Below are 72089 nucleotides of genomic sequence, written 5' to 3'. Positions count from 1 at the left end.
AAATTACCAAGACCATAAATCAAAAATTGCTTACTTCCCTGTTTACAGTTTGCCTGTCCTGCTCACATTTGTGCGACTTCCAGTTCCACAAACCATCAACGGTGACTAAAATAGCATCAAGCCTGTGCTAGAATTTCATTAGTGCCCATCGGAAGGTTTGATAACCATGAAGAGAGAAATGACAGTCAAATGTTAAAAAATTATAAAAAAAACTAAATTCTGTATAGGTATATTGGCTGCCTAATGCCTTGTACACATGATCGTAATTTCCGATGAAAAAAGTCAGACGGAATTTTTTTATCGGATATTCCGACCGTTTGTGGGCCCCATCGGACTTTTTTCCGTCGGAGTTTTGAAATAGAACTTGAAAAAAAAACCTTTTGGAAATTCCGATCGTCTGTGTGGAACTCCAATGGAGAAAAAAACACGCATGCTCAGAATCAAGTCGACGCATGCTAGGAAGCATTGAACTTAATTTTTCTCGGCTCGTCATAGTGTTTTACGTCACTTGTCATTAGTGAGTGGATAGGCTGCAGCTTAAGTGATGTCACTGGTCCCTAGGACCCTAGTGAATGGATAGGCTGCATCCTAAGTGGTGTCCCTGGTCTATAGTGAATGGATAGGCTACATTCTAAATGATGTCACTTGTCTATAGAGAATGGATAGGCTACATTCTAAATGATGTCACTTGTCTATAGAGAATGGATAGGCTACATTCTAAATGATGTCACTTGTCTATAGTGAATGGATAGGCTACATTCAAAATGATGTCACTTGTCTATAGTGAATGGATAGGCTATATTATTAATGATATCACTGGTCTCTAGTGAATGGATAGGCTGCATTCTCAGTGATGTCACTGGTCTCTAGTGAATGGATAGGCTGCATTCTCAGTGATGTCACTGGTCTCTAGTGAATGGACAGACTACATTCTCAATGATGTCACTGGTCTCTAGTGAATGGATAGGCTGCATTCTCAGTGATGTCACTGGTCTCTAGTAAATGGATAGGCTGCATTCTCAGTGATGTCACTGGTCTCTAGTAAATGGATAGGCTGCATTCTCAATGATGTCACTGGTCTCTAGTGAATGGATAGGCTGCATTCTCAGTGATGTCACTGGTCTCTAGTGAATGGATAGGCTGCATTCTCAGTGATGTCACTGGTCTCTAGTGAATGGATAGGCTGCATTCTCAGTGATATCGCTGGTCTCTAGTGAATGGATAGGCTGCATTCTCAGTGATGTCACTGGTCTCTAGTGAATGGATAGGCTGCATTCTCAGTGATGTCACTGGTCTCTAGTGAATGGATAGGCTGCATTCTCAGTGATGTCACTGGTCTCTAGTAAATGGATAGGCTACATTCTCAATGAAAGACAAAAAAAGTCTGGCGCCAAAATCACAATGATCTGTATACCAATATAAGAGAGGCTTTGAAAAAAACAGTCTGAACCCAATCAGCAGCTATATGGAAAGACACATCAGGAGAGATGTGATACATTCTCAATGATGTCACTAGTAAGTGAAAAAATATCTACATTGCCAAGGATATCACTTGTGTATAGATAGATAAACTTTGTTCTCATGTAAAGCTTGTATTGTGTTGTCATTGGTCTCTAGGTGACGAGTTATCTTCAAATGTAAAGCATTACATTTGAAACTGCACCAGTAAGAATCACCTAAACATGTTTTTTTTTGGAGTCTAATCCGAATTTCCATGCTGTCAGTGTATTTTTCAATTTTGGTTCGGATTCACGTTACAAAGAGTTTATTTAGTAGCCTCATGTCATCTTGATGCGGGAATAATGCAGGAAACAAACAAAAGACACTGACTCGAAGTGACAGCATGTGCAGCTATTTCCTAAAAAAAGACTGCTATACCAGATGTTATCCAAGATACATTAGCTAATTGAATTTCATAATACAGGGTCACATACATTTAAATGTTTGGTGAATGCAGCAAATTTAAAGGACGTAGGACAACAGCAAGACATCCAGACAACTTAACTTAGAGGAGACCAAATTATGTTTTTAAAAGGTCAAGTAAGCAGATTTTTATATTATTTCTGTAATTTTTGAGATTTATTTATTTTTTTGTTTGACCTTGTTCATTTTGGGATTGTCAGCAGTTTTGCTAAGAGATTTGGTATTTGTACATTTTATAGGAAAGATTAAATTGCACTTGTAGTTTCAAGCTTTCTGCAGTCCTATTTGTCACACCATGTCATTGTATATTGTTACATGTTACAAAACAGAAGACGGGGCTTAAAGTGAACCTATGGACATCCAAATATTTAATTTTAACAAGCAGTAAATGTGATCTAAAATAAACCGTCACTAACCTCTGTAGCTAAAGGCACCATGGAACAATTCATCCTCAAAGTTCCCAGAAGTAAACATTGATATTGTTCAGGTTCTCAGCAGCTTAGATTACCTTCCCCTCCCAGCAGTTGCTTAGCTGTCCCTCCCTTTCAGCAGTGAGTCCGATGTCTATCTCAACATGCTCACTCCTCCCAGCAATGACCCAACGGCCTTCCAACCTTCCAATCTCTAATGCAAACAAAAATTAAGCTTAGTTACTATGGTATGTTGGAATGTTTGATTTTGGGGTAGGCAACCTTGGCCCCCCAGCTGACAATCATAGGCAGAGGCATGATGGGATTTGTAGGTTCACCACAGCTAGAGTGCAGAGGTTGCCTACCCCTGCAAGCCCTTTAGTAAGGCACTATCTCAAAATAACACTGCCTGTAATCATAACACTAACCCTCACTGCTTACTTAAAGTATAACTAAAGGCAAAACTTTTTTTAGTTTTCGGAAGAGTATAGAGTGATTAAAATACCTATTAGGTTTGCATTGCTGTCTGTGTCCCGTAAGGGAGATTCTCTCTCTCTCTCTATTTGTCCAGTTCACCATTATCATCGAAAGTGAAAGTAGAAGGAAATCCCACATTTTTAGTTGTCCCCAGAAAAGTAATAGGGAGAACCTTCCAATTGGGACACTAGTGGTGGCCTGAGGGGCAAAGAATTCCCTTGATTTGCAGGGATTTCCTCTCACTTCCTGTGTTGGCCATGGGAGAGGAAGTGAAAGTAAATCATCACAATGGGGCACAGGTGGCAGGGGCCATAACCCTCCTTTACTCTATGCAAAATAAAAAAAATAAAAAAAAGTTTTGCCTATAGCGCTACTTTAACAACAAGCCTAACCAACCAGTAACACTAACATTAAAGTAGAACTATGGGCAAAACCTTTTTTTTTTTTTTTTTGGATAGAGTATTAGAGGGTATAGCCCCTGTCAGATTAATTTTTGCTATCTGCGTCCCATTGGGGAGATTTCCCTTCACTTCCTGTCCCATAGCCAAGACTGGCAGTGAGATAAAACACCTGAAAATAAAGAAAATTAGGTCACAAGAACTAGTGTTCCTATTGGAAGATTTTCCTTCTATTTCTTTTCTGGGGACAACACAAAATTAGGGTTTTCTTTTACTTTCACTTTCGATGATAAATGTAAACAATACAAATAGAGAGGGTGAATCTTCCCAAATCCCAAAGGGGGGCAGAGGTAGAAATAAAAACCTAATAGGTGTTGTAATCCATCTCCACTCTATCCAAAATTAAGAGAAAAAAATGTTTTGCCTTTAGTTACAATTAGTAATCCTAACACTAACCCATTCTCTAACCCTTTCTCAATAAGCCTTCACACTAACCCTCCCTGTAACCATCACTCCCTTCCTGTAACTCTGCTCCTTTCAACACCTTACTACAACTTCCTACTACTCCCTGTATCCCCCTTACTACAACTCTCAACTACTCCCTGTAACCCCCTTAATACTACTCCCTACTGCTCAGTGTTTCTTCCTGTAACTCTAACACTAACCTTCATGTAGCCCTAAATGTAACCCTTCTTGTAATCATCACACTCATTTCATTGTAACTATAACACTACTTTACCTGTAACCCTAAGGCCCCCTACACACGAGAGGATCCATCCGCTGAAAAATCTCAGCGGATCGGTTTCAGCGGATAGATCCCCTGGTGTGTACGTTCCAGCGGATATTTATCCGCGGAGATTTCCGATTTCCAGCAGATAAAAATGTGTTAGCATGCTAACAAATCTATCCGCTGGAATCGGCTCCAGCGGATCGATCCGGTGGTCTGTACAGACTCACCAGATCGATCCGTCCGAACCCGTCCCTCGCATGCGTCGTAATGATTCGACGCATGTGTGGATTTCCTTATATGACAGCGTCGCGCACGTCGCCGCGTCATCATCGCGGCGATGGCGCGACACGTCACCGCGGTTGAATTCCACGCAGATTTGGATCCGATGGTGAGTACATGCCAACGGATCCAAATCCGCCAGAGGATTTATCCGCGGATAAGGTCCGGAGGACTGTATCCGCGGATAAATCCTATCGTGTGTACCAGGCCTGACATTATAAACCTAACTCCATCCCACCTATAACACTACCCCCTTCTCCTTTAACACTAACCTTCACTAGCACAACCTCTAACCCTAACCTCTAGGTGTGTCTAACCCTAACCTCTAGGTGTGTCTAACCCTAACCCCTAAGTACTGTTAACTCTAGCACTAATCCTTCTTCTGTAACACTAACCTTCACTATATCTCAAATGCTAGCACAACCTCTAACCCTAAATGTAAATGTAAAGTTATGCACTTGGGGGCTAAGAATATGCAAACATCATACATACTAGGGGGAGTACAACTGGGGAGATCCATAGCGGAGAAAGATCTGGGCGTTTTGGTAAATCATAAGCTCAATAATGGCATGCAATGCCAAAGCGAGCAAAGTCCTTTCTTGTATAAGAGAGGTATGGACTCCAGAGACAGAGATATCATTTTGCCCCTGTACAAATCATTAGTAAGACCTCATCTGGAATATGCAGTTAAATTTTGGGCACCAGTTCTCAAAAAGGATATCGGGGAACTGGAGAAAGTGCAGAGAAGGGCAACCAAACGGATAAGAGACATGGAGGAGCTCAGCTATGAGGAAAGATTAGAGGAAATTATTCCCTCTTGAGAAGAGGAGATTAAGGGGGGGGGGGGTATGATCAACATGTACAAATATATAAGGGATCCATATAGTGAACTTGGTGTTGAGTTATTCACTTTACGGTCAACACAAAAGACAAGGGGGCACTCTTTACGTCTAGAGGAAAAAAGATTTTCAAATACGGAAATGTTTCTTCACAGTAAGAGCTGTGAATATGTGGAATAGACTCCCTCCAGAGGTGGTTCTGTCCAGTTCAGTAGATTGCTTTAAGAAAGATCTGGATACTTTTCAAAATGTACACAATATAACTGGGTACTGACATTTATAGGTAAAGTTGATCCAGGGAAAATCCGATTGCCTCTGGGGGGATCAGGAAGGAATATTTTCCCCTACTGTAGCAAATTGGATCATGCTCTGCTGGGGTTTTTTGCCTTCCTCTGGATCAACTGTGGGTATAGAATTGGGTATATGGGGTTGTACGATTTTATTTTTTATTTTTTTTATGGTTGAACTGGATGGACTTGTGTCTTTTTTCAACCTGACTGACTATGTATCTATGTACTGTAACCCTAACCTCTAGGTGTGTCTAACCCTAACCCCTAAGTAGTGTTAACTCTAGCACTACTCTTCTTGTAACCCTAACACCAACCCACCTATAACACTATACCTACCTCCCTTGTATCGCTAACCTTCCCAATATCTCTAACACTAACACCACCTCTAGCCCCGGGAGGCTCTGTTTTAAAAATCTTTCTTTCACCGATGTCTCTGGAAAGATTAGGCTTCTAGAGCTTTGTCCTGTGCACAGACCCTTTGGGTTTTTAAACTTTCCTGGTCAACACTTCTCTGTAGGCTGAGAATACATTGGAATATGCTTGCAGAATTCGAGGTTTGACCATTGTTAATAGCAGAGTTAAAGTGGTTGTAAACCCTTTACAACCACTTTAACCTACAGGTAAGCATAGATTGAGGCCTTGTACACACGATCGGTTAAACCGATGAGAATGGTCTGATGGACCGTTTTTATCAGTCAAAACCGATCGTGTGTGGGCCCCATCGATTATTTATCCATAGGTTAAAAAAAGCAATCTTGTTTTAAATTTAACCGATGGATTCCTAACCGATGGGAAAAAAACGATCGTTAGTAGGCACAACCATCGGTTAAAAATCCATGCATGCTCAGAATCCAGTCGACACATGCTTGGAAGCATTGAACTTGATTTTTTTCAGCACGACGTTGTGTTTTACGTCACCGCGTTCTGACACGATCGTTTTTTTAACCGATGGTGTGTAGGCGCGACGGACCATCAGTCTGCTTCATCGGTTAACCTATGACAACGGTCCTTCAGACCATTCTCATCGGATGGACCGATCGTGTGTACGCGGCATAAGGCTTACCTGTAAGTGCTTGAAATATCTCATAAACCTCCACGGTCTAGGAGATATTTACAAAAATCACGGGTGCCGATGTCTACGGTAGACAACGGCGCAGGCGCACTTTAGCATCGTGCTGTTCCATGCGCGGGAGTGAGGTCATCGATGCTCTGGCCAATCCCAGCTCCAGAGCCGCTATACCCGGAAGTAACAGCCGGGAAAGATGTCGGCCACCCGAACGGTGAACGAGGACAGCTGCGGGGGCTTTGATCTGAGGTGAGTATTACATAATGAGCTAGTATGCTATGCTATGCTCATTATTCCTTTGTCTTGCAGGTGGTGCTTTTTTTTTTTTTTTATTACAAGTGGGTTTACTCCCTCTTTAAGGAGTATGTAAAATATACTTTCATTATGTAGATACATCTCTGGTCTCTGGGGAGGTCCTGTCTGTTCTCTGGGACTGGGCAGCATTAAATCTACAATTGCCCTGCAAAAAAAAAAGCCCAAGTAAGGGACAGGCTCTAAAAATAATTTCTGAATTCTAATTCTGAAGCTTTCGAGTAGAACACCATATCCAATTTCTTTAGTCTTTCTTCAATCCATTAAACATTTTTTTTTTTTTTTCTGAAAAGTCGTCTGGAGTTTACTAAGCACCAGATAATCGCTTACATATTGTTTACTTTGCTGAATAGGGGTTTGATTTGAGGATTGTTGTGCATATCTTAAACTCTTTAGCCTGCAAATAATACATTAGGCTTTGGTGTCACTATTCATGAAATAATTGAATTTACAAAAAAATAAATCGATCTCTCATAATAGCTTTTTTTTTTTCTACAAGTAGATACATTTTATTTAAAATTACTAATTCAAAGGCAAGGTAAAAAAAATAAAAATAAAAAAAAACCTCACCTCCAACAACTTCCTGTAATTGCAAATTATTGTGAGGCAAACAAAGGAAAAAAAAAAGATTTGAAAATTATGAACCATTATGCTTGAGAGAGAAAAAAAGAAAAAAAAAATACAAGAACGGAAAGCTGAGAAAAAAAAAAAAAAAAGATGTCTCAGCTTCATGAAACACAGCTGACAAGCTCGACTAAATTACCCCCGGACCATTACAAAAATCACTTAATTGGCAACCATTTTGTTAGGTCAATTGACTCTAATTGAAAAAATAACAAAAAGCTTATTATGCTGCAAATGTGGCCGCGGAAAATGAGTCTTGTGTTAGAAAGAAACGATAATTCTACATTTCAGCTGCCGCTAACAGCACAAACTTCTGTGTTTTCCTCCACAAAAATATACCAACCAAGAGACACTGAATGTGAATTGAATTGCTTGTTTTGTTATATTTAAACTCTGGCTTCCTCCCCTCCTCCAGTTTTTTGAGTGTACGATTGTGGTTTCAACACTCGACGGGTGGAATATATAATAAAGTGCCTGTCATTGTAATTACAGTTTAAACCAATATTTTTACTGATTGGAATTTTTATTTTTTTAAATGAACTTGAGACTTGGAAGTCACATTAATATTAAAACAGATCCCAAGGTCATTTGAGGGTCAATGTAGGGTATAAAAAAAAAAGAACGCAGTGAGGAATAAAAAAAACACCAGTAGCATACTTTACATAATTTAGGATTTATTTTTTGTTATTTATTTTTTATTGCAAACTCTAATGCCGCGTACACACGATCATTTGTCAGCATGAAAAAAACGTTGTTTTTCAAAAACGTCATTTAAAATGATCGTGTGTGGGCTACACATCATTTTCCAGGTTCAGAAAAAAAAAAATTTTTCCGAACATGCTGCATTTTTAAACGTTGTTTTAAACTACCGTATTTATCGTGGTATAACGCGCTCCCGCGTATACCGCGCACCCCTAAAGTTGCCCCCGAAATTCCTGTAAAAAAAATGTTATATGATTTCATTACTTAAGTTTTGGTGTCTTCCCAGCGTCCATCGTCCGGTCCGGCGTCCGTCTGCGGCCTCGATGGTGTCCTCCCCGCTTCTCCAGCGTGTGCCTCAAGTCGAGTCCCCGCTTCCCGCGCTCAGTTCGAACGCCTCCGGCGACATATACCGAGTGCAGTACACTCGGGTACATTCGGCAAGGCAAGGCGTCGCTCGCGCTCACGCTCTGTGACGTTTATGCGTGAGCACGAGCAAAGCCGAGCCTAGCCGAATGTACCCGAGTGTACTGCACTCGGTATATGTCTGCGCAGGATTTCAAACTGAGCGTGGGAAGCGGCTATCGGCGTATATCGCGCACCCACGATTTCCCCCTTATTTTAAGGGGAAAATAGTGCGCGATATACGCCTATAAATACGATATGTCGTTTTTCGGGTTGTAAAAAATGATCTTGTGTGGACAACGTTTTAAACCCGCGCATACCGAGAAGCAAGTTATGAGACAAGAGCGCTCGTTCTGGTAAAACTACCGTTCATAATGGAGTAAGCACATTCATCACGCTGTAACAGACAGAAAAGCGCAAATCGTCTTTTACTAACACGGAATCAGCTAAAGCAGCCCAAAGGCGAATGGAACTTCCCCTTTATAGTGCCGTTGTACGTGTGGTACCTCACCGCGCTTTGCTAGAGCATTTTTTTAAAACGATGGTGTGTAGGCAACGTCGTTTTAATGATGAAGTTGGGAAAACTTCGTTTTTTGGACATGCTGAAAATCAACGTTGTTGGTCATGCTGAAAAAAATGATCGTGTGTACGCGGCATAAAGGTATCTATACTGATATTTAAAAGATAAGTGCTATTTAAACAGAAATACTGAAGAAAAACTCAAAAGATTTAGGAAAAGATGTGCATGTACGGAAGGAGCGACAGACCAAAAGATAAGAGTCCAAATGTATTTATTGATATTGTGTTAAAAGACAGCCAATGTGTTTCGGGGATAAAATTAACCCCCCCCTTCTTCAGGGCTACAAGAAAACATAATAAAATATAAATAAAATTGTGACTGATAAAATCATGAGCCTAACAATCATAAAAGATCACAGATAACATACATATACATGTGTGTACACATACGAGATTAAAAGATGAGAAAATATCAGAGAGTAAGTGATAAGGTGCAATGGGTTAATTTTCTATATTAAAGTGTTACTAACCCACTGCAGTAAAATCAGTCTGTTTATACAGTAAAGCATGCTTGTTATACTCACTGTGGTAACTAAGGGGTTAATCCTCTGCATTGTGTAAAAAGGCTGTTTGATTCTGTCTTCTATGATCGTCCCCTTCTTTAACTGTCCCCAATCCTGATAAAACATAGCCTTGGGGGCACTCTGCACATGCTCAGTTTGGTGTGTAATGCTAGGGAGCTTTTTTTTGGGGGGGGTGCATGTACAGGGCCAATCAGCATTGTCCAGACAGAGGGTCAGGGGTCCTCATAGAACAGTCAGAGGAGAATGAAAACTCCTCCTACAAGCTTTAACCAGTCACATATAAGTTATAAGATTTCTATAAAACTGCTGATGAGAAAGGGTATTTAGCAGTTTAACCACTTAATGACCCCTTCACGCTGATATACGTCAGCAGAATGGCACGGCTGGGCACATCAACATATAGGTACGTTGTCCTTTAAGCCAAGCCGTGGGGTCGTGGGCGCGTGCCCGCGGCACGCACCCACGACCCGGTCCGAAGCTCCGTGACCATGACTGCGGGACTCGCGGACCCGATCGTCGCTGGAGTCCCGCGATCGGTCCCCGGAGCTGAAGAACGGGGAGAGCCGTGTGTAAACGAATCGCAAAAAGGGGCAAGGTCCTTAACCTGCATAATGGTCCGGGTCTTAAGTGGTTAAAGGAACCTATTTAGAAAATAAAAAACAAACCTTTACAACCCCTTTAAAGAGAATCTGTCCCTTTGGATTTGAAACTTTGCCATGCTCCCCAGCCAGCCCATTAATTCTAAACTGCTGTTGCAAATGCCAAATGATTCCATGTATGGTGGGGTATGTGACCTTCTCCCAAGAGGCAGTGCTTAGGGCCACTGTGGCCACTTACCATTCCCTAACCTAATGAGAAGGATGACACAGAGTTACACAGGCCTAGGACTACAGATATCAGAGGCGAGGAGGGAAAGTCCGTAAAATGGGATATGGGTTGGACCTAATTTTTTTGCCAATTTACTTTTACTTAAAGGATCAGTACTTCCAAAATATAAAATCATTCCTTTTAATCTACAGAAGTTTCATGGTGGCCTGGACTGGCCCATTTATAATACTACAAATAAATTAATAGATTACATTTTTATTTCTACAAATATGAGTAATAATTATGTAATTCAAAGAATCGAAACAATCTCCTGTATTGGTTGAAATAAATCTTACAGCGTGTAATTTTTATTTTCTGCCAATAACTGTTTAAAAAAAAAAAAACATTTTTATAAAGGGAAATTGTAATTGATTTTGGTCAGTTTTATCATTTTTAATGTGTACAATTTTATAAACTTTTTATATCACAAAATTATTATGCTTCACCAAATAATACATAAAACAATAATAACCACTTCCCGCCCGGTCAATGGACAATTGAGTGCCCATCAGTGCCGCCTATGAGTGCCCATCAGGGCCGCATACCAGCGCCGCCTATCGAAGTAGAAAACTTACTTATTTACCCAAAAAATTTACAGAAAAAAATAAAAACGTAGGTCCAGATTTACAAAAGAGAAACGACGGCTTCCTCTTAAATCTTTATTGAGAAGCACTGGAGCCTTCCTCATAGCACTCTCCAGACAGAGGGTGAGGGGTCCTGCATCCTGATAGGACAGTCAGAGGAGAATGAAAACTTCTCCTACAAGCTTTAACTAGGCACCGATAGAAGTCACAAGACTGCTATATACTGCTGATGAGAAAAAGGTATTTAGCAGTTTATACTTAGTAAAATAATTGCTTTTCCATGTTCTGTGTACAGTGGGAGACCAGATATAGTGAATGCAGGCTCCTGGGTTTAGTAACACCTTATATTATCATAGCTGTGCAGTTTTTTAGATTTGTCTGAGCCTGGCATTTCAGCCTGAGTGTTAGACATCACCTGAAATCTTACCATTGCTGTTGTGTCAACTGCTTGACCTCAGACTGTCTCCCAGCTCCTCAGTTTACACAGCAGAGTAAAGGAAAATAATAGAGTTCCATAGTTAGGATTAGGAGTAATGAAGTTCAATAGAGAGTTCTGTTGACAACATTGCGCACTCAGATGCTGGGAGATCGAGGGGTTGGTTTAATAAACAAAATAATGGCTGTTAGTTTAGGAAAGTGAATGTTAGTAAAAAAAGGTGGAACTGAGTTCACTTTGAATCCTAATAATATGTGATGGAAACGGAAAAATATATTTTTTTCTTGTACAAGAGTAGGCATTTAAAGTGAGCAAAGCTTCAGCTAATTTACATGCATTTTGCAGCCGCTACTCATTTAGAAAATAAACCCCATTATGTGAGGTCAGATAGAGGACAAGACAGCAACTATTAGACATTGACTGACTTCTAACCTCCGACACTTAAGCTGGAATGTCAAGTTCATTTGAGAAAATAAAGCTAAGTAACACAGCAAAAATGTTCCCTGCCTACATCAGGAGGCAGCTCCTTAAATGGACCAGTAGGAGCGGCTCTTGAATAATCATCACCAAGTTTGTCTGCACAGTGCTGACATCCAGTGGTGGCTGGTGCTCAAAATATTTGGGGTGGCGCAAACGAAAAAAAACAAACAATTGCAGCCTCACTGTGCCCATCAAATGCAGCCACTGTGCCCATCAATTGTCACCACTGTGCCATGCCATCAAACGCAGCCACTGTGCCATGCCATCAAACGCAACCACTGTGCCATGCCATAAAACGCAGCCACTGTGCCATCAATTGTCACCACTGTGCCATGCCATCAAACACAGTCACTGTGCCATGCCATCAAACACAGCCAATGTGCCATCAATTGTCACCACTATGCCATGCCATCAATTGTCACCACTGTGCCATCAATTGTCACCACTGTGCCATCAATTGTCACCACTGTGCCCATCAATTGTTACCACTGTGCCATCAATTGTTACCACTGTGCCATCAATTGTTGCCACTGTGCCATTAATTGTTACCACTGTGCCCATCAATTGTTTCCACTGTGCCCAGCAATTGTAGCCACTGTGCCCCGCAATTGTCACCACTGTGCCCAGTAAAATGCTGCCACTGTGACCTGTAAAATGCCTCCCCCTCCTGGCACTTACCTTTCTGGGTCAGCCGTGCTTCTACCGCTGGCTCTGATAGGCACTTCCACACAGCCAACCAGCTGTCGTTATTCAGGTGGCCGGCGCTCACCATCCGGCCATCTGAATAGGGGGCGGCAGCGACGAAAATACATAGATTCATGCAATGCATGAATCTATGTATTTCAGTGGCTGTGTGAGAGCCAGAGGGGGCGGCGCTCCGGCGCCCTCTATGGACGAACTTCTGCTGTTGACATCATCAGGAGCTCATCCTACCAGATACCGGTCGTCGCCCATCCTACCTTTACCGGTCATCATTAAATAAATATGAGCTGTTGGTGACAGCTGGATCCCAGTTCTGGGAATGCCAATGGAGAGTGCCCCAGAAAAAGATAGCAATGCATAAATGCAGGAGCCATTAAAGCCCACCCACCCACCTTGCTGCTGCATATATGCTTATCGCTGTCATAAATGGGTTAATGGGTCTGTGCAGCAGTTATATTGTAAGACTGAATATGTAGATTCAGGCACAATATCAGTCATGACTGTTCCATTTTAGGATGTATCTCCGGCCGCCAACCTTTATTTCCAGAAATCGCCTTGGGCTATCTGTAGGGTTAGTAGTAATATTTGCCAGTTAGAATAAGTTGTGGGAGATTGGGTGGTAGATAGTAGATTGGAGTTTAAGGGGGGGCAGATATCCTTACTATAAAGTGGGCCTTGAGATTCCTATAATCCCCTTTTCTCCAAAAACCGGATGTGGGGTAGAAGCCCTTCTTCTTTAACACTGGGACACGGTGCTTTGCAAGGGTGGAGGCTTGGGCGCTCCCCTTGCAAGCTACCCTTCCCCAAGTGTTGAAAGGAAGAGAAGGCTCTATACTCACTGCACTCCCTTTCTTGGCTAACCAGGGTGCATGCCTGGATAAGGGTCTGGTAGGAATTTTAGGGGAACTTTTTGTGCATTTTCAGTTTGACATTTAAGCCACATGAACAGTATTGATGAACAGTATTGATGAACAGTATTGATGTTTTTGCACTGGTACATATCCCCCATGCCCTTTTATAAAAATTCTGCAAATCAGCCTTGAAAAAGGCCACAAAAAATATGAGATATGCCTTCAATTGACTTTAATAGCATTTTCACCATGTTCAGGGTTTGCAAACTTCCTGCTAGGTTGGCTGCACCTCCTCTGAACTGAATTTCACCTACTTCACTCACCCCTAGTTCCAACCCTTATTTTACACAAAATGAAAAATAAAATGCCTTTAGAGACACTTTAAACCATGGTATCAGTGCCCCCTGGATGTTGGTAGCACCAGGGGTGTTCTTAGAGGAAGGATTTGTGGCCATTAGGTTCCTTCCTCCTCTGACCCTAGAGGTCTGTCTTCAGGCGAGCGCCTCACCTAGTACTTGGTGGTTTGCTTCAGCTGACCATGAGGAAAAAAGGTCCACCAGGCCTTTTAGTTAGGTGGACCACAAGTGTGCCTTGATCCTGTGAGGAGCCCTGTGCCCAGAGGAGTCAGGGTAGAGTCCTACTTCTTTGGGAGGTGGACTCGAGACACACCTTTAAGTTCCCTTTTTTGTATGTGTTTTCACATGCACTTTTTTGTTCACTAATGCCTTGTACACACAGCCGGACTTTCCGAGAAAAAAGTCAGATGGGCTTTTTTTCTCGGAAAGCCCGGCCGTGTGTAGCCTCCATCAGACTTTTTTCTCGGATGTCCGACGGACCTTAGATAGAGAACCTGTTCTCTTTCTTTCTGTCAGACTTCCGACGGACTCACAGCAGACTTTTGCATTGTCAAAAGTCCGACCGTGTGTATGAGGCATTACAGTTTTTTTATTTTTTGCCCACCACTATAGGTTAAAATAGGTTATAGGTGAAAAGGTCTAAAATTGAATCCTTTCATTTGTCATCAATAGTGATGCTGGATGCCGGGCATTGGCGTTCTCTGAAAGCAGTATGACCTGGGTTCCCTCTAATACCGGCCAGGGAGCAGTAGAATCAGATGTTTTGTTAAGCCTGATGGTACCTTGATCCCGGTGGAGTCACTGTCTGTGCTGATTATCATGAACTTTACATGTGAGGCCTCGTACACATGACCGAGAAACTCGACGGGCGAAACACATCGCTTTCCTCGTCGAGTTCCTTGTTAGGCGAAACTCGACAAACTTGCTTTGCGTACACACTGTCAAGACAAAATCTCCTCGTTCTCAAACGCGGTGACATAAAACACATACAACGGCAGGGGAAGTTCGATTCCACTGGCTAAACTCTTGGGGCTGCCTTTGCTAATCTCATGTGTTTGCGTGTTATGTAAAAGTAAGAGACGATTTGCACTTTTCAGTCTGTTACAGCTTGAAAAATGTGTTATCTCCATTACAAATGCTACTTTTACTCCCGTCTCATACTTTATTCTTAGCATACACACGCTCGAGTTTCTCGTCGGAAACCAGCCCGTCGAGGAACTTGACGAGCCAATTTGAGACTCCCGTCGAGGAAATAGAGAACTTGCACTCTTTTTGGCTCGTCGAGTTTCTCGACAGTTTCCTCTACGAAAATGTACACACAACCGGTTTCCTCTGCAAAAAAATATCTCCCAGCAAGTTTCTTGCTGTTTTTTGCCGAGAAACTCGGTCGTGTGTACGAGGCCTATGTGTACCATGTCATTTAATTACTGTATTTATTGGCGTATACCACTCACTTTTTTACCCTGAAAATAGAGGGTAAACTGTGCCTGCAGGGGGCTGTGAAAAGTTTTTTCCTGAAACTTCCCTCTTAAAGTTAGGGTGCGTGTTTTACGCCTGTGCGTAAAACACAAAGTCGATTCTTTTTTTTTTTTTTAACGTATAGCTCTTGTGGAACATGGTATGACAAAGTATATATATCAAAACATAAAAGTCCAAAGTGAAAAAGTAAACATCTATGGAAGGTCCATTAGAGTTCAGAATAAAGTGAAAGCCATACCCCAGATGATGTCCGATAGGACGAAACATGGCGGGTGATGCTCTTGGAATTGTTGCCTATACTCCATTTTAATTTCAAGCTTGTTTTATCGGATTTGCTGTAAGTGTAAACCCCCCCCCCCCTTTTACCATTAAATGTCAAACAGTATCACACTATCTGTGGATCATTTGTTTTTCATGCACACCATTTGATGTGATTTATCACATGTTTTGGAGTCCATCATGGATATCTGACAGTCCTCATTCAGCTTTGGGTGTGAATCGTTAAAACTGTTTTTCCAGTGGTGGGAGCTCCTGTTTGAGGTCATTCCCTCAAGAGTGCCTGTTTGACCCACGTGCTATACGGTACTTGTGTCCATGGAATCTGGTAAGCGTGAACACTTTACTATTTTGACTGTATTTTCAACATTCATCCTGGATTATCCAAGAAAGACCTTTCACTTTCACTTTTGGGGTTATTTACTAAAGGCAAATCCACTTTGCACTACAAGTGCAAACGACAAGTGCAAAGTGCACTTGGAAGTGCAGTCACTGTAGATCCGAGGGGGACATGCAAGGGAAATAAAAACAGCGTTTTATCTTGCACATGATTGGATAATAAAATCAGCAGAGCTTCCCCTCATTTCAGATCTACCCCTCAGATTTACAGTACTTTGCTCTTGTAGTTTGCACTTGTGGTGCAAAGTGGATTTGCCTTTCGTAAATAACCCCCTTTATTCTGAACCCTAATGGACCTTCCATAGATGTTTATTATTCACTTTGGACTTTTATGTTTTGGTTTTGTTCACATTCAGTTTTGCATTGCCTATTTTACCCTTCCAGGTTCACACGCTATTCACTTGCTCACTTTTGTTTTTTATTTCTATTTTGTACTGTATGTCTAGTGATGTGTTGGTTGCTTATTTTTTTCTCTATGCACAATCTTTATATATCGCCACCAGAGGTAACACCCTTTTTTTTATCACACGTCAATGACATATATATATATATATATATAGATATCTATAGATATCTATGTATATATCTCTATCTCTATCTATCTATCTATCTATCTATCTATCTATCTATCTATCTATCTATCTATCTATCTATCTATCTATCTATCTATCTATCTATCTATACAGTATAGTACAGACCAAAAGATTGGACACACCTTCTCATTCAAAGAGTTTTCTTTATTTTCATGACTATGAAAATTGTAGATTCACACTGAAGGCATCAAAACGAAATAAAAAAATAAATAAAATATATTTCATATTCTAGGTTCTTCAAAGTAGCCACCTTTTGCTTTGATTACTGCTTGGCACACTCTTGTCATTCTCTTGATGAGCTTCAAGAGGTAGTCACCTGGCGCAGCACCCCATCACTCTCCTTCTTGGTCAAATAGCCCTTCCCCCGCCTGGAGGTGTGTTTGGGGTCATTGTCCTGTTGAAAAATAAATTATGGTCCAACTAAATGCAAACCGGATGGAATAGCGTGCCGCTGCAAGATGCTTTGGTAGCCATGCTGGTTCAGTATGCCTTCAATTTTGATCAAATCCCCAACAGTGTCACCAGCAAAGCACCCCCACACCATCACACCTCCTCCTCCATGCTTCACGGTGGGAACCAGGCATGTAGAGTCCATCCGTTCACCTTTTCTGCGTCGCACAAAGACACGGGGGTTGGAACCAAAGATCTTAAGTTTGGACTCATCAGACCAAAGCACAGATTTCCACTGGTCTAATGTCCATTCCTTGTGTTCTTTACCCAAACAAGTCTCTTCTGCTTGTTGCCTTTCTTTAGCAGTGGTTTCCTAGCAGATATTCTACCATGAAGGCCTGATTCACACAGTCTCCTCTTACCAGTTCTAGAGATGTGTCTGCTGCAAAAGGAAGAACCTAGAATATGAAATATATTTTCAGTTGTTTCACAATTTTTTGTTATGTATAATTCCACATGTGTTACTTCATAGTTTTGATGCCTTCAGTGTGAATCTACAATTTTCATAGTCATGAAAATAAAGAAAACTCTTTGAATGAGAAGGTGTGTCCAAACTTTTGGTCTGTACTGTGTATATATATATATATATATATATATATATATATATATATATATATATATATATAAAAATAGATAGATAGATAGATAGATAGATAGATAGATAGATAGATAGATAGATAGATCTATATATATATAGATCTATATAGATATAGCTATATCTATAGATCTATATAGATATAGCTATATCTATAGATCTATATAGATATAGCTATATCTATAGATCTATATAGATATAGCTATATCTATATATCTATATAGATATATCTATCTATCTATAAAGATATAGCTATATCTATAGATAGATATCTATCTATCTATCTATCTATCTATCTATCTATAAATATATATCTAGATAGATAGCTCTATCTATCTATCTATCTATCTATCTATCTATCTATCTATCTATCTATCTATCTATCTATCTATCTATCTATCTATCTATCTATCTATCTATCTATCTATCTATCTATCTATAGATAGCTCAATATAGATATAGATCTATATATCTTTAGATATATATATATTTATAGATAGATAGATATAGATATATATCTATCTATCTATAGATATAGCTATATCTATATAGATAGATAGATAGATATATCTATAGATCTATATAGCTATATCTATTGATAGATATATCTATCTATCTATCTATCTATCTATCTATCTATCTATCTATCTATCTATAAATATATATCTAGATAGATAGCTCTATCTATCTATCTATCTATCTATCTATCTATCTATCTATCTATCTATCTATCTATCTATCTATCTATCTATAGATAGCTCAATATAGATATAGATCTATATATCTTTAGATATATATATATTTATAGATAGATAGATATAGATATATATCTATCTATCTATAGATATAGCTATATCTATATAGATAGATAGATAGATATATCTATAGATCTATATAGCTATATCTATTGATAGATATATCTATCTATCTATCTATCTATCTATCTATCTATCTATCTATCTATCTATATTATACATATGCAAGATAGCAACAATATATAGAAGCAAGAGACCGGTATAGACATCTTCACAAGCTTCTCGGAGTAACCTATATTTTGGTGCTTGAGCAAGCAAGGCAGCATGCTGCGGCGATAAAAATCTGTAACATTTGCCAGACCAGTGGGCCTCATCAATTAATCAGAACCAAATAATCACCACCTACATTAAAGAATAAAACATGAAAAGGACAGGGCACGGATTTAACTTATTCAGAGAGGACCGGCTCCCCGTTCCCTCCGAGTCTTGACATGTTAACTGGCTAGCAACTAATTAGATGTCAAAAATTCATAAGGGCTCTTTAATATTGCATAACGCTGCCGCAGACATTTCAATATGAGCGTTGTATACACAGAAGTCACTTGAACATTAAAACCCAGCAGGTGAACAAAATAAAAGTGATGCGCAGGGAAACAATGGCTCGTAAAAACCCCAGAGAAAGGAAGAATATACTTTCTTATTCAGAAAAGGTATCACCTTAATAAGAATTATGGGCGTACTGGTTTCACAGCCGTGTGCGGCATCGCTGGGAAGAAGGGGGATGATCTTGGCTTATCAAAGTGCCTGGCAGGTAAATAGTAATTTACTATGCATGCACAATGAATGCTACGCGGAGCCTTGACACAGGGTGATAATGAAAGACATTCTATTGTGGCATCTATCGAGGGAATTTTTTTTTTTTTTATCCTTTTTCTCTCCCCGTCTCTTCAGAGTCATGGAGAAGTGATGTATCTTGGCAGCTGCCTCCTGTTTTAAGCCATTTCACATAATATGAGGAGAACTGCAACTTTTTTTTTTGCGTATTAGGGAAAGGCGTGTTACTTTTGTTGCCTTTCCCAGTGTGCTTTGCTTTACGTGAGCAACCGAATGAAGAATGAAGCTGGAAAGAAAAAAAAAATATATAAAAACAAAAAAAAAATATTTTTATTTTTTTGTAGTGTAAGTAAAAGAGTGTGTGAGTCATAGTTATTGTCTTGAGCATATTATTTTTTTGCATAGGGAACAATAGCAATGGAGTGAAGGGTATTCCTTACAAATAGAGGGAGGGTAAGAGGTGCCACTGTGGCACGCAATTAAATGGCCAATATTTTACAGAGAATTAGAAAATGAGAGTGAGTCTGAAATTTATTGAGAAAGCAGGAAAAGTACAGGGCCAGATTTACATCTCAGGAGCCTATGGGCAGGGAATTCGGAAGAAATAAACCCCCCCCCCCCCCCAGAAAAAAAAAAACAGTAATGCCTCGTACACACAACCGATTTTCACGACGAGAAAACTGCAATTTTTTATATTGGTCGTGAAAACCAGTGGTGTGTATGCTCCCATTTTTTTTTTTTTTGCCGAAAAAAATGGCGGCAAAAAAAATGAAACCAGCTCTCTTTTTTCTCGTCGTGTTTCCCGTCAGTTTTTTTCTCGTCGCGAAAAACGGTCGTGTGTATGCTTTTCCGAGAGGAAAAAAAACATGCATGCTCAGAATCACGTATGCAGCCCAAAGGGTGGTGCAATTTGAAAGGAACTTTCCCTTTATAGTCCCGTCATACGTGTTGTACGTCACCGCGCTTTGGTTTGAAGTTTTTTTGCATGAACGTGTGTATGCAAGTCAGGCTGGAGAGGAATCACGTTGTGAAAAACGACGGGTTTTTGAATGACAGGAAAAACGATGGTGTATACGCGGCATAAGACTTTTCTTGATAAGTTACTGCAAAGGTAAAAATTTCAGTAAAAAAACACTAAAGTGAATACTAGAGCAAACAAACACAATAAACATAACATTAATACACTTAACCTGCGCTTACGATGACAATGTGTACAAGCAGCTACTGTAGCACAACTTACGCAACAAATGTTAAAAAATAGGTATAGAGGTACAGCGCTTTAAAAAAAAGTCCATATAGGTGGCTCAAGTTAAGCCTCGTACACACGGTTCGATTGTTGGCAGGGGATTGTCTGTTGACAGACTGTTGTTCTAAAATCTTACCGTTAGTACACTCCTTTTGACAATTGTTGTCCAACTTTCGGCCAACAAATGTTGGATGACAGGCTAGTAAATTTTCGGCGGAAACTGGTGACGCGCCTTATGCGCAGGGGGAAACGTTTTTGTCATCACGTCAATCACTTAACCTCTGTATTGGAACGCCCACTCCAGCGGGATTCACTACCCGGAAGCCGGGGGGGAAAATAGCTATACGACGGTATGTACAGCAAAAGAAAAAAAAAATCAGCATACTGTCAATTTTGGAAGTGAGCACAATGTAATGTTAGAAAAATGTTTTTAGGGTGAACCTCCGCTTTAAAGCGGTGGTTCTGCGGGAATATGATTTTTTTTTTTAAGATGATTCTGCCGCTGTTAGTATAGCTAAGGTTGCACTCACCACTCCTATATATGTAGCCACGATCGTTCCGATTTCCCGAAAAAATATATTTTAGAAATCAGATCGATGGACGTTTCCATCTTGTTTGTGGGCACTCCTGAAGCCCACCACTGTTTACTTCCGGGATGCGGTGAATGCTGTCCCAGCATTCACCGCTCTATCCCGCGCGGGTGCAGTGTTGACGGCGAGCCGCGCCGTCAACACTGCAAGTTGCCATCACAACGGCCGGCGTCATGATAATGACCCGCCCCGTTGTGACGATACACAGCACAGCGCGTCTCCTGGGATTGTTGGGGGAGAAAGAACATACACGCCCACTCCCCGTGGTAGATTTTGATGGACAGCTCAGATAAGGCAGCATAAATAGGGTAAGAATCGAGATTAAAAAAAACAAAAAAAATGATTATTTACAGACTATGGCCAGCAGTTTGATTGGGCAAAAGTGTAAATTTAGGGTGAACCTCCGCTTTAAGAGACCCATAGCAGGGTGTGCTATGTAGCTGACCTCTATATAAGTGGACATCATTTAATACTGTTGAGAAATGCTGTTCTAGTTTAAATTGCCCATAACCTGGGCAAGAGCTGACACCCTATTGGTCATTGAGGCTAACTATCACATTAGTAAATCAAAAATGGTTGTCAGATGCCTACAGTATATTTTGGGATCTACATTTTTTATTTATTTACAGTAGCCTCTGCTTATGTATTTTTTTCCTCATATGCTCACTCAGTTTGAATTGCCAGGGCTGACAGCTTTACTTCAATGAATATCTTCTTTAGGACTATGGTGCCCCTTCTTATTGTGGTGAATTCCATACTGCAATGTTACAAATAACTAACTCTGGCTGGTCTTTGTGTTTTTTTTTTCCCAATACATTCCTATGCCAGGACACATCGGAAGTTACCACGGCCAATTCCTATTCATGCCCAGTAATACAGACACATTCCACTCCATTATTATTTAGTGGGCTCACTGTAAAAATATTTAATGTTGCTGTCAGGAAGCCAAATCATGATGTTACTTTGATCCTTTCTGATTAGTTGACTTTTAATATTTGCTTTAAGGTGTGCTAAGAAAAAGGTGCCGTCCGGACTTGCCAGCTGGGTGGGGAGCTTTGCAAACCATAACCTCATCAATGGACCTTTGTTATTATTGTCCTCTAAGACTGAAATTCTCTGTTTCCTGAAACCATGGAAGAAAAAGAATGCATCAAACCAAGGGTCGACAGATGTTTAAAAGTTAATTGAGGGAAGAAGAATCTAGTCTCCATTCACAATATCTCATTGTAACAATTGTGCTAGGAAGAATTAAAGGGCAACTCCAGACAGGCGGCCAATGCAAACAGGAAACATGGATCTAGGTAGAACCTTTCCCCTTAGATTTATCTTAATGTGAGACTTAGGGCCAGATCCACGTAGTGCGGCGCTTTTTTTACGTCCGGCGTAGCGTATCTCAGATACACTACGCCGCCGTAATTTACAGCGTATTTCCCGTATCCACAAAGAAATTGCGCCGTAAGTTACGGCGGCGTAGTGTAAATGTGTCGGCGTAAAGGGCGCGCAATTCAAATCACTAAGTTGTGGGCGTGTTTTATGTCAATACGTCTTGACCTCACGTAAATGACGTTTTCTTTGAACGGTGCATGCGCCGTCCGTGGGGGTATCCCAGTGCGCATGCTCCAAATTAACCCGCAACAAGCCAATGCTTTCGACGTGAACGTAATTCTACGCAAAGCCCTATTCACGAACGTTTTACGCAAATGACGTAAACGACGGAAAATTCGACGCTGGCCCGACGTCCATACTTAACATTGCATACGCCTCATAGACCCAGGGGTAACGTTATGCCGAAAAAAGCCTTTCGGAAACGACGTAAAAAAATGCGCCGACCGGACGTACGTTTGTGGATTGGCGTATCTAGATAATTTGCATACTCGACGCGGAAATCGACGGAAGCGCCACCTACAGACAGAATTCTCACCGCTCCAGGTGAGCCTCGTGATGATCAGGGGTTGTTGAACCACCAGGGTGCTGGCAATGCGGTAATGGCAAAAAACAAAAGAACAAAAGCTGGACAGCCGCACTCTAAAATTTTCTTTAAAAGAGATGTCTTTATTTTCAACTGTGCATACAGTCACTGCAAGCCCACAAAAATCAGTATGGCCAACGTTTCGCACTGGCATCAGTGCTTAGTCGTGCTTAGTCATGAAGCGCCACCTAGCGGCCAGCGTAAATATGCACCTTAGATCCGACGGCGTACTAAGACGGGGTGGCTTTGGCCAATTATGGGGTTAAGTACACGCCCCACACTATAAAAGGCCACCTGCAGGTGGGCCTTGTGTAGTATGTTGCGGTGGTTAAGAGAGGACAGAGAGAGTGTCATTTTTTGCAGGTAGATAGAGCAGGCAGGCTAGTCAGTTAATGTTACAGTGTGTAGAGGATATATATACATCCCAGGTGTTGTACATATATTTATACACTGTATAGTTTAGCCAGATCAGTTCTTCCTAATTTACTTGCAGGCAGGTGATTGTGCTGGCTGCAGTATTCTTACGTGGTTTATTGCCTGTGTCCTCTGTAGTTTGCACCTAAAGCTACTTGGTGTGTACTGGCCGTGTGCTCTGTAGTTTGCACCTAAAGATTCAGGAGCACCGATTTTAATGATGCTTAAATAAAAAAAAAATATTAAAAATTCCTTTAAATATAATGGGGCAGATCCACAGAGAGGTGTACTTTCAAATTTCCCACGTCGTATCGTTGTTTTGAATCCTCAAAACAAGATACGACGGCATCTGGGTTAGATCCGACAGGCGTACGTCTTCGTAATCTGGCCTTTATGGAAGAGTGGCAAGAAGAAAGTAATTTCTTAAAGATATCCATAAAAAGTGTTGTTTAAAGTTTGCCACAAGCCACCTGGGAGACACACCAAACATGTGGAAGAAGGTGCTCTGGTCAGATGAAACCAAAATCGAACTTTTTGGCAACAATGCCAAACGTTATGTTTGGCGTAAAAGCAACACAGCTCATCACCCTGAACACACCATCCCCACTGTGAAACATGGTGGTGGCAGCATCATGGTTTGGGCCTGCTTTTCTTCAGCAGGGACAGGGAAGATGGTTAAAATTGATAGGAAGATGGATGGAGCCAAATACAGGACCATTCTGGAAGAAAACCCGATGGAGTCTGCAAAAGACCTGAGACTGGGACGGAGATTTGTCTTCCAACAAGACAATGATCCAAAATATAAAGCAAAATCTACAATGGAATGGTTCACAAATAAACATATCCAGGTGTTAGAATGGCCAAGTCAAAGTCCAGACCTGAATCCAATCGAGAATCTGTGGAAAGAACTGAAAACTGCTGTTCACAAACGCTCACCATCCAACCTGGGCAAAAATTTCAGTCTCTCGATGTGCAAAACTGATAGAGACATACCCCAAGCGACTTACAGCTGTAATCACAGCAAAAGGTGGCGCTACAAAGTATTAACTTAAGGGGGCTGAATAATTTTGCACGCCCAATTTTTCAGTTTTTAATTTGTTAAAAAAGTTTGAAATATCCAATAAATTTCGTTCCACTTCATGATTGTGTCCCACTTGTTGTTGATTCTTCAAAAAAATTACAGTTTCATATCTTTATGTTTGAAGCCTGAAAAGTGGCAAAAGGTCGCAAAGTTCAAGTTGGCCGAATACTTTCGCAAGGCACTGTGTATATATATATATATATATATTTACATATACTGTATACTTGCACATTATGGGGCAGATCCACGTACCTCCGCACCAGGCGCAGCGTATCTAAGATACACTACGCCGCCGTAACTTATTTCTTTTTTTTCGAATCCTCAAAGAATTAGCGCCGTAAGTTACGCTGGCGTAATGTATCTTTGGCGGCGTAATGGCACGCCATTCAAATCTCTGTGATGGGGGGCGTGTTTTATGTTAATACGTTGTGACCCGACGTAAACAACGTTTTTTTTAACTGCGCATGCGGTGTCCGTGGGGGTATCCCAGTGCGCATGCTCAAAATTAACCCGTAGTAAGTAACCCATTTAACCCAAGTAAATGCTTCCTGACGGTGACGTCATTCTACGCAAATCCCTATTCGCGAACGACTTACGCAAACAACGTAAAAATTTCAAATTTCTACGCGAGAACGACGGCCATACTTAACATTGAGTACGCCTCATAACAGCAGCTTTAACTATACGCCGGAAAAAGCCGAACGCAAACTTTGCAGCTTAGATCCGACGGCATACTAAGACATACGCCTGTCAGATCTAGCCGAGATGCCGTCGTATCTTGTTTTGTGGATACAAAACAAAGATACGACGCGCAAAATTTGAAATTACACGGCGTATCAAGAGATACGCCGGCGTAATACCTTTGTGGATCTGCCCCTATGTCTTTGCCTTGCAGGGGGAGTTTACAACATAATACACACCAATTAAAGGAACAGTCTAAATTTGTATGAGACAATATTACCAGCAAACAAAAAACATACAGAAATATTCCTACTACAGTATGAAAAAAATAGTGTAAATAAGAAAATTACACTAAAACCTTTATTACTAGGAGAACCCAATGTGGCGTCTACCTGCTCTCCTTTTTCACAGCATTATGCCTCCTAGATAATTCCAGGTGCTCTTGAATTTCTCCAGTAACATTTGGAAAATTGACTTCATTTTGTTGTGAGCAGAAAAGCTTTGAGGTATGAATTATTCTAGCCAGGTAACCTGAGGAAATTTTCTCAACCGTATCATTTACAAGGCAATCTTCTATAGAATTTGGCAGCAAAAGCTTTCATTTACATATTATATTAAACATTCCAAAAAATAAATACACCTTTCACACTCTTTCTGAGCTGAAGAGATATTGCATATCTTAATGTAACACGGCTAGTTGTGAACTGTATATAAAGAGGTTTTAACTTCTGAAGAGCGTTAGACAAGTTGTACACCGCGTGACCATGCCCAGTTGACCAGTGGGACTGTACTTGAAGGCCCATCAGTAGTGATCTGCCTCTCTCATTCTAGGCTGAATTTCTGCATAGCCAATGTAGGCTGTAGACTAGCGTGGAAGGGCTCCCAATGGTGGCACACAGCCAACCAAACATCACGTGGATAACTGTCACACACATTCCAATAATAAAGTATTCAGTCTGATGCCCTGATGATGGTCATTAAGATCTGGCCAGAGCCTCATTGCTGTCCTTGCCCATTGGTGGAATTTTGTACTAACAATTCCTCTATACAGCACCATTTTGATCAATTAAATATAGGTGATTAATCAAACTCATGGATGGTAGACAATTGATTTCAGGCAATTATTTGTGATAATCCGTTTGATTCACAATTGATTGAAAGTAGTTGAATATACCTGAAAGTTGCCATTTGGATGGCCAACTTGGTTCAGTTTGATAGACGTTTGCCAAATCCGGTGGGAAATCTGCAAATCCTGAGAATATCGTCTGAACCCCACAGGGGTTTTTAAGGGCAGTTTGCAAGACTTTGATAAAAAGGACATTGGTAGATGGGCATTGCTATGGGGTACATGTACCAATGCAAACATTTGTTTTTAAAACTACTGTTCAGTGGAGAGTGGGGGGTAGATTCAGAAAGATGCGCACATCTTTCTGCCGGCGTAACGTATCTCCGATACGTTACGCCGCTGTAACTTTGGGCGCAAGTTCTGTATTCAGAAAGAACTTGCGCCCTTAGTTACGGCGGCGTAACATATGTGTGGCGGCGTAAGCCCGCCTAATTCAAATGGGGATGTTGAGGGCGTGTTTTATTAAATTTTTACTTGACCCCGCGTTTTTCACTTTTTTTTTTAATGGCGCATGCGCCGTCCGTAAAATATCCCAGTGTGCATTGCTCCAAATTACGTCGCAAGGATGTATTGGATTCGACGTAAACGTAAATGACGTACAGCCGTATTCGCGAACGACTTACGCAAACAACGTAAAAATTTCAAAACTCGGCGTGGGAACGACGGCCATACTTAACATTAGCTACGCCTCATATAGCAGGGGTAACTATATGCCGAAAAAAGCCGAACGTAAACAACGTAAAAAAATGCGCCGGCGGGACGTACGTTTCTGAATCGGCGCATCTAGCTCATTTGCATATTCCTCGCTTAACTATACGGAAGCGCCACCTAGCGGCCAGCGTAAATTTGCAGCCTAAAATACGACGGTGTAAGACACTTACACCAGTCGGATCTTAGGGATATCTATGCGTAACTGATTCTCTGAATCAGGCGCATAGATACGACTGACCGCACTCAGAGATACGACCGCGTATCAGGAGATACGCCGTCGTATCTCATTTCTGAATCCGCCCCTGGGTCTTTAAATGCACAATATTGTGAGGGTACCTTGTCAGGGGGCTTCTCCTACAAGGGCAACTTGTCCTTGTTTTGATGCTGACAAGAGCCCCATTTCCAATTCTCACATTCACGACAACCCAAATCGCAATGATTCTCTCCTGACAATTCTCTTATCGCAAATGACAACTCCACGGCCAACTGTTGAATCCCCTATCAGGGATACTGTGGAACTGCGCTCTGTGCAATGAGACCAATCCCAGTGTGTGGGGACCTAGTCGCTTGAAAAGGGGCCAAGCTCACTATCACTTCTCGACCAGAATATCCATCACGCCGCCATGTCACCCATTTGCTGGCTGGTTGGCTGCTTTTGCAAGTGACTCAAATATGAGAGTCCTTAGGGACAGCAATATAGCATCCTCTTGTCAGCATTCTGCTCATTAGACCCATGTACTGTATATTCCCTTTAGTCCCCCATTGTAAGCCCTGTTCTTTTGATACACCTTACACCCATTTAGAGACATCACGCCAGGCAGTTTAGCTGAACAAATAATGACCTTTTACTGAGATAGATGCAGTAGACAGTTCTCACTGACATCTTCCACACAATTTCCTATTCACAGTTCTTTAGTGCCCCTAAGTAGCACAGATGGATAAATCCATAAAGCGTCATTCTCAAGGCAAGCATCCATAAATGGCAGCAAATCCACAGTAGGTAGCAATAATCCATAAAGGGTCCAGCTTAAGGTAGCACAAGTCCATTCAAAATCCATAGGTTCCAGAGCCCACTAGGAACCCCAACTGGACTCCCCTCAAGGAGTGGTTCAGTCTGACAGCATAGCAGCTACATTTTAACCGTCTTTTCCCCAACCAACCTCCCAGGGGACTAACGAGCCCCTATTTATATGGTATGACCTGCAATGGGCAATAACCTTCCTGAAAAGAATGGGAAACCTGTCCAGAAGCATTAACCCCTGCTTCTCAGTTCCCACCACTTTAGTGCAACAGTTATACATTGTAACAATTTGCAACAAAGTTGACCTGATTAACCTCAGAGCCTCAACTCAGTAGAACAAAAACATTATCCCTTTTGGAAGCACCTGCTTACAAACTGGACAGGGTTGCTGTTTCCAGCATCTCCACTCAATTTCTTAGGCCCCGTGCACACGACCGAGTTTCTCGGCAGAATTCAGCCAGAAACTCGATAGGAGCCGTATTCTGCCGTCGTGTGTACACTTTTGGCCGAGGAAACCGGTGAGGAACTCGTCGAGCCAAATAGAGAACATGTTCTCTATTTCCTCGTTAGTCAATGGGGAAACTTGGCTCGCCAAGATCCTCGGCGGCTTCACAAGGAACTCGACGAGCAAAACGATGTGTTTTGCTCGTCTAGTTTCTCGGACGTGTGTACGGGGCCTTAGAAATGTGAGATGTGTCCTTTTAGTGATGGTGATATATTATTTAGTGGTGGTAATGATACTGCCACTAAATGAATGATTGCTACAGCCAGTGGTTCGGGTGGGCAAGCGAGCTGGACGAATCAAAACATTTCAATTGTCCCATTCTGAAAAATGAGAACAACCTCGGTTCAGAGCAAATTCATGATCGACCCAGACTCGAAAATCATCCCTACTACTTCATGGCAGCTGACTAAGGCCTCGTACACACGACCGAACATGTCTGCTGAAACTGGCCTGCGGACCAGTTTCAGCAGACACGTTCAGTCGTCTGTACGGGCGACCGGACCGGATTCCCGGCCGAGCGGACAGGTTTCCAGCGGACAAATGTTTCTTAGCATGCTAAGAAACATGTCCGCTGGAAGCCTGTCCGTCGGACATGTTCGGTCGTCTGTATGACTCACCAGACATGTCCGCTCGGCCGAAAGCCCTCGCATGCGTCAAAGTGATTCGACGCATGCGTGGAAGCATTGACCTTCCAGGGTCGCGCACGTCGCCGCATCATCGTCGCGGCGACCGCGCGGCCACGTCACCGCGTATCCTGTCTGCACGGATTTCTGTTTGATGGTGTGTACAACCATCAGACAGAAATCTCAGAGTGGACATGTCCGATGAAAACGGTCCGGCGGACCGTTTTCATCGGACTGTCCGCTCGTCTGTATGGGGCCTTAGAGGAGAAATGCCCTTACCTTGTAGAGTAATGCCACGTACACACGATCAGAATTTCAGATGGAAAAAGTCAGACTGACTTTTTTAATCGGATTTTCCAATCATGTGTAGCCCCATCAGAGTTTTTTCATCAGAAATTCTGATGAATTCTGTCAGAGTTTAGATAAAGAACATGTTCTATTTTTCTCCGATGGAATTCCATCGGAATTCCGATGTGATTTGGCCGGGCAAAAGCCCGATCGTGTGTACGAGGCATTAGGTGATGGGAAATCTCACCAACAGGACAAAAAAAATGGCAGCAGGGGTTTTAACCCTTACCTATCCTACCTAAACCTAAAGAAAAGTTTGGTCTATACAAACACTTTAAAAACTATCAACCAAAAAATCTAAACTAACCTTTTAACCAACCTTTTAAGTTGTGCTGATACAATGTGTGCGAATAGGATCCACACTGATTACATGCGAGAACCCCAGCAGGGGTTCCCAGTGATTAGATGCGGGAGGCAGCCTCATTGAAATCAATGGGAGGCTGATAGCTCCCACAGCTAATCGTGGTCGCTCACACATGAAGTAGTTAAATGCAGTCATTTAATTGAGACTGGAAGTGTATTATTGATGGAATCACAAGTTAAAATTATGAAAAGAAAGCCACATGTCCTATTCACACTTGTGAGTGGGGCCACCACCTATTACATGTGAGAACCCCAGTGGCGGTTCCCGGCTATTGGATGAGCGAGGTAGCCCATTGAAATCAATGGGAGGATGACAGCTGATAGGATGACAGGTGGCAGAGAGGCTGAAAGCTCCTTCAGCTAATCGTGGCCGCTTGCATGTCATCGCTCATGGAGCGATGACCTGCGACAGTCAGCATCCAGGGCTGATCACCTACATTTTATCGCCCCATGAGTGAGGGGCTGATCACCCACAAGTAATTGCTTCATGAGCAGCAACCACAATTAGCTGCAGGAGCTATCAGCCTCCCATTGATTGCAATAGGGCTGCCTCCCACATCTAATCATGGGGAACCTCTTCTGGGGTCTCGCATGTAATCAGTGTCGACCCTATACGCAGGGCCGCTGAGAGGGGGTTACCACCGAGGCCCAGGCCCACAGGGGAGCACAGACAGCAGAGGGGTCAGTGCAGAGGGACAGGAGGACAATTACAGAATGATGTACTGTGTCTCCCTCCAGCAGCTGAAAGCAGGCGGGAGGGAGAGGGGAGGAACTGTCTTTCAGCTGTTGGAGGAAGAGCTACAGACACAGTACATCGTTTTGTAATTGTCCTCCCGTTCCACTGCACTGATCCCTCTCCATGTGCTGCCCACATCTGATTCCCCCCTGTTTGCCCGGGCCCCCCTCGAGCCCCCGCAGCAGGGTGGAGAGTGGAGAAAGGGGCTGACAAATATGTCAATTACTGGCCCCTTCCTTTTCTGAATTGGACACAGTGAGCGATCGATGCTGATTGCTCCTGTGTTCATTCAAAACGGAAGCAGAGTAAACTATGTTTACTCTGCTTCCATTTATGAATGAACAGAAGCCTCTGAAGCTGCAGAGAACAGAGTTGAAGAATCGATGTCCTCAATTCCTTTCTCTGTCTTAAAGGGGAGATGTCAGGGGTCTCACCAAAGATGTCAGCCCAAACAGCTTTGTAAAAAATAAAATTAAATAAAAAAACATTTTGAAAATGAAAAATAAGTTGGTAAAAAATCATTAACTTATTCACATGGGTTCCCTGGCCCTGCTGACCTCCCACCCTGTGCCCCATTGATGTTTTTTACTGCACCCCCTCATTACACTAGATCTGGCCCTGGTCCCCATAGCGTAACATAGGGTACCTGCACAGAGCAAGAGCCACATTAAAAAATGTCAGGTAGGCTGTATGGGGTCAGGTAGGCTGTATGGGGTCAGGTAGGCTGTATGGGGTCAGGTAGGCTGTAAGGGGCCCCGTGATTTCTTATGGCAGTCCTGCCTATAGGCAAATCTGAATGGGGCCAAAAACAGGGAAATTGATGTAACCACATGGTAAGCTGCAATTTCTTACATTTTTGTTCTTGGGTTTAGATACACATTAATAGCACCAGCATTCTAGCCGTCTACAGAAATTCCAGAAAACACAACTGCACGTTTGTTTCCCACTGTGAAGGAAAAGACAATAGGCTTTCTTCTCAAACTAATCAAATGAGTTGAGATAAGTGGCGACATACACGTGTAGCCGATTCATTTAGCATGCTGCCTCCAGGGGTCACAGAAGCGGCGTGACAGAATGAGTTGACCCAGGCTGGATGTACATAGCATGAAAGGAGAAGAGCTTTCCCTCTACAGGTTGCACAATGCCACTTTGATTCTGCCAGCCAGGGTCACAGATGGCTGTTTGTGACAAGCATGGCCAGCTCCCGGGCTTCGGTACTGCTGCCCTCTGGTATCTTTCTCCTGGTCAGGACGCCCCCCCTGCAAGAAGTGGACTCTGCGCTTGCTTTCCATCCCGTTGCACAGCCCAACGAGGTTGGCAGGGGGGCACTTTGACAGGACATGGCTGTAAGGGAGGCCCACTTGTTCCACTTCATCTCTCACAATCACAGTAACTGCAGAGAGTGAACACCACCCGGAGCAACTGAACATTTTAAGAAGATGAGAGTGGATTTGTTCAGTAAGGAATAGCGGCGACAGACTGATCTCTCCTCTAGTACTGGGCAAAGAAAGTTCTCTTAAATCACCCCATGTCTTCAGTTTACATACGATGGATTCAAGCCATTATTTCAATTAGCTCAGTGCACAAGTCATTGCTGGACACTGGAAAGGCCTGGAACAGCTGCAGGCATAGCTATTCATAGACACTTTCCTGTACTAGAAGGAAATCTTGGTATTTTCCTGTAAAGGGGAGACCTGCTGCTTGTGAAGCTACTGACTACGGGAGGTGGTAAAAATCTGAATTTTTGGAGGTTGACCCATCTCCAAATTTACTTAGAGACCAGAGGGATGAGGAAACACAATGAAACTCGCTCAACAAAGTCAATGGGGCCATGCCAAATGCGGATAGGATGAGTTAGTAAGTCAGGGCCAGATTCACATAGAATCGCGGCGGCGCAACGTATCCTAGATACGTTACACCGCCGCAATTTTTCATCGCAAGTGCCTGATTCACCAAGCACTTGCAATGAAAACTACGCCGGCGGCCTCCGGCGCAAGGCGGGCCAATTTAAATGGGCGTGTGCCATTTAAATTAGGCGCGCTCCCGCACCGAACCTACTGCGCATGCTCCGTTTCTTAACTCCCGCCGTGCTTTGCGCGCCGTGACGTCATTTTTTTGAACGGCGACGCGCGTAGCGTACTTCTGTATTCCCGGACGGCTTCCGCAAACGACGTTAAATTTTGAATTTCGAAGCGGGAACGACGGCCATACTTTAGACAGCAATACGCTTGCTGACTAAAGTTAGGGCACCAAAAAAAACGACTAACTTTGCGACGGGAAACTAGACTAGCGGCGACGTAGCGAACGTGAAAAACCGTTGTGGATCCGCCGTAACTCCTAATTTGCATACCCGACGCTGGTTTACGACGCAAACTCCCCCCAGCGGCGGCCGCGGAACTGCATCCTAAGATCCGACAGTGTAAAACAATTACACCTGTCGGATCTTAGGGATATCTATGCGTAACTGATTCTATGAATCAGCCGCATAGATAGAAACAGAGATACGACGGCGTATCAGGAGAAACGCCGTCGTATCTCATTTGTGAATCTGGCCCTCAGTTAGCAGCAAGTGCATTCAAAGATTCTTGGGATACACACAGTTCTATACTCTAGACAAAAAAGTATAAAATTGTTAAAAAAATATATATAAAATGATATTCTCAAAAGTATTATTACCCCTGCCTTTACACACATGGGCCCGGATTCAGATACATTTTCGTATCTATTGGCGGGCGTAACGTATCTCAGATACATTACGCCGCCGTAACTTAGGGCGCAAGTTCCGTATCCAGAAAGAACTTGCGCCCTAAGTTACGGCGGCGTAGTGTAAATGTGTCGGCGTAAGCCCGCCTAATTCAAATGTGGATGATGTGGGCGTGTTTTATTTAAATTACTTGTGACCCCACGTAATTGAGTTTTTTTTACGAACGGCGCACGCGCCGTCCGTGAACGTTTTCAAGTGCGCATGCTCCAAATTACGCCGCAAACTGTCAATGCTTTCGACGTGAACGTAACTTACGTACAGCCCTATTCGCGAACGACTTACGTAAACGACGTAAAATACAACGCTGTTCGTGTGTTTCCGACATCCATACCTAACATGACTTACCCCTGCTTTATGAGGGGTAACTTTACGCCGGAAAAAGCCTTACGCAAACGACGTAAAAAAATTCGCCGGGCGGACGTACGTTTCTGAATCGGCGTATCTACCTAATTTGCATATTCCTTGCGTAAATCTACGGAAGCGCCACCTAGCGGCCAGCGTAAATATGCAGCCTAAGATACGACGGTGTAAGAGACTTATGCCGGTCAGATCTTAGGGAAATCTATGTGTAACTGATTCTAAGAATCAGATGCATAGATACGACCCCGCACACTCAGAGTTACGGCGGCGTATCCGGAGATACGATGTCATAACTCGTATCTGAATCTGGGCCATGAACTTTAATGGCATCCCAGTCTTAGTCCGTAGGGTTCAATATTGAGTTGGTCCACCCTTTGCAGCTATAACATCTTCTACTCTTCTGGGAAGGCTGTCCACAAGGTTTAGGAGTGTGTCTGTGGGAATGTTTGACCATTCTTCCAGAAGCGCATTTATGAGGTCAGACACTGATGTTGGACGAGAAGGCGTGGCTCACAGTCTTCGCTCAAAATCATCCCAAAGGTGTTCTGTTAGGTCAAGACTCTGAGCAGGCCAGTCAAGTTCCTCCACCTCAATCTTGCTTATCCATGTCTTTATGGACTTTGCTTTGTGCACTGGTGTGCAGTCATGTTGGAACAAGAAGGGGCCATCTCCAAACTGTTCTCACAAAGTTGGGAGCGTGAAATTGTCCAAAATGTCTTGGTATGCTTATACCTTAAGAGTTCCCTTCACTGGAACTAAGGGGCCAACCCCGACCCATGAAAAACAACCCCACACCATAATCCCCCCTCCACCAAATAATTTGGACCAGTGTACAAAGGTCTACAAAGAAAGGGATGACTGAGTGAGTTTGGGGTGGAGGAACTTGACTGGCCTGCACAGAGTACTGATCTCAACCCGATAGAACAGCTTTGGGATGAATTAGAGCGAAGACTGCAAGCCAGGCCTTCTCGTCCATATCAGTGCCTGACCTCACAAATGCGCTTCTGGAAGAATGGTCAAACATTCCCTTAGAAACTCAACTAATCTTTGTGGACGGCCTTCCCAGAAGAGCTGAAGCTGTTGTAGCTGCAAAGGGTGGGCCAACTCAATATTGAACCCTACGGATGCCATTAAAATTCTTGGCCCAGGTTCAGGTAGAGCGGCGTATGTTTGAGCGGGCGTAGCGCAGCTCATATGCGCTACGCCGACGTAACATAGAGAGGCAAGGCCAGTATTCACAAAGCATTTGCTCCCTAAGTTACGGCGGCGTAGCGTAAATGGTCCGGCGTAAGCCCGCCTAATTCAAAGTAGGCAGGTAGTGGGCGTGTTGTATTAAAATGAATCGTGACCCCATGTAAATGAAGCGCCGAACGAACGACGCATGCGTGCGCATGCTCAGAATCACGTCAAATTTACGCCCTAAGATACGACGGCTCAATGGCAACGACGTGAACGTAACCTACACCCAGCCCCATTCACGTACAACTTACGTAAACGACGTAAAATCCGACGGCTGTTCCGTCGTCCATACCTTTGCATTGGCTGCGCCTCCTATTTGGTGGTTTATCTTTACGCCGGACATACGCCTTACGTAAACGGCGTATACTCATGCGACGGGCACAAGTACGTTCATGAATCGGCGTATCTTGGTCATTTGCATATTCAACGCGTAAATCAATGAAAGTGCCCCTTGCGGCCAGCGTAAATATGCGCCCAAGATACGACGGCGTAGGAGACTTACGTCGGTCGAATGGAGCCAGATTTCAGGCGTATCTTATTACAAGAATAAGGCGCATAGATATGACGGCACATCCATGGACTTACGCGGCGTATCAGTAGATACGTCGGCGTAAGGCCCCGTACACACGAGAGGATCGATCCGCTGAAATTGATCCGCAGATCGGTTTCAGCGGATAGATCCGCTGGTGTGTACGATCCAGCGGATATTTATCCGCGGATATTTTTCAGCCGACCGATTTCCAGCGGATAAAAATTTCCTAACATGCTAAGAAATCTATCCGCTGGAATCGGCTCCAGCGGATCGATCCGGTGGTCTGTACAGACTCACCGGATCGATCTGTCCGAACCCATCCCTCGCATGCGTCGTAATGATTCGACACGTCACCGCGGACGGAATTCCGCGGGGATTTTGATCTCCTGGTTAGTACAACCAGGAGATCAAAATCCGCCAGAGGGTCCGGAGGACCGTTTCCGCGGATAAATCCTCTCGTGTGTACCCGGCATGAGTCTTTGTGAATCCGGGCCCTTGTGCGTGTAAAGGCAGGTGTCCCAATACTTTTGGTAGTATAGTGTGTGTGTATATATATATATGGGGTGCCCTTATCACTACACTACACACCAGTGCTACACAATTCAAGTCCATAGTTCCAACTTCCTTGCACCTGTGCCCTTCCACTGCCAACCAAATCTCAAAAACAGTAAAATAGAGAATCCTGGCTCTTTACTAAGTTAAACATTGAAGTATTTGATTTGGTGCTAAGGAAGAAAATTATTTTTTGGTAATTTAAAAAAAAAAAAGAATCCCAATTTATTTGGACATATATTTAGAATAATTCAGAAATAATTCATTACTGTTGTCTTATTGACCAAATTAATTATATCCTTTGTAGGGCGCTATCACATGTGAAGCTTTGTTTGTAGAACAGATGCATTAGGATGAAATGTAATTCTTAGTGCAAATGTGTGCTCTCCAACTCAAATACAATGCCCCGTCCCTAATCTCCCATTTGTTTATTGCTTTTTGCATCAGCACAAGAAATTGTTTTCTTAAAAGGGGGGCCATGACCTTGCTGCTCCAAGCTGACGATTGGTTAAAAATAAAGCAACAAATGGACCCCAAAAAAATTAAATTTAACCCAGGGCACAACAGTTAAATACTCACTTATAATGCATATTTGAACTTCATAGTTGTAATGGTCAGATGTCTAGAAATGTTTAAACATAAAGGGGTGTTTTTTAAAAATACATTTTGCATAGCAATTCATCCGATGAAAGTGCATTTGCTTTCTTTCTGTGCAAATGGGGCAAAACAAACCCCAAAAATGATACTGGACTATTTACTGTGCTGGTCGACTTTTTTTTATTTTTTTTATTTATTACATTTTTCATTTAAACCAGAAAATACAGCATTTGGCCACTAGGTGGTTTTAAACACCATAGGGCTTTTGTTTTTTAAATAATACTTATCACCATCTAGTGGCCAAATGCAATATTTTCCCTGTTAAATCACTGGAAAACTGTCGATCTGCACAGGAAAAAGTCTAGGGCCCGGATTCAGATATGAGTTACGACGACGTATCTCCGGATACGCCGTCGTAACTCTGAGTGTGCGGGGTCGTATCTGTGCGCCTGATTCTTAGAATCAGTTACGCATAGATTTCCTTAAGATCCGACCGGCGTGAGTCTCTTACGCCGTCGTATCTTAGTTGCATATTTACGTTGGACGCTAGGTGGCGCTTCCGTAGATTTACGAGAGGAATATGCAAATTAGGTAGACGGTACGCCGATTCAGAAACGTACGTCCGCCCAGCGCATTTTTTTTACGTTTTTCCGGTGTAAAGTTACCCCTCATAAAGCAGGTGTAAGTCATGTTAGGTATAGACGTTGGAAACATACGAACAGCATCATATTTTACATCGTTTACGTAAGTCGTTCGCGAATAGGGCTCTACGTAAGTTATGTTCACGTCTAAAGCATTGACAGTTTGCGGCATAATTTGGAGCATGCGCACTTGGAAACGTTCATGGACGGCGCATACGCCGTTCGTAAAAAAAAGGTAAATTACTTGGGGTCACAAGTAATTTAAATAAAACACGCCCACGTCATCCACATTTGAATTAGGCGGGCTTACGCCGACACATTTACACTACGCCGCCGTAACTTAGGGCGCAAGTTCTTTCTGAATACGGAACTTGCGCCCTAAGTTACGGCGGCGTAGTGTATCTGAGATACGCTACGCCCGCCGAAAGATACGCAAATGTATCTGAATCTGGGCCAATACCATTAATTTTTTACTCCATTTACACAGAACAAATGTACATGCACATTTACTAGGCTATGCAGTTTTTTATCTTTATAAATACATCCTGTTGAATATTTTGCCTGACAAATGATTTGGAATTCTGTTCAAGCTATCTTATCATCCTGGCAGATTTGGCTGGTCAGTGACCTTACATTTTCTGAACAGCTGTTAAATAATAGAGCTTGGTCACAGACCCACCCCCAGCCTGCTGGCTGTATAACGAATAAGCAGCAGCACGCTAGTGATGTCATCACTCCACGCTCTACTCCTTCAGCAAGCTCCCATTGCTAGATTGGCATTATTATGAAATGCATTAGTGCTTCACAGTGTGCAGGGGAACACAGACAGCTGATAAATACCTATACTTGCAATGTTTAAAATATATATATTTTTTTTGTTCTCATATCTGCTTGATGTTTGGCTTCAAACGAGCCTGTGCCACAAGATCCTTCTGCCCAATTTATTAAAAAACCCTCCCTCAGGAGGGAAGGGGTACTGTGCCTATTTCATAAATGTGTTTTTGGTAGAACAAAAAAAAAATGAAATTTGTTAATAGTGTGGCTGTACTGACTTACCATAAGTGTAGCTATAATATTAATTTACCTACCTATAAATTAATAAATAAATAAATTAATTAATTAATAAAACAGTAAAATGGTTGTGGGCACTTGTATGTACAGTACAGGTGGTCAACCCACACCATCACTCAACACCTTTCTCCTACCCATCCATGCACCTCAGGCCTCGTACACACGACCGAGTTTCTCGGCAAAAAACAGCAAGAAACTTGCTGGGAGATATTTTTTTGCCGAGGAAACCGGTTGTGTGTACATTTTTCGTCGAGGAAACTGTCGAGAAACTCGACGAGCCAAAAAGAGAGCAAGTTCTCTATTTCCTCGACGGGAATGGAGAAACTTGCCTTGTCGATTTCCTCGACAGCCTAAGGCCCCATGCACACGAGACGCTGGTAAACTCGAGTTCAGAGGCATGTGGGCATTTTTTTCAATGCCCCCTGAACACATTTAATGTTATCCTATGTGTCCATGCACACATTCACGTTATTTTGCGTTTTAAAGCAGTTGGGTTTAGGCTCGTTTTTTCAGACGCAAAATTTTGGGTTCAGACGCAAACGTTTTTGCGTTTCAAAGCTTTGGAAGGGTCTACGATGTCTTTGTGATGAACGCTGATAGCCGCAAACGCGGTAAAACGCAGCTAAACGCGGCAAAACGCCACAAAATTCGCGGCAAAAACTGGCGTTTTAAACGCCGGTTTTTGCCTTTGAAAACTTGAGTTTACATGTGTTTGCATTTGCTTCTCGTGTGCATGGGGCCTAACAAGGAACTCGACGAGGAAAACTATGTGTTTCGCCAGTCGAGTTCCTCGGTCGTGTGTACGAGGCTTCACTGATGCCTCTTATGGAAGTGGTGACTGGTGATCCAGTGCTAAAGTCCAGATCCAACCAGTCTTTTTGCCACCCAATGTGAAGGGGTGTGGTGTGAAAGTTGGGTCAATGATCAGCTCTAAATTAGAAAGTCTTTCCCATATAAAAAGTATATATATATATATATATATATATATATATATATATATATATATATATATATATATATATATATAAATTAAAGCCATGTGGCAAGTAAGCTGGCCTCAGCATAAATGAAGAAATACCATCACTGTGGTTTGTTTGTTGGAAAAATTCCAAGTAAATGAATTGCCCCTTTAAGAAGAAAACCCAGCACTGCTTTCTTATTCCAAAGCGCGGCTGCCTAGTTTGCAATCAATGCATATTTTCCTTTTGTGGAACAATAACAGATGTTGATAGAAATAGCCATTGGGTTTGTAAAGAAGCCATTTCATGTGTCAGTTTGGTTGTGCCTCTCCTCCATGAAATGTCAAAAGCAGGCAGATATCTCAATGTGAAATGACCTTAAGAAAAACCCGACCTCGCCAATGATGACCTTTTTTTTCAGCACAGAAACATTAAAATTACAACCATATTCCTGGCTGCGGTTCTCCAGAACAATATGTAGTTTTTCCTGCTCTGCGTGGATTGCTGTCTATACGCTTTGCATATTTTTATTCGCAGCAAACACGATCATTCTCACACATTCCATTAAGCTTTGTCTGTTCTCCGAGAGGTGCAATGATTTGTAACTCCAGATCTCCTCTTTCCATCTCGTGTCTCGGATGTAGCGAGCTTAATGCGAGGATTTTTTTCGACGTTGTACAAAGGACTAAAGGCGGCCAGAAAAGAACCGTCACTGGGTTTTCAGCAGAACAAATATTCCACCTTCTGGGTATCCAAATAACTATAGGTGTACAACTGATTATGATATATGTTGTAGTTTGTTTTGTGTTACTTATCAATAACTCCTTTGGTCATAACAAAGAGCTGTAAACAAGAGCACCAAAGGGGCAGCTGCCTAGAGCAGGGATCTCCAAACTGCGACCCGGGGGCCAGATGTGGCCCTTTGCTTGCCTTTATCAGGCCCTTGGGGCACTGTTCCTCTCACTAATACTAAATACTATTCCTCTCACAGACACCAACTATGGGGCACTGTTCTTGGTACTGACACCAATGAAGACACTATTCCTCCCACTGACACCAATGATGGGACACTATTCTTACCACTGACACCAATGATGGGACACTATTCTTCCCACTGACACCAATGATGGGACACTATTCCACTGACACCAATGATGGGACACTATTCCACTGACACCAATGATGGGACACTATTCCACTGACACCGATGAGGGGGCACTATTCCACTGACACCAATGATGGGACACTATTCCTTCCACTGACACCAATGAGGGGACACTATTCCTTCCACTGACACCAATGAGGGGACACTATTCCACTGACACCAATGATGGGACACTATTCCTCCCACTGATAACAATGATGGGACACTATTCCTTCCACTGACACCAATGAGGGGGACACTATTCCACTGACACCAATGATGGGACACTATTCCTCCCACTGACACCAACGAGGGGGCACTATTCCCCCCCACTGACACCAATTTCCAGCCCCCCTCAAGCCTGAAGGACAGTAAACTGATCTTTTGTTTAGAAAGTTTGGAGACCCCTGGCCTAGAGCATTGTTGAAGTGGGGAGGAGGGGGGCAATATCATTTTGGAGCAAATGAAAATGAAATATGAAATATGCCAGAAGATCTATGAGCTAGGGTGCAATTACAAATAACCCCACCCCAGCACCCCCCTGATCCAGCCCTGCTGCACGTACAGGGTGTCAACGACAAGGTGTGCCCAATGCACACACTCACTATACTCTTGTCAGCACGGCTCCTCTAGCTGGAAATGCTCATTGCCAGGGCTCAAGTCCTGGGGAAAAAAGTGTGGAAACTCCCACTCAAGATCTACTCCCCCACCAAAAAAAAATGATACGATCCACTGTACCACTGTAAGCAAGTTCTTTCTAAAATCCCGCGATAACTCGCGGCAGACCTCAATGTCTCCTGGGAACAATGACAGAAGCTCTCAGGAGACATTGCGGCATCGAGGAAGTGACCCGATGAATCCATATACAGGAAGCGGCCAGTAACATAATAAGGATTGGCTCTGGCGGCTCGGCTGCTCTCGGCTGCTCTAGTCCTGCAAATGGAACTGAGTTCCTGCTGTGAAAAAAGTGCAGGAACTCCATTCCCACGCGTTCCCGCAGGAGGTGGTTCCAGAATAGCCTCTCACTTCCCCATCCACCACCATCCCCCTAGCACAACGGTTGGCTACACCGGGATCCATCTTTGCCATGTGGGTACCTCATGAGATGTACAGTCTAGTACAAGCTTAACATGGTACTAGCCCACTTCACAGCAGCAATGTTGCTAAAGTTCCACTTCAGACACAAGAAGCAGCTATAGGCTTGGTCCAATAAGATTTTATTTTAACAGTTCTCCTCCGGTGACACATATGTGCGGTGTGTGGGTGTTAAAGGCCAGCTCTTTGTGTTACTGGGGCGTAAAGAGGAAATATATCATTTTTTGTTATACATTTATTATGTTCAATACTGAAAAAAAAGTAACATTTTAATATTTTATGTTGGTGTTTTACATTTACCACTTGGAAAGGACAAGGCAATGAAGATACATCGACGACACGCTATTTTACTAGTATGCTGTAAATAGCATATATGAGCTAAAAAGCAGGATATCAGATTATACATATACAAGGCAGTATACAAGGCAGGGATTCATGCCCCTTCCCACTCTCTTAGAAGATTCATCAGATTTTTTTTTCAAACTGCAGGAGCGGCAAACATACTCTATCTTAGAAAAATCTACATGCTCTGCAAACACTGGAATAAAACGATATTTGTAAAATAAAAATTCTGTGCAAATAATGAAAAAGGGACACATAAACAGTCTATAAACTGATAATCTATGAAGAGAAAATAGTTTTGTTTAAAAAAAGAAAGAAAAAAAAGCTTTTTAAAAAAATGCCTTTGCTCAAATCCAAAGAGCATTCATATTTAAAATAAAGTGCTTAAGGGGTGTGATCAGACAATAATACATGATATTCTCATGTAAACTTCACACGGCTATATACCTTTAGGGCCTATGTACAGTACATGGGTTTTTGTTCATATCAAAACTGCTTTTTTCTTCATACAAGCCAACAAGAATGCAAAATCTGCTTGATGTTGCTTAGATGATGACTCCTGGAAGCCATAGCCATTTAAAGGGGGGATTCCTTGTTATGTGTAATGAAATATTACAAATATAAGCAGGTTGCTTTGGGGCTCAACTTCATTTAATGTTTGGCTGGGGTTAAACACTGATCTTCAAGAACTGTCAGCCATCTTTAATCACTGACCATCTGTTGTTGGTTGTTAGCATTCTATTGGTTGTCTTACCTTTGCAGTGGTTAGCTTTTGTTTACTGATTGCCTGCTTGGCACTCATGGCAAGGACCGACATTTTGACTATAGTTAAGTTATTGTTCAGGTGTAGAAACAAACAGGAGGGTGCAAATTCCTATTGGATTACCATAAATCTTTATTAAAAACCAAAAGCCAAAAACATGCTCACAAGTATGCTGACATATGAGCAATGTATTCCACTGTATTCTGATCCAGCAGTGAGGCGATGCCATCAGGCCCAAAACATCATGCAGATTAGCAGGCTTACGCCTTTCAGGGGACATCCCTCATTTCTCAGAGCTAAACCAATCTAGCACCTCCATCTTCCCTTATACCTACTCACGTACAGATACTCTCCGCCCACCTCCATTATCAGTGGGCGGGACTGTGACAGACTCACATGGCACAGAGGCTTTTGGAGGGGACTGAATGCTAGCCTCTTGCCTTGCGATCATGGCCCCTGGCATTTGGGGGAACAGTGCTGTTTGTGTGATGTATGCCTGGGGACCCTGTATATGCCATGTTAGAGTGACTGATTTATACTGTTGGGACATACAGTGTAAGGAGATGCTAATGCCATCCCCTCCAGCCATCTGTCTGTTCTCTGTGCTAATTGACCCTGCTATTGTGTGAAGATGTCCTGAGTTTACACTTATTATAATGTGTATTGTATAGAAGGTGAGCGAGGAGACGTGACATCTACCCTGAAAGGTCATATCTATGAGTCAATTAGTCAGGGTAGATGATTAGTTAATTAGCTCATGTTAATTTATGTTGTGGTTACCTCCTGTTTAAACTGTATATAAGGTTGTATTCTTGGTTCTATTAAACACTCCATGTTCAGCAGACAAACAAGTCTTGTCTCGTTGTGTGCTTGAGAGCTGCTAGAATATCTGATATCTATATCCAGACTGATAGGAAGTGGTATAGGATGGAAGCACTTAAGCGGAGTGTGGGACGTTCCGTTACAGGGACCATTGCAACAGGCAGGGTTACAAAGTCAATAGATGCCTCATAGAATTTTAACTTAACAGAACAATTTAATTCAAGTAGGGAAATTCAGTTAAAATTAGAGACTTTCATGGATTCAAAATAGGGATTTCCTGTCTGAATGTAGGGAAGTGAATTGTTGGACTAGGAGAGTTATTAGTCAGCAATCAAGACTGAAACAAATAAATCAATTTGGACTATTTTATTATTTGGTGTGCTGCTTCTTCCATTGGTACATGTTTTTTTTCTGTCAAGAGAACCTGTCACTTTGCCTTATATGGCCAAACAAAAAGATTCCCCGTAAGGGCCAGTTCACATGATGCAGTTCCGTTTTCTATGCACCAATACAGCCAGTTCCGGTCAGTTTTCGGGCAGTTTGTTTCACTGGTGTTCAGTGTTCCGCCTATCACGATGGCCCTTTCGTTCGTGATAGACAAGAGGACGAGAGGGCGATTGTGATAGAATGTAGAATTACGCTTCTTCAGAAGCATATAGATAGATAAATGGTTTATGTAAACAGATTTTGCCACAGGACTTGGGGAGGAATCAGAAAACCATATCATATAGATATCAGTTGCAGAAATTCAACTTTGCTGGTAACCAAAGAATATATAAGTCAGTATATCCAGGAAAAGGCTGTATCCAGTACACAAATAAGTGCGTATATATGCTGGTCATAAAGACCAGCAAGTATTAGTTAAAGACACTGGGCTGTCCAATACTGTGAAAGGTGCAGATTAGCAGCTCAAATTAGCCGGTGCCTAAGGGTTAAAGCCGTAGTGTGCAGGTTGTAGTCTGCTTGGACTCCAGGAAGTACACAACCTGCACACTATGGCTTTAACCCTTAGGCACCGGCTAATTTGAGCTGCTAATCTGCACCTTTCACAGTATTGGACAGCCCAGTGCCTTTAACTAATACTTGCTGGTCTTTATGACCAGGATATATACACACTTATTTGTGTACTGGATACAGCCTTTTCCTGGATATACTGACTTATATATTCTTTGGTTACCAGCAAAGTTGAATTTCTGCAACTGATATCTATATGACCCCATATTTTGGACTAGCTGGTTTTCTGATTCCTCCCCAAGTCCTGTGGCAAAATCTGTTTATATAAACCATTTATCTATCTATATGCTCCTGAAGAAGCGTAATTCTACACGTAACATGTAGAGCGAATTTCTTGTACTTGGATTCACACTTTTATCGAACTATTCCACGTTCACATCTCCATTTGGTTACCGTTTATGGAATTTTAACCATTGTACCACTTGGTTTGTCTATATTATTGTTTACTTTGGAATTGTTATCAGAATTTGTGTGTGGGTCATTTGATAATATTACTATGAATTTTATTTATATCTATGTATAAACTTTTTAATATTTTTTTCTATAATAAAAAAACACAATTATTTTTACATGGTCTACCTGCGACGGGCAAGTGTACGTTCGTGAATCGGCGTATCTCGCTGATTTACGCATTCTAGGCGTAAATCAGCGTTCACGCCCCTAGCGGCCGGCGGAACTAGACAGCTAAGATACGACGGCTTAGATTCCGAGTTACGACGGCGTATCTACTGATACACTGGCGTAACTCTTTGTGAATCTAGCCAATAGTGTAATTGTAGTGTAGTGCGCCATTTCCTTCTTCTCCCCCGCTGCCTTCTGGGACCTGTGATTGTCCCAGAAGATGACAAGGCCATTCAGAAAGCACTGCGTGACTCGCCCCATGCGCAGTAGGAAACCAGCTGTGAAGCCTGAATGCTCCACGACTGGTTTCCCTTAGTTACAATGGCGGCACCTGAACCCGATCCGATGGACAGATTGGCCTCGGGGGGCCAACATCGCGGACATCCCTATTAAAAGTCAGCAGCTACAGTGTTTGTAGCGTCTGGCCTTTAAAAAAAATTGCGGCTGGAACACCACTTTAAGGAACAAAATCCTCAGACTAGTTACAAATATCTACTCCATCAGGTCAGCTTGCCACACGCAATACACCATTTGTAAAAGCAGTTGCTATTTATAAATACGTTTCTTCACCCTTGCGGGTGCCAGAACACCCCAGCCTAACACAGCCGCTGAAGAACCATACAAACACAGCTTCGCAAGACACAAAAGTCCCAATGCCAAATGTGCCTTTCCTAATGACTTGTGACTGCTTACTTATCTAGAACCCTTCTGTCCTGAAGTCTCTCTCCACAGCCTGTCCCCAATTAAACCTCTCAGCCACCAGCCCTTCTCCCCCGCCACGATAGGGACACACAACGTGACAGAAAACATCATAATTAAGGCATTATTTTAGGGGGGGAAAAAAGAGAAATTTTTTGAAGCCTTAAAACACCCCACGCTCCAAAAAAATAAAAAATAAATCATCAAGTAATAAAAATAAAAAAAAGATTCCTTTAAGTCAGTCCTTTCAGTCAGTCACGCCAAGCCTTGCCTAAAATATCGCGGCGGAAAGTCAGGGGCTTATCCTTTACAATCAGCACAGAGGCTTTTAAATTTATTCAGTCTAATGAGGTAGTCTAAAAATTTGAGAATGCTAATTCGGTGCAGCCGATTCTATGTTGCGGGGGAAACAAAACAAGGTTGTCACTGCAAGTGAACAAAGTGAATTGCTTATGTGACTAGCAGTTGAGAATTCTTTCAACATCAGTAAAAAGCTATGAAGTGACAGGTGAAGGGACAGATGCAGCAATGTGCGGCGCTCTTGCAGTTTGTGTACGGTAACTAAGGGACAAGTTGACTTGATATACCAACTTAATAAGCTCAGCAGGGGCTAACTGAAAGGATATATGAAGCGGCATCGCTGTAATCAGTCACCTATATGGGAACTACGATAAAGAGAAAAAAAAAAGAAGCGGAATATGTTAAAAAGTGTGAAGGCGGATTCGATGTGCCAGCATGCAGATATTCAAATCAGTTTCCGACCGGAGTTTTTTTTTTCTATTCTTTTTTTTTTCTTTATTTCATTTTATATTTAGATATTCCCAAATGGAAGGGAGTTACTAAAGGTTTTCATGATAAAATATTTATAAACTTATTTTACTCAGGAAGAAAGACATCAAGATTATAGTCGCTGTTTTCAAGGATCTGCTGAGCGGAGTAAAAAGTTTTCAGGTGGCCGAAAGGAGTTTGTCAGCTCTCTCCCCCCCCCCTCCCGGATTTTGTGGGGTGAGTGTGAATTGCCGCGTCAGGACTGACTGTTAATCAAAAGTGGAATTAAAATTGACAGCCTAATCAATAAAATCGTATATATTCATTAAAGGGGTTGTAAAGGTACAACCTTTTTTCCTAAATAGCTTCCTTTACCTTAGTGCAGTCCTCCTTCACTTACCTCATCCTTCCATTTTGCTTTTAAATGTCCTTATTTCTTCTGAGAAATCCTCACTTCCTGTTGTTCTGTCTGTAAATCCACACAGTAATACAAGGCTTTCTCCCTGGTGTGGAGTGTCGTGCTCGCCCCCTCCCTTGGACTACAGGAGAGTCAGGTCGCTCTCTAAATTGCAGATAGAGAAGGAGCTGTGTGTTAGTGGGCGTCCTGACTCTCCTGTAGTCCAAGGGAGGGGGCGAGCACGACACTCCACACCAGGGAGAAAAAGCCTTGCATTACTGTGTGGAGTTACAGACAGAAGAACAGGAAGGCCCCGATTCAGATACAATAGTGTATCTATCGGCGGGTGTAACGTATCTCAGATACGTTACGCCGCCGTAAATTAGGGCGCAAGTTCCGTATTCAGAAAGAACTTGCACCCTAAGTTACGGCGACGTAACATATGTGGTCCGGCGTAAGCCCGCCTAATTCAAATGTGGATGATGTGGGCGTGTTTTATTCAAATTAATTGTGACCCCACATATTTGACGTTTTTTATGAACGGCGCATGCGCCGTTCGTGAAAGAATCCCAGTGCGCATGCTCGAAATTACGCCGCAAATCGTCAATGCTTTAGACGTGAACGTAACTTACGTACAGCCCTATTCGCGAACGACTTACGCAAACGACGTAATCGACGGAAAAATCGACGCTGGCCCGACGTCCATACTTAACATAGGATACCCCTCATATAGCAGGGGTAACTTTGCGCTGGAAAAAGCCGAACGTAAAAGACGTAAAAAAACGCACCGGGCGGACGTACGTTTCTGAATCGGCGTATCTACCTAATTTGCATATTCCTTACGTAAATCTACGGAAGAGCCACCTAGCGGCCAGCGTAAATATGCAGTCTAAGATACGACGGTGTAAGAGACTTACGCCGGTCGGATCTTAGGGAAATCTATGCGTAACTGATTCTATGAATCAGTCGCATAGATACGACCCCGCAACTCAGAGTTACGACGGCGTATCTGGAGATACGCCGTCCTAACTGCTATCTGAATCCGGTCCGAAGTGTTTTTTTTTCATTATAGTGGAACCTATTTCAGGAGTATGCTCGTAATCCAAAGTACTCGCATATTAAATCGAGTTTCCCCATTGAAGTCAATGGAAACGAAAATAATTTGTTCCGCATTGACTTTAATGGCATGCAATATCGCATAAGGCCAGAGGGTAGGGGGCACCGGAGAGCTTCAGAAACACCAGGAAAGACACCTCGGCTGACCTCGGCAAACCTCGGAAAGACTTTGTTCCCGAGGTCAGCCAAGCTGTTTTCGGGCCTTTCCGCGCCCCCCCCCACCTCAGGCCAAATGCGGTACTGCACACCGCTTTGGCCTGAATCGTGCTCGATTTATGAGACAACACTCGCAAACCAAGTTACAATTTTTGAAATTGCAGTGCTCGTATTGCGAAACGCTCGTTAACCGTGTTACTCGCAATCCGAGGTTCCACTGTACTTTGTTTGACTATAGGTGAGGGCAGTGGCCATTTTTTTGTACTGTTGAAATATTGGTGAGTGGACGCCTTTGCTGACATTGTGCTATGTGCTGGGTGTCCAGTGTACAGTGTCCAGTGTACCCCTTTAAGGAGGGGTCGGCTCCTTTCAAGCTCACCTGCCCTCTGTCTATCCATTATAATGCATGTGCTTCTACTGTGGAGGCTCTCAAATAGAGTTAGGACTGCAGATAATACTGGGGTGCCATGAAGTGGCTCTGCAACTTACGCATTTAGGGGCAGTGGCCATTTATTTGTACTGTTGAAATATTGGGGGGGGGGGGACACACTGGACACATTTGCTGCCATAGTGCTATGTGCTGGATGTGTAGTGCACCCCTGTGCCTTTAACCGCTTGCCGACCGCCGCACACACATTTACGGTGGCAGAAGGGCTCGTACAGGCAAATGGGCGTACCTGTACGTCCCTTTGAATTTGCTGCAGTGCGGGTCCCGCAAACTCAATTGTTCACAGGCGGCCCACGACATGACAGGGATCTACTGCTCCCTGTCATCAGAAGCAGTGATTGCTGTCATGTCCGTGGAAGCCCAGCCCCCCCACAGTTAGAATCACTCCCTAGGACACACTTAACCCCTTCATTGCCCTCTAGTGTTTAATCCCTTCCCTGCCAGTGTCATTTATACAGTAATCAACCATTTCTATATATATATTAGTAGAATGGAGATGGGTTAGAAACGTGTCAGATTTTAACTTCGCCCGCATAGCCCCTAAGACGACTGTAGATACAAAACAACAAAAACAATTCAAATTACAGGTAAAAATATCAATCAATAAAATATGTAATGAAATATAAAGCTCCCATTTTTGGAGGCGTTTGAGGGTTAAATATAACAAATAATCAGAACTGACTATACTCTGTGCTCAGTGTAAGTCCTCCAGCTTTCCCTATAACTTTACATTCTATTTTATAGACACGTCAGTCTCACTTCGGGGCTCCGAAAACACAGCGGCCTTTTTTCTCTCTCTCCTAAATGAAATAAGAAAATACAGGTACAAGAAACCGGAGATATTTGATAAATAGCTTTGCTTGGATTAAAGCCTCATTGAACCAAGAATCTAAATAGTCTGTTCTATTCGGAGTTCTGTGATGCAAGCTGGTGCGCGGGGCATTCTGTGACTGCCTAGTTTTAATGTTTGTCATATATCTGTGTTTAGCTTTTCCCAACACACTCTACTGCAAATCCCCCGCACTTTATCATCTCTACGCCTTATGTACTAAGCTTCAGTGCCTGCCCACTGCCCCAAGACACAGGGAATAAGGAAATGCATTCTTCTTGTTACTTGTATCAGCTTTGTTTCCTTTCTGTAGAATCTATTATCTTTCTGTTTCCTTTTCTTTCCAAATCCTTCCTTCCTTCCATTCTTCCTTCCCTCCCTCCCTCCCTCCCTCCCTCCCTCCCTCCCTCCCTCCTTCCTTCCTTCCCTCCCTCCTTCCCTCCTTCCTTCCTTCCTCCCTCCTTCCTTCCTTCCTTCCTTCCTTCCATCCATCCTTCCTTCCTTCCTTCCTTCCTTCCTTCCTTCCTTCCTTCCTTCCTTCCCTCCTCCCCTTTCCCTTCCTCTCCATTTCTCTCCTCTCCTCTTCTCGCCTCAACCATCCCTATGATCATCTTCTCTATCTCTTCTCTCTCCTTCCCTCTCCTCCATCATCTTCTCCTCTCCCCTCCCATCTCCTCCATCATCTTCTCCTCTTCCTCTTTTCTCCCCCCTCCACTCCTTTTTCTTTCCTTAAACATCCTTTCCATCATGTTTTTTCTCTTCTTCATGTCTCCCCTTTCTTACCCCCCCCCCACTCCCCTCTCCTTTCTCAAACATTCCCTTAATCATCTTCTTCTCTTCCCATTCTCTCACCTCTCTTACCCTCCTCCTCTCCTCTCCAATCCTCTCCTCTCCTCTCCACTACTCTCCTCTCCTTTCCTTTTTCTCTCCTTCACATCCCCTCCATCATCTTCTCCTCTTCTCTCCCCTTCCCTCTCCTCCATCATCTTCTCCTCTCCCCTCTCCTCCATCATCTTCTCCTCTTCCTCTTTTCTCCCCCTCTCCACTCCTTTTTCTTTCCTTAAACATCCTCTCCATCATGTTTTTTCTCTTCTTCATGTCTCCCCTTTCTTACCCCCCCCCCCCATTCCCCTCTCCTTTCTCAAACATTCCCTTAATCATCTTCTTCTCTTCCCACTACTCTCCTCTCCTTTCCCTTTTCTCTCCTCTCACATCCCCTCCATCATCTTCTCCTCTCCCCTCCCATCTCCTCCATCATCTTCTCCTCTTTCTCTTTTCTCCCCTCTCTTACCCTCCTCCCCTCTCCACTAATTTTTCTTTCCTTAAACATCCTCTCCATCATCTTTTTTTCTCTTCTTCATGTCTCCCCTTTCTTACACCCCCCCCCACTCCCCTCTCCTCTCCTTTCTCAAACATTCCCTTAATCATCTTCTTCTCTTCCCATTCTCTCACCTCTCTTACCCTCCTCCTCTCCAATCCTCTCCTCTCCTCTCCTCTCCTCTCCACTACTCTCCTCTCCTTTCCTTTTTCTCTCCTCTCACATCCCCTCCATCATCTTCTCCTCTTCCTCTTCTCTCCCCTCTTGCACTCCTCTCACTTCTTCTCCCATCTTTATATATATAACAAGCCCAGGCTGTCAACAGAAGCAAGATGCATGACATCTTACCTAACCCTGATAAAGTCATTTCCTTCCAGTTGATCACATTTACATTTATAGGTAAGGTAAAAGACTGGGGACTGACTCTTCCAGCCCCCTGCATTGTGAAAGCAGCAATAGCGTCTCAGGCGATGGGCGGTGTGAAATACGGAGCTGGAATGGACTTCTTGGACAAACAAGTCCCCATAAAAGCTGCTCTTTGCTGCATGTTTATTGGGAGTTTTAAATCTCTAGTTTCAACCCGCAGCCCATGTTCAGAGTGGATTTCTATTCAGACAAGAGTTCAGATTGATAATGGTGAGAGATGGATGCCAGAGCGATATAAAAACACTTTCTGCTCCTTGCCCAGATTAAAAATAAACTGTAATGTTTTTTTTTTTCTATTTTGCTTGGAGGTTGGAAGAGGGAAGGTCTGTATGTACGGAGGGATGAGACGCCGCTTATTTATTAACAGATGTATATGAAAAGAGGGTTACGGAGACGCCATCTTCATATCAAATAGCCTCAATTTTTAAAAACAGTTGCGAACAAATATTGAATATGTTCCAGGACAAAGGCTGATCAACAGACAATGCATTTCCAGCATGCTGGTCTCTTCCCGCCCCACAACATAAACTAGACACGGGAAAAAGTTTGATGCTCACAGGTTCATATTTTTTTTTTATTATAATTACAATTAGTTTTCATCGCAAGTGCCTGATTCACAAAGCACTTGCGATGAAAACTACGCCCGCGGCCTCCGGCGCAAGGCGGGCCAATTCAAATGGGCGTGTGCCATTTAAATTAGGCGCGCTCCCGCGCCGGACCTACTGCGCATGCTCCTTTTCCTAACTCTCACCGTGCTTTGCGCGCCGTGACGTCATTTTTTCGAACGGCGACGCGCGTAGTGTACGACGACTAACTTTGCGACGGGAAACTAGACTAGCGGCGACGTAGCGAACGCCGTCGTATCCCTTTTGTGAATCTGACCCTTAGTCAGTGCTGATATGGTGATCACATGACTTTGTTAGAAAACAATGACGTGTTTTTTTTTTTTTTTTTCCAAGCAGTCTGCATGGCGAAAAAAGGGTTAATTTTGATTAAAACTTAGCAATGGTAAAATTGCAGATTTTTCTTCGAGATCAGTTTTGTCGAAATAACTCTGCTCACCATTTTGCTTGAAACTCTATCTACTGCATATTTGATTTGAGAATTTAGACCAGGTCAGTTCCTAATGTATGATTAACCGCTTCAGCCTCGGAAGATTTTACCCCCTTCCTGACCAGACCACTTTTTACAATTTGACACTGTGTCGCTTTAACTGACAATTGCGCGGTCGTTCGACGCTGTACCCAAAACGAAATATGCGTCCTTTTTATAGAGCTTTTTTGGGCGGTATTTGATCACCAAAAAAGAGCAACAATTTTGAAAAAAGAAAAACAATATTTTTTACTTTTTGCTATAATAAATATGCCCAAAAGTTTACTTCAAAACCGTACGCGGTCATATGACGTCCAAAAAGAGGATCTCTTTTTCCGGGTGGACGTCATATGACGTCCTGTACTTTGTGCGGTGATATCTGAATGATGCCTGCACCTAGAGGCATCATTCAGATATAATTTTGTTCCAGGAGCGATCCTGCGCACCATAAGAACGATCATAGCGGCGGTTCCACCGCTTGATCATTCTTATAGGCGGCGGGTGGGGAGATCCCCCCCTCCCGCAGGCATCCGGTGCTTCTCCGGGCTCTCCCGTGCCATTGGGGGGCCCGGAGAGAGAATCGCAGTGCGCCGGATGGGAGGCATAGAGATGACTGGTGACCAGATGGTCACCAGTCATCTCTATGTCCGTCGGAGGCCCGGGCGCGATGTGATGACGTCACGCCCGGGTACCCGAAAGTAAACAAACCGCAATTGCGGCTAGTAAGAATGAGATCTGTGAATTTTTTTTCACAATCTCATTCTTTCCAGCCTGGAGGAGAGATGTGGGGTCTTATTGACCCCGCATCTCTCCTTAAAGAGGTCCTGTCACACACTATTCCTATTACAAGGGATGTTTACATTCCTTGTAATAGGAATAAAAGCGATCGGGAAAAAAAATGTCAAAAAAGTGTAAAAAATAAATAAATAAGTAAAATAAATAAATAAATAAATAAAAAAGTTAAAACGTTCCTGTTACCGGTAGCTCGCGCTCAGAAGCGAACGCACACAGCCCCGGCTAAATAAAATAAAAAAATAAGAAAAAGCACTGATTCACACTGCACATCCCCCATCCCCCATGTGAATGAGCCCCAAGACCTCATTTGCACACAGCACTTTATTAACTGAATTAATCTTAGATTTAGCAGGAATTTTGTAAGTTATGATATGTTTGTGTCTGCTAATAATGATTTTAGTGTATTCATAGTGAAAATGTTGTTTTGATATTTTCGGGGAGAGGGGCCCTGTGGGTTAGGATGTACGCCCCCCCCCCCCCCCCGTGATTTCTAACAACAGCCCTGGGTATAGGATAGTGTATATGGAGGTGTTTTTTTATTATTTTTTTCTGTGAACTTGAACTGGATGGACTTGCTTCTATTTTCTACCAGATTAACTATGTAACTATGTTTGTGTCAACCCAGTGGCGGTGGTGGTTCTGGAAGGGTGGCCAATGCAAGGGTGAGGCAGCCAATGCAAGGGTGAATTTTTTTAAATTCCAGTTGGGCTTTACAGTAGGGTGACCAGACATCCCCGGTTTCAGGGGACAGTCCCCGGATTGAGGACACTGTCCCCGGACTAAGTCTGTCCCTGGTTTTGTCCCCGGATTGGATTTGAACAGGGGCTGGGGCAATTTAAAAGACAGTCCAGTAAGTGCAGAATAAAAAAAAAAAAAAACTGAATTACACACCCCCACTACGCTTCTACTAGCTTAGGGGGGTTGTATTTTATTCCATTATCTGTGCCCCTTTCTGATGATCATGTTCTGGTCGGAGCGGAGGGAATATTTCTTCAGTTTCGGGCACATGCCCATTCAGGTCCACTCGCATGTTCTTTTGCCTTGGCTCAAGTCCCAGTCAGTCACCTGCCTGCTTATCTCCTTGCCTTCACTGGTGGAGTGATCTTCCTCTGCTCCCCATCCAGTAGAGAATAAGGCCGCGTACACACAGTCGGTCCATCCGATGAGAACGGTCCTTCGGAACTTGCTTTTGCATACTAACCGTCGGTTTTGACCTATCGGTTAGGCGTCCATCGGTTCAATTTTAAAGCAAGTTCTACATTTTTTGACCGAAGGATAACTGACCGATGGGGCCCACACACGGTCGGTTTGGTCCGATTAAAAGGTCCTTCAGTCCGTTTTCATAGGTTTTGACTGACCGTGTGTACGCGGCCTTATGCCTAGTACACACGATAGGATTTATCCGCGGATACGGTCGTCCGGACCGTTTCCGCGGATAAATCCTCTGAGGATTTTGATCCGATGGAGTGTACACACCATCGGATCGAAATCCGCGCCGTATTCCCATCGCAATGACGTGTCGCGCCGTCGCCCCGATGATGACGCGGCGACGTGCGCGACGCTGTCATATAAGGAATTCCACGCATGCGTCGAATCATTACGACGCATGCGAGGGATGGGTTCGGACGGATCGATCCGGTGAGTCTGTACAGACCCATGGATCGATCCGCTGGAGCCGATTCCAGCGGATAGATTTCTTAGCATGCTAAGAAATTTTTATCCACTGGAAATCGGTCGGCCCGAAATATATCCGCGGATAAATATCCGCTGGATCGTACACACCAGCGGATCTATCCGCTGAAACCGATCCACGGATCAATTTCAGCGGATCGATCCTCTCGTGTGTACGGGGCCTTAGACTTGAGAGGCTGTAGGGCGGGCAGTGGTGGCGACGTTTATTGAGTCGCTGATTGATGCCATTACTTGTAAAAAAAATAAAATATGTCCCCAGTTTTCATTTAAAAAATCTGATCACCTTACTTTACAATGAAAATGTATTTTTAGTTTTAGATAGAGTAAGGAAGGGCTAGCAACCCTTACGTTTTACTTTAAGAAATGTCGATTTTTTTCACCCTCAAAGCTGCTGACACAGATTGCCTCCAGACCACCTAAGAACAGGAGTGCCGGAAAAAGTGAGAATTAACCAGCGCTGCAAACGTATATCATGTGGTGTTAGGCTAATCGTCACAAAGCATTTAATTAGATGGGTACAAACAATAGAGTGTGTGTTGGGCCTCCTATCAAATCATGAACTTCTCCAGTAGAAGTACTTATTACAATACTGGTCTGTGCTTTGGAAAACAAAAAAAAAACAACAAAAGAGAGAGAAAGTTTTCATTTGTAGACTGGCGTTGAGAAGCGGGCAGATTCATTCACGTCCACTTTGCTCCGTGCCAAACCAACATTCCAGGGGAAGCATTTAATCATCGTCTGAACGCAAAGCCTCCACTAGCCCTTAGGTGATGTATACCACCATTTTCCTGGCGTTACAGTAACACCTGTAGTCTACTTAGGAGGTAAAGTAGAAAAACTGACATCAGACAAAAGTGCTTAATCGTCCAACTTTCTTTTCATTCCATCCTTTTGTTTAAAGAAAAAAAAAAACTCATCAAATTAATACAAATGGAACCTTATCTGGACAGGTGTGAAACCCATTCATCAAGGCAGTAATTAAATATTATAAAACACCACTGATGTAATATATGATTACTTTTATCTACTGTTAATTAATATTGTGAGGCTGGAGGATTTCCAGCTGGCTTGTCTCCTCTATGAATTTGTTTTTGACTTAGCCATAGAATTGTTAAAAAAAAAAAAAAAAACATATCTGAAATAATGAACATGGATATTTTTCTCTAATTATTGTTATTTAAAATTATGATTACTCTTACACCAGCATTCAGAGCAATTTCCTAATATTAAGAATATGAATATGCATTTTGTTTCAATGAAAATAACAGTTTCAAATTCTTTTGCTTAGTTGTGTTGTTTGGGAAGTGTGGTATGCTTTTATGACTATACCAGGTTACATCATTATTATTTTTTTTTTTTTTTTTTTTTTGCTGTTTAACTGTTTACATTGCCTTTTTTTCAGCTTGAAAGCACAAACAGAAATATAGCATATTATTTGATCTTTTTATGTAAATGTGGAAATATTGCATAATCTGCAAATCCTGTATCAAAGCCCAACTCCACCATTGGCCTAAAAATAAATAAAAAAAACAGCGGTTCTGAGCCCATTCACACCTAGGCGTTTTGTCGCCTGTAGCGCGACGCTCACAAACGCCAGAGGGACCAAAATATATGAAAGTCTATGGGGATGGTTCACATCTGAACGCTGTTGCGCCTGAGGCCCATCGCCTGTAGCCAAAAAAAGTTCCGGACCCTTTTTTGTCGCGCGTATCGGGCGGTTTGGGCGTATTTGAGCGTTTCCATTTCCCATAGAAAGTAATGGAAACGCTCGATTCAAGCGACTAGCGTGACAACGGGCGTTTGCTACGGGCGTTTCGTCGCTTTAATCAATAGAACTTGTCGCCCATGCAGAAGATTAAAAAAATCTACCAACATAGCAACAAGTGATGAAAAGATGATAGTTTTTCCTATTGGCTAAAATAAAAAACGTCAAAGTACAAAAACGTCGGACAACGCTGTATGCAAACGCGCAAATAAGCATGAATACGCGCGACAAAACGCCGAAAAAAACGCCGAACGACCAACGCTCAGGTGTGAATGCAGCCTTAAAATAAAATAAAAAAACAGTTCTGGCTACAATACTCATCTCTTTTCTGGCACTGCCCCCTACAGACACTCCACTGCAGAGTCCACTGCTGAATCTATTCCAGGTAGTGAGCATACCTGGAAACTTTTGAAATTGGATGGGCCTGAGAATCAATATGGGGCAGGAAGCAGTGTTGGGGGCGAGTGTGTTGCAATAAATGGTGGGTATGGCCAAATTGCACTAACAGGAGGAGGAGTTTGAAGAGGGGGTTTGTCAGAGTGGAGGGCAAGCTAATAGTGCATTGCACCCAATGGTGGGTGTCAGGGCCGCCATCAGGGGGGTACAGGCATTACACCTGTAAGGGGCCCGGAGGGCAATTTTTTTTTTTAGAGGTCCGGAGGCCCCCAGGGGCCCGGAGGCCCCGGATGGCAACCCCCCTTTTTTTATTTATTTTTTATAAAAAAAAATATTTTTTATATATATTTTTATTTTATTTTTTAATAAAGAGGCATTTTTTTTTTAGAGGTCCGGAGGTCCCCATATATATATATATAATATTATTATTATTATTATTATTATTATTATTAAAGGGCCCAGAGGTCCCCAGGGCCCCGGATGGCAACCCCCCTTTTTTTATAAAAAAAATATATTTTTTTTATATATATATTTTTATATATATCTTTTTTTGTCTTTATATATATATATATATATATATATATATATATATATATATATATATTATTAAAGGGCTCAGAGGTCCCCAGGGCCCCATGTGTGTTTTTTTAATAAATGTTTATTTTTTTATTTTTGTTTATATATATATATATATATATATATATATATATATATATATATAATTTTTTTTTTTTTATTATTATTATTATTAAAGGGCCCTGGATGGCAACCCCCCCTTTTTTTTCATAAATGTTTATTTTTAATTTTATATATATATATATATATATATATATATATATATATATATATATATATATATATATATATATATATATATATTTTTTTTTTTTTTATTATTATTAAAGGGCCCAGAGGTTTCTTTTTTTCATTTTTATTAAAGGGCCCAGAGGTCCTGGATGGCAACCCCCCTTTTTTGCAATTTCTTTATATATATATATATATATATATATATATATATATATATATATATACACACATACATTTATGTATATATATATATTATTAAAGGGCCCAGAGGTCCCCAGGGCCCCAGATGGCAACCCCCTTTTTAAAAAAAAATATATATTTTTTTATATATATTTTTAATTTTTATTAAAGGGCCCAGAGGTCCCCAGGGCCCTGGATGGCTACCCCCCTTTTTGTATATATTTTTTTCTTTATTTCTTCGTTTTCGTGTAAAGGCCCCCCCGCTTCTCAATCCGCGGCAGCCCCCCCCCGCTTCTCAATTTATGGCGGCAGCACCCCCCCCCCCCCGGTTCTCTGCTCCAGGGGGCCCATGCCTGAAGCTGTGTAAGGGGCCCCATAATTCCTGATGGCGGCCCTGGTGGGTGTGACCAACAGGTGGAGACATTCAATGGACGGGGGTTGTCTTCATTATCAGACAACAGAGACCACTGTATTTATTTCTGCAATTTACATCAGAAACCAAAATATTTGAATGGACCAGTCCTCCACCTTCTCAGAAAACCACTGACACTTAGCCGTGCACCATTCTAGCTGGCATGCAAAAAATAAATAAAATATCATTGGCCCGGATTCACAGACATCGGCGCATATTTATGCCGCCGTAGCTTATCTCTTTTACGCTACGCCGGCGCAGCGCACAGAGGCAAGCACTGGATTCACAAAGCACTTGCTCCCTCTCGCTGTTAAAGATACGCTGGGTTTCCTCGGCGTAAGCCAGTGTAGGTGGAAGTGGGTGTGAGCCATGCTAATGAGGCGTGGCCCCATGCAAATGATGGGCCAAGCGTCATAGAAGTACTTAAAACGAACGGCGCATGCACCGTCCCGTGGACGCATCCCAGTGCGCATGCTCAGAATCACGTCGGAACTACTCCCTAACATACGACGGATCACTGCCTACGACGTGAACGTAACCTACGCCCAGCCCTATTCACGTACTACGTAAACAACGTAAAATACGACGGCTGTGTTCCCTGGTCCATACCTTAGCATAAGTTGCGCCTCATATATGGGGAATAACTTTACGCCGGACGTACGACTTACGCAAACCGCTTATATGATGCGCCGGGCGCAACTACGTTTGTGAATCGGCGTATCTCCCTCATTTGCATATGTGCATAGAATATCTATGGGAGCGGCAAATGCGCCTGGCGTAAATATGCGCCCACGATACGACGGCGTAGGCAGGTTACGTCGGTCGTAGGAAACCTATTTTCAGGCATATCTAGTTTTGTGGGCTCGGCGCACAGATACGACGGAGCAGTTACACTTACGCGCCCCCTTGTGGTTGACTCCCAAACTGCAATTGTCATTTTCACAGTAAACAATGCATTTTTAATGCATTTTTTGCTGTGAAAATGACAATGGTCCCAAAAATGTGTCAAAATTGTCCGAAGTGTCCGCCATAATGTCGCAGTCATGAAAAAAATCACTGATCGCCGCTATTAGTAGTAAAAAAAAAAAAAAATGCCCCTATTTTGTAAATGCTATAAATTTTGCGCAAATCAATCAATAAACGCATATTGAGATTTTTTTTACCAAAAATAGGTAGAAGAATACGTATCGGCCTAAACTGAGGAATTTTTTTTTTTTATATATATATATTTTTGAGGAATATTTATTATAGCAAAAAGTAAACAATATTGCATTTTTTTCAAAATTGTCGCTTTATTTTTGTTTATAGCGCAAAAAATAAAAACCGCAGAGGTGATCAAATACCACCAAAAGAAAGCTCTATTTGTGGGAAAAAAAGGACGCCAATTTTGTTTGGGAGTCACGTCGCACGACCGCACAATTGTCAGTTAAAGCGACGCAGTGCCGAATCGCAAAAACTGGCCAGGTCCTTTACCTGCCTAAAGTTGTTAAAGGAACCTATTTAGAAAATAAAAACCTTTACAAAAACCTTTACAACCTCTTTCAGCCCTGGTTCACACTGGGTACGATTTGGAACGATTTGAGATGCGATTTGACATGTCAAATCGCATCTCAAATCGGCGGCAATTGTCGGCAATGGCACTGTCCTAATCAGTGCGACGCTGCATCTGCGATTTCAAAAAGTAGTTCCTGTACTACTTTTTGCGATTTACATTAAATTGCAGCCGAAATCGTGGCAAAATCGCGGCAAAATCGCAGCCGCGAAATCGTGGTAAAATCGCGCATTTTACTGCGATTTTGATTTCGCAGCAGTGTGAACCTAGGCTAAGGGTAGATCATTTTCCTTTTTACTAGTATGATGCCCAAGCTCAACCTGCTCAGAGTTCTGAACCCGTTTATCAATTGCTAAATAATATTATTAGCAGTAGATGTATTTTCAAAAGTTTTTCTTCAATGTGTCCCAACATCCTGCTACTCCAAGTTGTTGTTAACGTTTACAAGTAAACTTTGCTTTTGCGTCTTCTGAATCTCTATAAGTTGTAGTGTTGAGCGGAATACGCCATATTCGATTTCGCGATATATCACGAATATATAGCCGAATATTCGAGAAATATTCGCTAAAATCGAATATTCGTGATATTTTATCCAAATGAAATTTTTGCGAAATTTCGCTATTGCGAATGCGAAAATAATTGCGAAATTTCGACAAGTGCGGTAGGAGAACTCTGATTGGCTCATGCTGAAATCGAATATTCGTGATATATTATCGAAATTTCGCAAATGCGAATGCGAAATTGATTGCGGAATTTCGACAACTGTGGTAGGAGAACTCTGATTGCCTCCGATGCAAAAGAAGGGCGGAGAAAGTATTCGCTAATATTTTGAAATCGAATATTCGTGACATTTTATCCAAAAAACAATATTGCGAAATTGCGCTAATGCGGATGCGAAAATGATAGCGAAATTTTAACAACTGTGGTAGGAGAACTCTGATGCAAAAGAAGGGCGGAGAAAATAATCGCGCAATATTCCTATTGCCGAATATTCGCATTGCGAATATTCGGCAATATAAAATGATCGCTTCAGCTACTCGGCCCAGTGTCTCTAATCATACCAGCAATGCTTTTAGACGTCGATGGAGATCACTAGGATGTGATCTGTTTTAAAAATAAAATTGAAAAAATTTGAATATTCGGAATAGCGAATATTGGCCGCGAAATTTGATATATTCGCGAATACTCGAATATGCCATATTCGAGCCGAATATTCGCAATACGAATATTCGTGAGCAACACTAATAAGTTGTAGCAATCAGACGGTTGTGCATGCTTACTCACAAGCACCTCTAAGAAATATTATACGCAGGCAGCCTAAAGGTACCTTCATGATGTTTGAAATACAACAGTGCTAATACAGCAAGATTTACGACTATTAAGCAATACAGATATTTTTTTAATGTATAAGTTATGAGTAGGAAGAGTGTCTGAGAAGGAACGTAAACCTGATCCATGGTTAATGAATATACTTAATAATTTCTTCCTCCTTCTAGGCAGAGGAGCAGTCACATGTAGGATGACAGGTTTGCAAACTGTTGCAATATGCGTAGTCTGAATATTGCGTGAAGATCAGAACTGTGATTTATATAGCACTCTTAGAAAGTGTGTCATTTTTTTTTAAACAGTATTTCTTTATTGGAGTTTTACAAAAGTACCAATACAGAAATACTGTTTATCTGCAGGTTTATCCAATCCTCCTTGAACCTAATAAAGGAAAGCAATCACTTTAAACATCAAATACCGTATTTATCGCCCTATTACGTGCTCCGGCGTATAGCGCGCATCCCTAATGTAGCCCTGAAATGTTTTATACTTACAGTTTTGGTGTCTTGCAAGGGCGTCCATCGGCGGCCTTGTCTGGTCCGGCGTCCTTCTGCGGCCATCGTGGTGTCCGTGGTGTCCTCCTGCACTGTCTCCGAGTCGAATCCCGGCTTCCCGTGCTGTGTTTGAACCACTCCGCCGACATATACCGAGCGCAGTACGATCGGGTATACTCGGACAGGCTCGGCTCCTCTCGCGTAAAGGACGTACAGGACGTGACCGCGAGCGGAGCCGAGCCTGCTCGAGTATACCCGAGTGTACTGCGCTCGGTATATGTCGGCAAAGTGGTTCAAACACAGTGCGGGAAGCGAGTATCGGCGTATATCGCGCACCCACGATTTTGCCCTTAATTCAGGGCAAAAAAGTGCGCGGTATACGCAGATAAATACGGTACATATTTAAATGATATTGGATGACTGAGTGCAGAGTATATAATACAGTGTATTGAAGTTTTTAAGGGGAACCCTATGACAGAATTAAGAAAAAAACATCATGGGGTCCCCCCAGAATCCATACCAGGCCCTTTGGGTCTGGTATAGATTTTAAGGGGAACTCCACGGCAAAATTTAAAGAAACATTGGCGTGGGGCCCCCCCAAAATCCATACCAGACCCTTATCCAAGCAAGCAGCCTGGCAGTCCTGGAAAGGGGGGGATGAGCGAGTGCCCCCCTGAACCATACCAGACCACTTGCCCTCAACATGGGGAGGGTGCTTTGGGGTGCCCCCAAAATACCTTATCTCTATGTTGATGGGGACACAGCCTTTTTCCGACAACCTTGGCCATTGGTTTTCAGGGGCTGCGGGCAGGGGGCTTATCAGAATCTGGAAGCCCCCTTTAACAAGGGGGCCCCCAGATCTCGCTCCCCCATGTGAATGCACTATATACTCTGCACTTTAGTACAGGGAGTGCAGAATTATTAGGCAAGTTGTATTTTTGAGGATTAATTTTATTATTGAACAACAACCATGTTCTCAATGAACCCAAAAAACTCATTAATATCAAAGCTGAATATTTTTGGAAGTAGTTTTTAGTTTGTTTTTAGTTTTAGCTATTTTAGGGGGATATCTGTGTGTGCAGGTGACTATTACTGTGCATAATTATTAGGCAACTTAACAAAAAAAAAATATATACCCATTCCAATTATTTATTTTTACCAGTGAAACCAATATAACATCTCAACATTCACAAATATACATTTCTGACATTCAAAAACAAAACAAAAACAAATCAGTGACCAATATAGCCACCTTTCTTTGCAAGGACACTCAAAAGCCTGCCATCCATGGATTCTGTCAGTGTTTTGATCTGTTCACCATCAAGATTGCGTGCAGCAGCAACCACAGCCTCCCAGACACTGTTCAGAGAGGTGTACTGTTTTCCCTCCTTGTAAATCTCACATTCGATGATGGACCACAGGTTCTCAATGGGGTTCAGATCAGGTGAACAAGGAGGCCATGTCATTAGTTTTTCTTCTTTTATACCCTTTCTTGCCAGCCACGCTGTGGAGTACTTGGACGCGTGTGATGGAGCATTGTCCTGCATGAAAATCATGTTTTTCTTGAAGGATGCAGACTTCTTCCTGTACCACTGCTTGAAGAAGGTGTCTTCCAGAAACTGGCAGTAGGACTGGGAGTTGAGCTTGACTCCATCCTCAACCCGAAAAGGCCCCACAAGCTCATCTTTGATGATACCAGCCCAAACCAGTACTCCACCTCCACCTTGCTGGCGTCTGAGTCGGACTGGAGCTCTCTGCCCTTTACCAATCCAGCCACGGGCCCATCCATCTGGCCCATCAAGACTCACTCTCATTTCATCAGTCCATAAAACCTTAGAAAAATCAGTCTTGAGATATTTCTTGGCCCAGTCTTGACGTTTCAGCTTGTGTGTCTTGTTCAGTGGTGGTCGTCTTTCAGCCTTTCTTACCTTGGCCATGTCTCTGAGTATTGCACACCTTGTGCTTTTGGGCACTCCAGTGATGTTGCAGCTCTGAAATATGGCCAAACTGGTGGCAAGTGGCATCTTGGCAGCTGCACGCTTGACTTTTCTCAGTTCATGGGCAGTTATTTTGCGCCTTGGTTTTTCCACACGCTTCTTGCGACCCTGTTGACTATTTTGAATGAAACGCTTGATTGTTCGATGATCACGCTTCAGAAGCATTGCAATTTTAAGAGTGCTGCATCCCTCTGCAAGATATCTCACTATTTTTGACTTTTCTGAGCCTGTCAAGTCCTTCTTTTGACCCATTTTGCCAAAGGAAAGGAAGTTGACTAATAATTATGCACACCTGATATAGGGTGTTGATGTCATTAGACCACACACCTTCTCATTACAGAGATGCACATCACCTAATATGCTTAATTGGTAGTAGGCTTTCGAGCCTATACAGCTTGGAGTAAGACAACATGCATAAAGAGGATGATGTGGTCAAAATACTCATTTGCCTAATAATTCTGCACTCCCTGTATATACTCTGCACTGTGTTATATACACTACAGATAGGCATTTCTTTCTGAATCCGGGCCTATGTTTTTTTTTTTTTTTCCTTGAGTATTCTTCACTAAGCACTAGGGAAAATTCCAAGCAAAGTACAACTTCACTTGCGAAATTTGCCTTTATTAAATCAACCCCCCATGTCTCTTTTTGACTTCTTCACTGGTCCCTTTTCATTTAAAAAAAAATTGTTTGGTAACATAGGGCCAGATTCACGTAGAATCGCGGCGGCGTAACTTATCCTAGATAAGTTACACAGCCGCAATTTTTAATCGCAAGTGCCTGATTCACCAAGCACTTGCGATGAAAACCTACGCCCGCGGCCTCCGGCGCAAGGCGGGCCAATTCAAATGGGCGTGTGCCGCACCGGACCTACTGCGCATGCTTTGCGCGCCGTGACGTCATTTTTTTGAACGGCGACGCGCGTAGCGTACTTCCGTATTCCCGGACGGCTTACGCAAATGACGTTGATTTTTAAATTTCGACGCGGGAACGACGGCCATACTTTAGACAGCAATACACTTGCTGACTAAAGTTAAGGTACCAAAAAAAAAGTGTAACTTAGTGACGGGAAACTAGACTAGCGGCGACGTAGCGAACGCGAAAAACCGTTGTGGATCGGCCGTAACTCCTAATTTGCATACCCGACGCTGGTTTACGACGCGAACTCCCCCCAGCGGCGGCCGCGGTACTGCATCCTAAGATCCGACAGTGTAAAACAATTACACCTGTCGGATCTTCTGGCTATCTATGCGTAACTGATTCTATGAATCAGTCGCATAGATAGAAACAGAGATACGACGGCGTATCAGGAGAAACGCCGTCGTATCTCATTTGTGAATCTGGCCCATAGATCACCAAATCACCAGATCAGTGAACCCTCTACTGAGAATGAGAAATGCAAGGCAGCTTAATCCTGTCCTGTAGGACCAACTCCAGGATTCAAGGACAAGCGTTTAATGTTTCAATAATTGTTATTGATTTTTGTAATGAAGACATCCAATAATGGCAAAAGTCATGTTCAGTAACAAACCCTAGAAAAGGAAAGGACACTAAATTCAAAGCCTTATTGTGCCTTTTCCTATAGTGCCATCTTATCCACCAATCTACTAATGGCTAACGTGACATCTAAATGGCCACTATTGTTTTCCTATTATGCTCATTTTCTTTTGGCTAAATAGAGACTATTGATCTATCTCTCCATTTTCTTTTTTTTTTTTTTGAATGATAATAAATAAATCCTACAATTTAAAATAAAATTGCCTTTTTTTTATTTGACAGTTCTATCCAACCGATTCCTCAGCGTTATCTTGATATTAGCTGAAATATGTATTTCTACACAGCTAAGTAGACAGCGCAGGCAATATGCCCCCTAGAAAGGAGGATAATGACGGAACATTGTTATAATAATAGTCGCCAGCGTGAGCCTCGGCTCCTCTCTTTCTTTAAATGCTAACAAGAAAAGATTTTGGAATATTCAAAGTAGAGTAAACGTTAGCTGTGTTCCCAGTGTGCACCCCCTTCCATTCCTAGGTAATCAGCTTCTAGATTTCGCAAACTGCGTGCAACTTTTTAGCAACAAATAGAAGAATAGGGAAGCTTTTCTTTCCTGTTTTTTTTTTATATATATAAAGGAGGCCGTAAAAGACATCAATACATGGAAATTGTCAAAAGTCCTAATATATATTTTCAGAGCAGTTATTTGTTTCCTAGATTGTTATGGTGAATGCTATAATCTGTGCAAAGGCAACGCGTTTCGCAACAGGAAGCAGCTGAGAATCACTTTCAGCTCTGTACGGAGTCAGATATGTTTATTTTACAGATTCTATCACCTAAGAAACCCATATGGGGCTTTTTAAGCTGAGTTTTATAACATTTTATAAGAACAGCAGTGGCAAAAGATCAGGAATTTCAGTGGTTATAAATGTGACAAACCATTAACCACTTATGGACCGCCTAACGCCGATATACGTCGGCAGAATGGCATGGCTGGGCACAATCACGCACCTGTATGTGATTGTTAAAAGCCCAGCCGTGGGTCGCGGGCGCACGCCCGCGGCGCGAGCCCGCGACCCGGTTCGAAGCTCCGTGACCGCTGGACCCGAGGACCCGATCGCCGCCGGAGTCCCGTGTTCGGTCCCCGTAGCTGAAGAACGGGGAGAGGTGTGTGTAAACACATCTTCTCCGTTCTTCACTGTGGCGCTGTCATTGATCGTCTGTTCCCTGATATCAGGGAAACACGATCAATGACGTCACACGTCCAGCCCCGCCCCCCTACAGTTAGAAACACATATGAGGTCACATTTAACCCCTACAGCGCCCCCTAGTGGTTAACTCCCAAACTGAAATTGTAATTTTCACAGTAAACAATGCTTTTTTATAGCAATGTTTGCTGTGAAAATGACAATGGTCCCAAAAATGTGTCAAAATTGTCCGATGTGTCCGCCGTAATGTCGCAGTCACGAAAAAAAATCGCTGATCGCCGCCATTAGTAGTTAAAAAACAAAAATTTATAAAAATGCAATAAAACTATGCCCTATTTTGTAAACGCTATAAATTTTGCGCAAACCAATCGGTAAACACTTATTGCACTTTTTTTAAACAAAAATAGGTAGAATAATTTGTATTGGCCTAAACTGAGGAAAAACATTTTTTTTATATATATTTTTGGGGGATATTTATTATAGCAAAAAGTAAAAAATATTGAATTTTTTCAAAATTGTCGCTTTATTTTTGTTTATAGCGCAAAAAATAAAAACCGCAGAGGTGATCAAATACCACCAAAAGAAAGCTCTATTTGTGGGAAAAAAAGGACGCCAATTTTGTTTGGGAGCCACGTCGCACGACCGCGCAATTGTCAGTTAAAGCGACGCAGTGCCGAATCGCAAAAAAGGGGCCTGGTCCTTTACCTGCATTTTGGTCCGGGTCTTAAGTAGTTAAAGAGGACCTTAAGTATTCTTAAAGTTTTCAAGATACATGTGTGAAAAATATAATTTAAAACTAAAATCTTATCAAACTGTGGTAATGTTTTCAAAAGCCTTGTTTTCAGGTAAAGCTTGGAATTATAGATGTCCATGGGGGCGTCCATATTTGCCCATTATGTAAGCAGGCTCTGCTTCCTGCAGATCTTCTTATCTCACTGAAAACAACAGATTCACTGTGGTCTCTAATGATATCAAATACCCACAATGTTCTTGTTAGTCAGAAAACATGTCATCTTTGCCTTTTAGGTAGTAGGTATCATGGGGGAACTTGGCATGTTTTATTTATAACAGAAATGGGTGTTTTTAAGTTAAAAAAAATGTGATTTCGTAATGTTCTGCTCTTACCAATATGACTTCAAGTTCAAGCCTGGTTTTAGATTTTCCTAAACTATTTTTTGTATATCTCCGCCTTCCTGGTGCAGACCTAGACTAAACTCTCAACCCTGAATCAGTACGTTGCTTTCCATCTGCTGACCCTATGTCACAGACCTGGTTGTAGAGCCTGACGTGAAAAGGGAGGCCTCCTAGCAGCTCAAGGACCACTGGTAGTTCGTCCATAGAGGGCGCTGGAGCGCCGCCCCCTCTGGCTCCGCACCACCACTGACTAATAACATAGATTCATTGCATTGCATGAATCTATGTTATTTTTGCTGCTGCCGCTGATCTATTCAGATGGCTGGACCTAGAGCGCCGGCCACCTGAATAACGGCAGCTGGTTGGCTGTACGGAAGTGCCTATCAGAGTCATCGGCTCTGATAGGCTTTCCGAGTACAGCCCTCAGGCTGTAGTCGGCTTCCGAATGCTTATCCTCGGGATGTACTGGCGGTGCGTTCCTTGGATAAGACTGACAGGCGTCTCAGCCAATCAGGTTCACCAGCCTGATTGGCGGAAGCGTCATCAAGGGAGGGAGAAGACATCGAGGGACGTGGATGGCTGACTCCAGTAAATATAAGTGCGGGGCGGGGGGGGGGGGGGAATTTTACAGGGCACAGCGGCAACGAAGGGCACAGTGACGTCAATGGGCACAGTGGCGACAATGGGGACAATTGGCACAGCAGAATGAATGGGCACAGTGGGGACAATTTGGCACAGTGGGGACAATTTGGCACAGTGGTGACAATTTGGCACAGTGGCGACAATTAAAGGGCACAGTGGTGACAATTGGCACAGTGGCGACAATTGCTGGCACAGTGGCTGTGTTTGATGGCATGGCACAGTGGCTGCGTTTGATGGCATGGCACAGTGGTGACAATTGATGGCACAGTGGCTGCGTTTGATGGCATGGCACAGTGGCTGCGTTTGATGGCATGGCACAGTGGTGCGAATTGATGGCACAGTGGCTGCGTTTGATGGCACAGTGGCTGCGTTTGATGGCATGGCACAGTGGCTGCGTTTGATGGCATGGCACAGTGGCTACGTTTGATGGCATGGCACAGTGGCTGCGTTTGATGGCATGGCACAGTGGCTGCATTTGATGGGCACAGTGAGGCTGCAATTTTTTTCTTTTTCGTTTGCGCCCCCCCAAAAATTTTGAGCACCAGCCGCCACTGTCAAGGACCACTGGTGGAAACAAGAGTGCGGTGAGGTATGAGTTCCCATAAGGTATCCAGCAGACTGTGCATATAAGTGGCTGATGTGTCACCAGGAATAGACTAGATGGCAGCAGGTGCAGCAGACCCCAGACTGGCAGTTGCTTGACCAGCAGATTACTGCCCACTGGACCAGATAAGTAGCATGAAGGTCAGGAGACACTGGATGGACAAGGAAAGACAGGATGTAAGGTTAGGTAAGCCAGGTCAGAAACAAATGATCAGATTGGGCATAGACAGCAAGCAGGAGACTGGTCAGAACACAGGCTGAGGTCAGCATCAGAGGAGCCGGTAGAAGAGCAGAAGGCAAGCCAAGGTCAGGGTAGGTAGTGTTCAAGCATAGCAAAAAGAGCCAAGTCAAACACAGAAGTCAAGCACAGAAACTGGCACAGGATACACAGGACACGCTGTAAATCAGACAGCAACTGGCTAGTGCTGCTGCTCAACCTAAATAGCCCATTTGGTGCCAGTATTAGCAGCGGGTGTGCACATGCCTGGGCGTGCACAGCATACACCTGTGCAAATCAATACGAGTTCCCACAAGTCTGTGCCTGTGCATCTGTAGTGAACTCAGAACTCCATCTGCACTATAGGCAGAACTTCCCCGACACCCTAGCCTGCTCATGATCTTGCGCAAACCTATAATTTACTCCCTGGATGCTGTTAAACCTGACATGTTCTATGATTATATTTTGGTATCTGAGCTGGGGCGGTGCCATAGTCTCTGCTATTGAACTTCTCCAGCTTTCTGCTAGGGTCACAGTGCAATGGAGCAACGAGTGAACATGAAGTTCTGCTACAAATTGGGGAAAACGGCGACGAAGACGCATGATATGTTGGTGCAAGTGTACAGGATGGAAACCATGAGCAGAAAATGTGTTTACAACTGGTTCAAATGCTTTCACGATGGGAAGGAAACAACTGAAGATGAGCCATGTTCGGGTCGGTTGTCGGCAAGCAGAACTCAGACATGGTCAAGCAAGTGTGATGAGGGAGGGGGGGGGCTAAGGCAGGGTTTGACAAATTTGCTTGGAATCTAGGAGCCAGCTAAAACAGTTAGGAGCCAGAAAACACACCTCGTCCCGACAAGCTTGCGCGCAGAAGCGAACACATACGTGAGCAGCGCCCGCATATGTAAACGGTGTTCAAACCACACCTGTGAGGTATCGCCACGATTGGTAGAGCGAGAGCAATAATTCTAGCCCTAGACCTCCTCTGTAACTCAAAACATGCAACCTGTAGATTTTTTTAAACGTCGCCTATGAAGATTTTAAAGGGTAAAAGTTTGTCTGCATTCCACGAGCAGACGCAATTTTGAAGCGTGACATGTTGGGTATGAATTTACTCGGCGTAACATTATCTTTCATAATATAAAAAAAAATGGGGATAACTTTACTGTTGTCTTATTTTTTAATTAAAAAAAGTGTAATTTTTTCCAAAAAAAGTGCGCTTGTAAGACCGCTGCGCAAATACGGCGTGACAGAAAGTATTGCAATGATCGCCATTTTATTCTCTAGGGTGTTAGGATAAAAAATATATATAATGTTTGGGGGTTCTAATTAGAGGGAGGAAGATGGCAGTGAAAATAGTGAAAAATTACATTAGAATTGCTGTTTAACTTGTAATGCTTAACTTGTAATACCAACGGCCACCACCAGATGGCGCCAGCTTACACATCTGGTGGTAATAACTTGTAAAACCAACGGCTCACCACCAGATGGCACCAAGCCAAGTCGCCAGGACCCTATTTCTAGTCGCCATGGCGACCTGGCGCCCGGGATTTGTCGAGCCCTGGGCTAAGGGTAGACAAAGATTTGGAAATACAATTTGTCAATGTAGGAAAAACATTTTTTTCACTTCTTTGTATATATATAAAATGTATAAAATAAATTTCGATAAAATAAAGAATATAAAAAAAAGCAAGTGCGACGAGAACGGAGATTGACTCTACGATTGATGGCGGAGGAATTGGGCATTAGCAAGGACACGGTGTGCACCATTGTCTGCGACGATTTGAGTAAGCGGAAGATCTGTTTCCAGTTTTTGCCAGAAAGCAAAACAGATGTAAACCTCTGGTCATTGCCATGTGTGACCAGGATCCATCTGCGATCACACACCACAGGGATGAGACCTGGTGCTACCAGTTTGATCCGGAATCTCTTCAACCAGATGCATACAGTGCCTTGAAAAAATATTTATACCATTTGAAACTTTCCACATTTTGTCATGTTAACCAAAAACGTAAATGTATTTTATTGGGATTTTATGTGATAGACCAACACAAAGTGGCACATATTTCTAAAGTGGAAGGAAAATGATAAATGGTTTTCAATTTTTTTTTACGAATAAATATCTGAAAAGTGTGGCGTGCATTTGTATTCAGCCCCCTTTATTCTGATACCCCTAACTAAAATCTAGTGGAACCAATTGCTTTCAATTGAGTGTAATTTAATCTCAGTATAAATACAGCTGTTCTGTGAAGCCCTCAAAGGTCTGTTAGAGAACCTTAAAGGGGTGGTTCACCCTAAAAACTACTTTTTCTTATTACACTGGCCCCCCACATTACAATACGATTAAGCCTATTATCTTTTTTTTGATGCTGTACATACCTTCGTACAGCTATTCACCCGTGGCTTCCGGGTTGCGAGTCCCGCGGGAGTGGGCGTTCCTAACATGTCTGTGATTGACGTTTTGACCAAAAACGAGCTCCCCCCGTCACGGTTGGCGAAAGGAGCGAAAGGCGATGCGCATGCGCAGTATAGTGCCGACTCGCCGTTCGGCTCCTTTCGCCAACCGTGACGCGGCTTACGCGACGGGGGGGAGCTTGTTTTTGGTCAAAACGTCAATCACAGACATGTTAGGAACGCCCACTCCCGCGGGACTCGCAAAGGGTGAATAGCTGTACGAAGGTATGTACAGCATCAAAAAAAAGATAATAGGCTTAATCGTATTGTAATGTGGGGGGCAAGTGTAATAAGAAAAATCTGTTTTTAGGGTGAACCACCCCTTTAATGAGCAAACAGCATCACAAAGGCCAAGGAACACACCAGACAGGTCAGGGATAAAGTTGTGGAAAAGTTTAAAGCAGGGTTAGGTTATAAAGAAACATCCCAAGCTTTGAACATCTCACGGAGCATTGTTTAATCCATCATCCAAAAATGGCACAACTGAAAACCTACCAAGACATGGCCGTCCACCTAAAAAGACAGGC

This window comes from Rana temporaria, chromosome 13, assembly GCF_905171775.1.
Source record: "Rana temporaria chromosome 13, aRanTem1.1, whole genome shotgun sequence".
In the NCBI taxonomy this organism is placed as follows: domain Eukaryota; kingdom Metazoa; phylum Chordata; class Amphibia; order Anura; family Ranidae; genus Rana; species Rana temporaria.
Note: the sequence above shows the minus strand (reverse complement) of the source record.